Genomic DNA, 60948 nt, shown 5'->3' on the forward strand with positions numbered 1-60948 from the left:
TAACGTTTCGCTAAAGCTCGCTTATTCGCCCAAGTTTCTACCTTGATTAACAAAAGTCATTTAATTTAGTTATTAATTTGATTGTTTTCAAATTGTAAGCATCGATTAGCATGACTAATGATCTCGACACACACACAAGTCCCAAATTGCACGACAAATTGTTCCATATGTACACATTGCACTTAAATGAACCCCAAAAGACTTAAATTATATTACTAACTAGATTGTTAGCCAAGTTGCACAAATAGTCAACGGGTCAAAAGTCACAGTTGTTACATTTTTATATGCCATATTTAAAATATATGTATAATTATATTATATTATTTAATGAAAATCTATTAGTGTGAAAAAAAAATGGAGGTGCCACGTAGGATAAATCCTATGTAGCATGTTTAGAGATAATTTTAATTTGAGGTGGATGACTTTAAAAAGCCAGGATAACTATTGTTTTATTATGTATATAGATATACTAGATTTTTTCTCCCTCGCGATGCGCGAGTTGTTTTCAAATATTTTTTAAAGTAAAGTTGATAATACGAATATATATATTCAAATGCTTAGCATATGGTTGAAAGGTATAACACTTGGTATATATATCTAGTGTCTTCTCCAAATCAACCGTGCAAAAAATTTTATTTTAAATTGCATAAGAACCTATTATTAAATATGATTAAAACTTGAACATATGTGAAACAAATATGAAGATTTTTTTAACAAACTAAAATAAAAGCAAAGTTCTTATAAAACTACAATGTTTATATAGGGTTGGTTTTAATTGAGATAAAGCAAAATAATATATTTCACCCTAAGATTATAAATTGCATTCTTATAATAGAAAAGTATACATGATATGTAATCCGTCCGTATGCAAAATAAGTCCTTATGTAAAGTAAATGAAGTTAAAGATATTTTGTAAGTTAATATATTATTTATAATTAAGTATAATTTAATTAAATAGGAATCCTATCTATGTCTGTAGTTAAACTTTTACAATTTTGTATATATATATAGTCTCTATTTTAATATTTATTTTTTTATATATATTCTTTCCATAATGTGGAGTATTATTTATAGCAATCTAGTTTATATATATATATATATATATATTAAAACAATAAGAATCCTAGCCTTTTAAAGCCTTCTTTCAATCTAAAGCTAATTTTAAATATTGCCACATAGGATTTTATCCTACGTGGCATCTCCATACATTTTTTACAATATATTTATTTTATAACCTTTATTTATTCTCAAAATAATCTATTTTATTTTATTAAATATAATATAATATATTAATCATAATTATATACACAAGATAAAAAAATAATATCAAAACTCATATTAAAAAAATAAAATAACGTCCATGCATCTACTAAATTGACACACATATTTGACAAAAATAATATTATTTATTAAAATATATACAATTTTAAAGACTATATCAAATTTTAGAAATTATTAGAATATATTATTAGATTATATATGACCAATCAATTTTGTTTTTTTTTTTTTCTTTTTGCCGAAACTTTAACTAAAGTTGGTTGTTATTCTAATCACAAACAAAGTCTAATATATAATAAAAAGCAAAAACTATAATGATTTTCTCTTATTTATTTTATTGGGTTTTTTTTTTACTTATTCGTATTGTATTTATGTGTATTTCATATGACTAAATTTATGTGTATTTTATATGACTAAATTTTTATCATGTTTGGTTTTTTACTTTGTACATATTATTACGTTTGATGAATAGATAACATGCTACATTATCGATTTACGTTTGATTTGTTGTAGTGTTAATCTATAAGGTGAATACATTTTACGCGATTTATGGCTACACAAATAGTGTTGTTGATGATATCAAAATATCTTAGGTTAAATGTTATTAGAAGGGATGTGTAATCACTATAGTAGGTTAAGTGATTGTGCTATCGACATGTCCGAAAAAACAAAGGGTGACCAGAGTGATACATGAATTAACCATGAACTATAACATAATCAATTTTTACATAATAAACCTATAGAATAGCTATTTACTAATGTATAAAATAATCTTTTTAGCTAGCCGCGCATCGCGCGGGGTAAAATACCTAGTATATATAAGATAAAAAGTTATGAAAATAAATATGAAGATGTCATGTATGAAAAATCATACGATAAAAAGTTATGAAAATAAATATGAAGATGTCATGTAGGAAAAATCCTATGTGGCAAGTTCTAAAGGTAATTTTGAGTTGAGGTGGATAGCTTTATCAAGCTTGAATTCTTACTGTTTTATTATGAATATATATATATATATATATATATATATTTGTGTTGGAATTCGTTTAGGCTGCTGAAATCTAGTTGCTTTCTGCGTCCGCCACCATTAAAATTGCACACCATAATCTTCAAGCACATGTGTTATTTATAACGACGATGATAATTTATTAAGAGAGATCATCTGCCTGCTCTTAGTGAAGATTTGTGATTTGTCATTATTGATGTCGTTGTTGATGATGCTGGTATTGTTGTTGATGATAATTAGAGGTCACCGAAGGGATGAGCTAATATGACATATGCCCATCACGTGAACGGAACATAGTCTATTTAACGGACCAAATTGACGACCATCAAAATTTAGACTTCTCATGAAGCAAAGTGACTACAATAGGAATGATCGAAACACTTTTTTCAAAATATAAATGATTAATGAAATTCATGAAAACTACAAGAACCAATCATCCACTTTCCTAAATAAACCAAGAAGCCAAAATGTTGAAAAAGGAATAGTGTCAAAGATTCACCTACTTGGATGCTTCCAGAATATGTCAATTTTCAACTACCTCATGAGCTTCACTATTGTTTTACTCTCATTTTGAATTTTACCTACCATATCACCTACACACACATAGATTGATACAAACGTGTATAACGGGTTTATGCATATATTTATCCGTACACATGGCCACATGGGAATGGGTGGATGTAAAAAACCAAAAATTAGTACTATATGCTTCTTCATTATAGAAGCCTATTTTATCCAATATACAAATTAGGTTTTTTCCTTTTTAAACTGTAAAATAATCATCTCTAAAAATAACAGAAAACCCGGATTGGATACTTAAAAAGTTTGTGTTTTTCCACTTAAAGTTTCCAACTTTATGGCATCTGTTGCTGATACACTAAAAACAAGATTATTATTCTTTATTATTAGTACGATAATCTTGTTTCCATTGATCACACATTCTATCCCTTTTGTTGTCTTTCATGGTATGTTGTTCTGCCCATTTTTTGATCATTAAATTATTTGACTTACTGGTTCTGTTTGACATAAACAAAAAGTTTGTGTTTTTGATTGCTAAATATATGGTGTATCTGATGTTTCTCTGTAACGGGTCGTTTGACTTTTATTGATACAAGTCAACTCAAGTGACATCTTACTGATTTGGTGGGTTTTATTATTTTTTGTTGTTACTCTTCTTATTAAGGGGTTTTTAGGCTTTTAAATTATTTTTGAAGCTTATGGCTTATTTTTGATAAGCCTAGTTTTTGTGCCTTATTTCCTGGTTTTATTTTCGCCTTAAATCTGTTGTGTTTCTTGAATGTAACATTGATATATGTACTTTTTTGCTCAAAATATTATCATTATGTACATTTCCATTCTTGCAGGCTAAGGTAGTTAGGTGTCTGTTAATGTAGTCTGAATCTTATTGATCTTGAATTTAAATACTGATATAGTTGTCACTCAAAAGTTGAATCTAATGTTTAGATTTCCCCATGGAAAGTTGCCATGTTTTGAGATAACATAATCTAGGTATTTGGGAGGGTTGGATATCGATTTTAAAGTGATTATTGCGATAGTTGAATCTAGGGGATGTTATGTTATTTGTATTTCAGTTATTCGTTTATACAACTAGTCAGCTTCTTGGTATCTCGCATCTGATTATCTAAATCTAATCATTTTGACCCAAAATGATCATAAATTCAGAATGTTAACTAATTATCCAAACACCCCCTTTGATAGTGTGTTATCACTCATTGAAATTAGTTTTAATCGTTAAAGGGCTTAGCAGGCGTGACAAAAAGTTGACCTTTTGACATTGTATTCTTAGATTTTAGGGAATTCTTCTCAGTGTTTCCAAATTCCAAGTGTGGAAATTTTCATTCAAGTTACTACTTCACTTATGTATGCTTGTTTATAGGAGTTGCGGATAGTTGCACCAAGAAAGGAGTTACACATTTCACTGATCTTTTAAGCGAGTGGTCTAATGCTAAAGGATATTGCATGTATATCTTTTAACTTGTAACTCCAATGTAGATCTTTTGTAGCAGATAAATGCATTCCATAATGTAGTGAAGTAAATATGTATATCTGTATTATGTGCAGAGAAATTGGAAATGGAGCTTGGGATTCTTGGTTTATGCCCTTCGAGGATCAGGTAGTTGTATCCATATTGTGTTAAGTTCTCTGAATGTTCAGATAATAATTTTTGACTTGGAGTTTTTGTGTTGTCTTGTAGGTTGACATTGCTTGTGAGAAGGTAAAGAAAGTAAAACAGATGCCACATAATATCTTCATTTTCTTTATTGGCCATTTATAAACACGACATACTTCGTAACATTAACAGGTGAAAAGTATGACTGAACTTAGACAAGGATATAACATAGTCGGGCTTTCCCAGGTGAGGGTGATCAAATCTTGTTAACTTTTGACATAATAGTTACACTCTTATGTAAATATTGACTTCCGCTTGTGACTTTACAGGGTAACTTGGTTGGCCGAGGAGTTATTGAATTTTGTGATGGAGCACCTCCGGCAAGTTATCTATATATTTATTTTTTACGATATAGCTTTTTAAGTCTGCCTTAGTGCTTAAAGAAAAGGGACAGGGAAAAATGGGCATTTTTTTATTCTACTATTCGTCTGTTTAATACCAGGTGAAGAACTTCATATCTGTAGCAGGTCCTCATGCTGGGGAAGCATCAATACCATTTTGTGGTGTAAGTCTTCTATATTTTAAAGAGTTACATTTGTTGATATGTATTCTCCTTGATTTCCCTCTTTTGAGTTTTAAGTACAAACCCTTGCATAAATTTTTGTTGATGAGGTTCGAGTTATTTTGTTTTGCAGAGTGGTGTAATGTGCATTATGGTGGATAATTTGATTAAGTCAGCAATTTATAGCAACACCATCCAGGTTAGATTCACGTCTCTCTTATAACCTAAAAAGTACAAACTTTTTAGTGGCAAAAGTGAATAGATTGCATATACAAAATCATTATATGTGATCTTGATGGCATAGCCATGTAGACGTGGCGATCTTGACTTATTTTACTTATGAACGGGTCAATTGGGATTATGTTTTATCTGTCTGCTCAAACTAGTGAAATAAAAATTAACACTATAATATCATTGAAATAACATAATTTTGGTAATCATATATTACACACTAATCATATATTGAATGTTTAAAAGAATTGGTCACAAGTATTTCGAGTCATCCAACATCCATACCTACTTGTTTTGACCTGATAGCCCACTTGCATACAGCATATATCACCCATATTGCTGCATCTACTAGCATGTAATACGACAAGCTAATTGAAGTTTATCGTAAGCTTGTAACTTTCTTTAATGTGTGCCTCTGATCGTTTGTACTACATGAGCGAACAAATATTCTTTCTAAAATTTGCCCATTGAAGTCGTTACAAATTGTGAATGGGATTGTTTTAGTTTCATTTGACATGGTATATTTTGAATTTGAGCAATAGTTATATTGTAAAATTATGTCTTTATAGAAACGGTCAGAAAGGAGCTATAGATGATCTCACTCAACTAAAGTTCTTACTATGAATTTTCCAGCATAATTACCTCAAATCTGAGAACAAGTTCAAAATTAGTCTAATTCTCAAACACTTCCAAAGACATATGCACTTCTTTGTCCTAGAAAAAATTTTGTAGATATTCTACTTGTTATGCATGTACTTTTTTGTGTTTTCTTTCTGTAATTTGCCTGACACTTGCCAAATACAGGAACACTTGGCTCCAGCAAATTATGTGAAGATCCCAACTGTGAGTACAAATTTATTTGTATATATGTACTAGTTGGACAATATCAGAAATGGTGTGAAAATTTCATCTTTCAGTGGATCAGGGACTCATGGTAATATGTTTTGTAGGATCTTGATGGGTATCGAGAAGGGTGTAAATTCCTCCCAAAGCTAAATAACGAGTTTAAAAAGAATGCTACATACAAAGAAAGGTTCTCCAGTTTGCAAAATTTAGTGCTTATAATGGTAAGACTGTAAGACTACAAGTCCTCACTTTTTTTCCCGCCTAGTGTATCATAAAGTGAAAGTAGTTTTGAAATCTGTACAACTTTTGTCGTATATGCTGCTAGCCATATAAAACTGGCTAGGATCCCAGAAAAAGGCATTAAGTAGAATAGTTCAAGATAAAATTAAGTAGAAGTCCTCGTAGCCTTTTCTTGAGCAAGATAATCGTGTTTTAAATGTGGTGATGCCCATTGAAATGTCTACAGTTTGATAAAGACACAGTTCTGATACCAAAAGAAACTTCTTGGTTTGGATACTATCCTGATGGAGCCTGGGAACCAATACTTCCACCACAAGAGGTAAGTTTCTGTGTTTAGGTAGCTACATCATGCATTAATGGTTGATAAGAATCGATGCAATTGTGGGATCCTTAAATCCAGTTTTGCATGCTTATAGACAAGCATGGATAAATTATAAGCTACAGTTTATGAATGGAGTCACTGGTTCTTGATTGTTTCTTATTTTCTTAACAGACACGACTATATATTGAAGACTGGATCGGTTTGAGGACATTAGATGAGGCCGGCAGGGTCAAATTCATAAATGTTACTGGAGGACACCTCGATATGTATGATGATGATATGAAGGCATACATCGTGCCATATTTAGCTGATGAAGAAACAATCAAGAATCCAATTCTAGCGAAATCAACTAGAGAGCAACTTTTGCCTTCAACTGATACCACGAATTTTAGTAGAAAACTGGGTGGTGAACAAGATCTTCAACTAAATGTTCTCCATCGCTAGTAAAACACAATTATTGATTATTTGCCGTATATAAAGGGCTGTGTGTAATTCTATATATTTAAACTTCGATTTGACAGCTTAGTAGCTCATTTTCAAAAAGGGCTGTCTGGACTCTGGAATGGAAAAAAAAAGTCGTTAAATACATTATTCTTGACCAACACAAACACATTAATCTATAAGTATACGAAAAAACAAGGTACAGATACTGAGATACGTATATGTAACCGGAAAATTACATCAGCGTCGGCAACTTCTATTTTATGTGAATAACCTGGGGTTATATACATTTTTCTTCATTAGTCTAGTCATGCTATATCTTATGTCGTCGTTGGAGCAACGATTTGATATTAATTAAGGAGTGCTGGTTGCTTGATTAGGAGGGGTTGCAATTTAGTAATTGCTTGAATTCTAGTAATTTTAAATGAGAGAAGCTTAAGCAAGATCCCGGAAGAAAAAGATCATTTAACCCGACTACACTATATATCTTTCAAAGTAATTTTTTGGTCGATATGATGCCACCATATATCGAGTCATCGACAACATATATTTTGCATTTGAGATCCTGGGAGAACAATGTTAACTAGCACATTATTATGCACTACTTTGTGTTCACATAAACATACTAACCAGCTTTGCTATTTTTATGACACTATTTAGTATTTACCTAGCCTGCATATCATATTATTATTTCTCTCTCACTCTATATCACACACATACATAAAACAACACATAGAATGATATACACGTTTACAACAATATATTATATATGTATTTTATCCAATTATATAAACATAAAATGATAAGATGATACTCCATCGAGTTTTTCCTGGTCAAGGTAAGGCTTTGAGTTATCCATTTAAGTGCGGAACAAGACCTGAATCTCTATCTCTTTCTCTACTACATTATAAAACATTTGTTCCTTCCAAATTTTTTCAACTTTTCAACATTGTACACCTACTAATGTATAATGTACAATACATCTATATACATCTCAACCATTCATTTTTCTCTCTCGTCAAATCTCAACCACTCATTTTGCTCTCTCCTCAAATCTCAACAACTTATTTTTTTCTCTCCTGCATAAATCATTTTATTGCTCTAATTAATTCAAAATCTTTTATCTCAAGAACGATAAATTATAAAAATTATATAGGTGTTCTTAAAATTTCATGCTCTTTCATTAGAGCTGTTATTCGATATACTGTCGACGAAATTTTAAATCTGAAGGCGGAACCTGTACGACTAAAACATTTGGATATCACACTCTATGACATATCATCTCCTATGACCTATCACTTGACCTATCACCTCCATCATCTTACCACTGTAACGCGCGGGTACTTTGTCTCGTATAAGATGATGTAAACGTGTATAATGAGTGTTCTTTTCTTTTTCCCTCTAAAAAACCTCTTTAAATACCAAAAAAAAAACAAGATAGGATATTTGAAAGTGTTGTTTTCACTTAAAGTTTCTTACTTTATGGCATCTGCTACTACACTAGCCCAATATTCTTTATTGTAATCTTGTTGACTTTGCTTCCATTGATCACACATTGTAGTTTCCCTTTTGTTGATCTTACATTGTAAGTTTGTAGCACTCATTATAATTCGTTTTGATCGTTAAGAAGCTTAGAAGACGTAACATGGGTCAGCCTTTTGACACGCCTCATTTAATTTGTAGCTTTGAAGGGAATTTCTCAGAATTTATCTTTTCTAAAGATGGATATATAATTTCTTTTTAAGTTCCTATTTTGCAGGAATTTCGGATCATAATATTGTAGCTCGAAAGGAATGACAGATTTCACTGATAATTTAAGCGAGTGGTCTAATACTCAAGGATATTGCATGTATGTCTTTTAACTTGTAACTCAATAATCTGTGTTAATTACATAGTGAAGTAAATATAATTTGCATTATGTGCAGAGAAATAGGAAATGGAGAGAGGGATTCTTGGTTTATGCCTATAGAAAATCAGGTGATTTATGCATACTTTGTCAACTTTTTTCTCCAAATAGTCATAGCTTTTCACAATGATAATTTTTGCCTTGAAGGTTTCGTGGTCTGTCTTGTAGATTAAGATTGCTTGTGACAAGGTAATGAAACAGATACCATATATATATATATTTTTTAAAATGATTTTCTTCTTTTGGCCATTTATAAACGCGATATACTTTGCAATATTGACAGACGAAATAAAACATGAGTGAAGTACGACAAGGTTAACACATGGTTGGACTTTCCCAGGTGAAGATAATGACCACATCCTGTTTACTTTGTCTTTCCATATAGTAAATATATTATTGCTTAATTCCTTGCAATCACGTTGCGTGCTGGTACGGGCCAGACGAGACTGTCAACATACAGAGCAACTTTGGTTGAAGAGTAAACTGGTTTGGTAGCCTTAAACAGTTTAGAAGCGGCTGCATTTGGATCGTACAGAGCTAGAGTAGCATCATGTCCGAAAAGGAACTTGTTGTTCAAAGTGAACCCAATTGGAATAATAGCACTATACCCGGACAACACATGTAGTTTCATCCACGAACTATCCACCTTATACTTATCCATCACCCACACCTCACACCTTTCACCCTGCTCACGAATGCAGGATATCACACAAAGCTTTCGGGACAAAACTCCCAAAGCAATGTCTCGATTATTGCTTTTTTGTACACAGTCTGGAAGCAATATCTCACTAAAAGTTTCGAGATTCAAATCAAATGCCAAAATGGTTTAGAGCATGCAGTCGGTATCAATATAACAAAGCCAATGAACATACATGGCCATCATATCCATCCACATAAACTTCATTGGGGTCGCACATACATGTAATATGGGATGGAAAGTTGCAGCTATTGGTCAATTGCTTCCATGAATCCATTCGCATACTATACACCTCTACAGGATGGATCAGTTCTTCAATCATATCTAGACTATCAACAGTGTATGTTATCTTGACAACTTTATAGTCACTAGTTTTGGGATCATATCCGAACCTAAAATCGTAAGCATATTCTGGGTCGTGTATATCGGTATGACAAGTGTATGGTGGTGGGGGAGCGATCATGGCTAAGAGAGAAGGGTTCCAGATGCGAAGGGAATGAGGATGGAATCCGAAACTAGCAAAGCATATCAAGCCATGAACCGAGCCAATAACAGTGTTGCATCCAGGTGCATCAGGGGGTTTGATTAGGTTAGTGAGGTCTTCACAAGGAGATGTAGAGGGGTGGGCAGTGAATGGCTCCCCGGGTGTGAAATCACCACTGTAAAAGACCACAAGGATTTCTTCGTCATTATTGTTACGGTCGAGATGAGATTGGATAAAGGAGGGATGGGACAAGACATAGTTCCAGGTTTTAGAGAGGGACCTCATTCGAGCAAGCTGTTTGGCTCGTAACCGAATGAATATGCTGCTTAATAACACATCCTCGGGGATATTATTATAATTAGACGTTGCTGATAATAATAAAGGCTTTTTTCTTCTTGCACGCTTATTACTTGTGGATGAACAATAACTACTACTACTACTGCTCATACTTAAATTGTTGGCAGGTGCTCCTGATCGATTAAGAGTAAGTATTCCTGTTTTCAAGTCACGTTATCATAGAGTCAATTGGGAGCCAATTCCATATAAAGTAGATTATACTGTATATGTTTAACTAGGATTACGAATCATATATATATAAGTATATACTGAACGAATTGAATCATATGTGTAAAACAGATTAATTGATAAAAATATATAAATGAAATTAACCTGGCAATAATTGCTTGTTTGTGAAGGAGGGGGCCACGCAAGGGTTTGATCGAGAGCGACAACGAATGTAAATTTATGGTTGTTGATGATACAGAGAAACTCTCGAGTGGTTTGGTTTTTTTAAATATAGCATTATTTATATTTAATAATAATGTGATGATAGAATATATAACTCCCTCCGTTTATAATTACGTTTCCCTTTGGCCCATTTAGGCCCAACACTAACAAGCCTACGGTGCCTACTTTGGAAAGTTATACACGGCTTCTTTTAAGAATTTTTAGTATAAATCTAAGCCTGTTGCCTTTTTCTTGATACAATCTCTATGACTATATATATATATATATATATATACTAGATATTTTACCCCGCGCGATGCGCGGCTAGTTAAAAAGGTTATTTTATGCATTAATAAATAGCTATTCTATAGGCTTATTATGTTGAAATTGATTATGTTATAGTTAATGGTTAATTCCTGGATTACTTTGATCATTTTTTGTCTTTTCTGACATGTCGATATCACAGTCACTAAACCTACTATAGTGATTACACACCAACATTTAACCTAAGATATTTTGATATCATCAACAAATCAAACGTAAATCGATAATGTAGCATGATATCTATATATTCATCAAACGAAATAATATATACAAAGTAAAAAAACTAAACATGACAAAAATTTAGTCATATAAAATACACATAAATACAATACGAATAAGTAAAAACTAATAAGATAAAATCATTATAGTTTTTGCTTTCAGTTATGCTGAAAAGATGGAGAAAAAACCTTATGTAGTGACGGGAAAAAATAATCCTAAACACAATTAGGAAATAAAGTATTTTATCTCCAACAATCAAGAAATTTATTCGTAAAACTCAAAATAACTACTATTATCATTATAAAATAGGCATTTTTTTGTAGCTAAAATAACTAATTTTGGTTAAGGTTTCGGCCAAGATAACGAAGGAGAAACAACAAAATTGTTTGGTCGTGTATAACCTAATAATATTTTTAAATAAATTTTAAAATTTGATATAGTCTTCAAAGTTGTATATATTTTAATAAATAATATTATTTATGTCAAATATCATTGCCAAATTAATAGATGTATTGGACGTCTTCTTATATCTTAATATTATGGGTTTTGAGTTTTTTTTTTTTTAATATTGTGTATATAGTTTTGATTTAATATTTTATGTTATATTTAATATAATAAATTACATTGGTTTGAGAATAAATAGAGGTTATAAGATAAATTTTATAAAAAAAGTATGGAGATGCCACGTAGGATACAATCCTATGTGGCAATGTTTAAAGCTAGCTTTAGGTTGAAAGAAGGGTTTAAAAGGCTATGATTGAAAAGGTAATAAAATATCATGGATTATGAGTCATGAATTATGAAGTGTTTATAGTTAAAATAAAAAAGTTAAAACATGTCATGCAATGTTAGTCGTGATTTTTTATATATGTTTGATTTATATAAATATAAAGTATATATATATATGCTTTTTCTATATGCCATATTTAAAATATATGTATAATTATATTATATTATATTATATTATTTAATGAAAATCTATTAGTGTGAAAAAAATATGGAGGTGTCATGTAGGATAAATCTTATGTGGCATGTTAAGAGATAATTTTAATTTGAGATGGATGACTTTAAAAAGTCAGGATAACTATTGTTTTATTATGTATATAGATATACGAGTATAAAAAGAGAAACCTTAATATATAACTAGAAAAATATGAACTTTTTGATGAAGTTCATTAGTTCAATTTTTAAATAGAGTCATTAGATTAATTAGATTAATTGATGAATCGCGACACGAAGTTCTCAAGCGAAATTTATCTTTCAAAAAAAATAGACAACGATACAATTTACACAACTCTTGTAAAACTTTCGGATTAATAAAGCTGAAATGAATATTGTTATTGTTAATACATTAATAAATATCAAACATGTTAAACATACACATAAAGCAAAGTATCCAACAAAGAAAAATCAACAATATTATATCAATCCATACTATTATCCTCCTGAAATATCTCATGTATGTGTAAAAAAATAAAATTAGAAATTTAGCTGGGCATAAATAAAGAGTTTTCAATAATTTTAAATAAACGTTATCCATTGCTAGTAACACACTAGTGTTAACTGGGCATAAATAAAGAGTTTTCAGTTTTTTTAAATAATGTAGAAACTCTGACACAGAGCCTAGATAAAGGTGAGCATATTATTTGTAGCACTTTATATAAAGCACTAGCTTATTACTTGTGTGAAGATCTCAATATGTTGTTGTGCAGCCCCATAGCTGGTTATATAGGGTATGTATGGCAAAAGTAGCTGGAGTTACGGGTTAAGGCTGAAACTAGAGGCTGTGGCTAGAATTGAAAACTGAAGCTGAAGGTTGGGGTTGTAAAACTAAAGCTTCTAATTGTATAAAAGTATTTGGTAACAAGCTGTGAAATGTAGCTAAAAAATGTATAATTACATTAATGGGCATAGAATTTACTTACCAAAAAAACATAAGAAATCTATAAAATTAATATGTGATCTATACAAATTGTAATCACTCGAAGGATAGCAGTAACCTAAATAACTATGCTTAAACAAGTCTTTGTACAAAACAATATTAACCACCATATCATAAGAGCTACCGTACTTATGATCAAACAATATTACCTTTTGATGATGGCATGACATATAGGAGGATCTTGTTAGCATCCTGCTAGTCAATTACTTCTAATAAACTTATTCGTATTGGCCTTCCAGGCTTCCAAAATATAAGTAAAAAAACAGTTAACTATTTAAATAGATATAAATAAAATATATATACAAACATGGCAACATGTCATCTAATCATGCTGCAGCCAAAAAAATCTTTAAGCAAACCATGTTGATAAACACGTGTGATTTGAATGCATACTGTCTAGTCCATTAAAGTAATCCTTCCGCTGATTTTTTGCCTTTAATTAGCTGTAAAATCACATACCCAGTTAACTTCATAGGGGTGGATATGTAAGCACAGTTGTAAAAAGCCTATTTTGGTAATTTGAATAAGTAGGGATTGGAGTTTTTTTTTCAACGCTTCTTCTAAGAGCTTTTATTTAAAATCCCATTGGGGCTTTTTTTTTTTAATTATAAAATCCCAAACCCTTCCTAACGAAACAAGACTATTTTTACAAGAGGATTTTTTATTTTAAAATCCAAAAGCCCCATCCCCTTAAAAGCCCTCAATAAGCTCCTTAATAAAACTAAAAGATGGGTTGTTGTTACACTTGACACCCTTAATCTCTTTCTTTAACTTAATACTTCATTCTTATTAATCCTCTATTTTTTAAATATTTATTTAATAAAAAATGGACAACCTTTAATAAAATTTATTATTATTATTATTATTATTATTATTATTATTATTATTATTATTGTTGTTGTTGTTGTTGTTGTTGTTGTTATTGTTATTATTATTATATATATCACTTAGAAAAAATTCTCACATATTCTCAACCCTAAGAAAAAATCTACGGCAAAAAAAGATAAGCTACGATCGACTACCAAAAAGGTTTTTTATTTATATACTTTGTTCATATTTAATCATTATTATTTCTTAACATTTGAATTCTTATGTTGGTGTTATTATTATCTCTTAAGCCAACAAATGTTAACCATCATCTACGACTTTGTGTACTTTACACTTTTTGTTTCTCTTTTTATTTAACTAAAGTTGAAAAAAAAAAAAAAGTAAAATGGAATCAATATTTATATGTAGTTAATTTTCATATGTTTCTTCTTTAGCTTTCGTATTCATTAAGTTGTGATATTGCTCATGCACTTTTTTTGTTTCTCTTTTTATTTAACTATAGTTGGAAAAAAAAAAGGTAAACTGGAATCAATATTTATATGGAGTAAAATTTCATATGTTTCTTCTTTAACTTTCGTATTCATTAAGTTATGATATTGGTCATACACTTTTTGTTTCACAATTATTATAAGATTTATAAATCTTAAGACTATCCGTCCAATGGACGGGCCTAAACACTAATACTAATATATAAATTGCTTTAAAACAAAAAGGGCCAAGAAGATATTCCATAATGCCCTGATTCTTGTATCTCTATCAACAAAATGCAATAAAATTAAAATTTCTAATATTGAGACAAAATGTGAGCTAGAGTGACTTAATGTCATTTTATTTACATAGAAGACGAGACAAAGTATCCGCGCATTCGGGCGGTTAGATGGTGAGGGTGATAGGTATTAGAGTAGGATAGATAATAGGTTGTGATAGACTATAGAGTGTGATAGCCAAATGCCTTAGCCGTTCAGGCTCCATCTCGGATTTAAAAATTCATCGAAAATATATCAAATGACATCTCTAATGAAAGAACATAAAATTTTAAGAACACCCATATAATTATTATAATTTATCAATGTACAGTTTTTTTAGATAAAAGATTTTGAATGAATTAAAAAAATAAAATGATTTATGGAGGAGAGAAAAAAAATAAATGGTTAATATTTGAGGAGAAAGAAAAAAAATGAGTAGTTGAGAATTAATATTAATATTGAAAAGTTGAATTTCAATAATAGATTTGCTTAATATAGTATAGATAATATAAATTTCATTTAGTTAATTAATGAACAAAAATTAGGAGTTCAAAATTTTTACATTTTTCACTATTTGGACATGTGACATTTTATTGGACATTTTTTACTATTAAGTTATATTATTTTGGACATATAAGATATCTTGATTTTGATGTTTTGTAGAGATATATGTAAGAGTTCCTTCCCTTGCCTCCTCCCTCTACATCTCTTAATAATGATAATTTAAAGCATTTTACTCAAAGAGTGGAGTCAGAGTCCAACTGAAACAAAACATAACCTTGGCAATAGTTAAATTTTTTTACAGAAGTATGCATTGGAAAAATACCATTTAACCAATTCCGTAAATTAAATTGAAAAATTGATCTTGTTCCACTATAAAAAGGGTTATCAAGTTATGCGCATGCATACTCTATGAACTATATAGTTCAGCCCTGGCCTATTTGAAATTAGAACGAAAAGAATAGGAAGTAATAAAGATGCAACAATAATCTTCACAACTAGGCAGCTTTAAAAATAGATAAAAAAAAAATAAAAATTGTACAGATATAACTCTTACAAAACAAACTTCGACTCACTGAGTTATGGTCCAAAATATCTGCAGCCACTATGGGAAAGAAGGGGGGCGAGGGGTTATGAGTATACGGTATATAATTGTTGACATTTGGGTTGACTTTATTACCAACGCTTTCTAAGTTGACCTGCTACATTTTTAGACTGACGCTTCTATCTGGTGATGCTCCAGATTCCTGAGCACAATTCTTGCAAATATCTTTGCCTCAAGTGGAGCTGAAGCTGCTGCAGCTGCAGCCCTTAGAACACGCGGGGCACCCGAGTCTTGCAACAGGTTCACATGGTGAGGTGCATGTCGCCCACCCGGAACAGTGAACTGTAAAATTTTATAATCAAAATAAGCAAAACTAGTTACGTTACAAAGGAGATAGAAATTGTAAGTTTGACCGTGTTAAACCTGAAGAAGAGCAAATGCAGCGCACGCTTTGAGCACGGGAGATTGATTACGCAACATGGATACAAAACGTCCAATTTCAGCTCCGCTGAGAATATTTAAAAACAAATAAGTTATGCCATATGTAGACCAACCAGCTTCAGGAGCTTTTCAGGTCATAGACATGCTTCCCTTTTGCGTTTACAGGATAATTTTTCGAATTAATTACTATATGAAAACATTTTGAAGTAGATTATGCAATTCAAAAGTAATTCCCCGTTTACCATGAATACTAAAAGTGTAGTTTCTATCATATAATCATATATAAAGATTACATTATTCAGGGATAATATATTCAGTTCAAAACATATCCCAGCTTCTGTTTGTTTTAGGACCAATATGCCCTTCACTTCCAGAACTTCAGATAACATGTACTAGATTGATAACATGAGATTGTATAAATCACTGGGACCACATCTGATGTATATGTTTGACTTTAAGGCCTACCTTGATCAATTAGAGAGAATTTAAGATGTTTATGCCACTTATGTCTTAGACATACAGCTACTAAAATGCCTTTCACCAACAAAAGCTTCATATTAAATATAGTGGATTTTTAATATAATGATTTCCATTGGCCGGGGGAATTTAGTCGCTTTAAGCCGCACCCACGCTTCTAGTTCCTTTTTCAGTCCTCTAGTTACTGAAATGCCCTGGGTGAGAATCTCACACTTACTGCCGCTTACATCCCAAAATAAATGATCACATTTCGATTTTAGTTTGTCCAAAAAGAATGTACACTTCCAAACTATATTTCCAAGTTTCCCACTCTATCATTAGTGTCACATTATATCACAAAAAAGCAATCCTAAAACTTTGTTTGATTTATAAAAGTAAAATGGACATTTGAGTGATTAAAAGGCAATCACTGCACATTTTTAGAATTGTGTACCTTTGTCTAGTGCCCACTTATTTTGGGACGGATGAGGTGTTTGGGGTACTTATACCAAAAAAATTCCTCATTTTAATAACCTCCAACTGTATGACCTATTAACCTCCAACTGTATCAAAAGCTCTCAAATGACTAAGATTCCCTCAACTACTGGGAACTTCATAGTGCACGCAGGGGATCTATTACATGAAGAGTCCATTAGCCAATGGCCTGTTGGTCACTAAGGCTTCACCTTATTCTAGGCCTCAGATGACTAATATTCCCTTCAATGGCAGAAACCTCGGATTACATGAAGTGAATTTCCAATATAGTAGTTTAGTTGGGATACTTTTTGTATACTTTATAAATTAAAGAAATGTTTTCGTATGCGTATAGATGTATGAGTGTATATGTATGTATTTTTATCAATCAAAAGAAGTATATATGTATCAGTCCATATAAGAGTATATGTATGAGTGTATGAGTACCTGCACCGTAAATGACCTGCTTCGAGAATACGAGCTGATTCAGTTACTTGTGCCAAAGGGGCAGGAGCTGATGATAATGCCGCAGCAGAAAACGCGTGTGGGTCAGCGAAAGTCAACACAAAAGTTTCAATGTGTTTCAAGGCCATTTTCCTTGCTCTTTCTAAGCCAACACTCTTTGAAGCACTTTCAGCTGAACTCCCTACCAGTGCATATTCATCCATTCTGTACAAAATAACAAAACAGTATAAATTTAAACTTCTTCCAAGGAAGTTGTATAAAACCAATGTAAAAGTACATATATATTCCACGATCATTCCTTGAAGCTTTACCTCCCATCAAACATGTATGCCAAAGCTAAAGCAGCCATGAAACGCGCCATTTTCGACATTGATGAAGAGCAGAGATGAATTAAGGCTGGAACCCCACCATCCTCCACTATCCGCAGAGCATTGCCAGGGTTAAATGCAAGATTCCAAAGAGCTCCAGCAGCAGTCTCGTGAACATCCTAATACCCCAACAACATTTAAACAAAATTAAGTTTATTGCTATCATATAGCATAATTGTATACAAATATAGAGGACAATGACTAATGATGAGTTACAAAAAGCTATATGATAGCAATAAACTTAACGGGTCACAGTCTTGCTTGAGCAATTGGTGTAATTAACAGGTAGTTAAACGTGACTAAAGATAAGGTATAAAAAGCTGATGCTTTTACAGTCAAAAGTCTAAAATGCCTAAACCGTTGTATTAAGATAAAATTATAGGAGTCAATGTGCCTTTGGCCTAGCGGTATTAAGTGTGATGCATCAACAAAGAGGTTGTGGATTCGAGTCTCGCTTGAGACATTTGGTGTGATTATTATATAGTTAAAAAAAATAAGCCTTTGTCTTCAAAATAAAAATAAAAATATGCGACGTTTGGATGTACATAAGTGATTATGTGCTATGTAATAGTGTTTGGATGTACGTTATAAAAGCGATTATGTGCTATTTCATGTATTCGCTATTTGGAGTTGTAATAATTGAATAATCTGCTGCTTGACTGTTTAAGTATGTAACAAGATAATACAGAAAGTGATCAAAAGGGACATTGGGGTAAAGAAAAGAGTTTCCCTGTGGAAACCTGAGATAGAGTCTCTTATATTACACTGAAAGAAGAGATAAATAGATGATCTTATATACACTCGCTTTTGTGATAGCTGGTATGAAACTGATTAAACAAAATGGATATAGTCTCATTCCTAAATAGTCATATAATGCAAAGCAGAATGTAATTGACGTAACACAAAAAACTGGTTACAGTGACTTCAAGAGTTCAAGTCACAATAATCAGATAATCAATTTCAACACGCACATCTAACCCCCCCCAAAAAAAAAAGGGCTGAATAAAAAGCTTGACACGCATGATGTGACTTTCTTTACAAGCATCATAATTTTAATATAAGAACATAAACCTGTAAGCATCTAGTGAAACTAGACAGAGTAATAGTCACTCACTTCTGTCTGAGACCGTGCCAGCGTTATAAGTGGTGCAACGCCCCCTTCTCGTCCAATTGCAATGCTAGTAAAGAGAAAGTATAGTACACCACAAAATGAGTACAATACTACAGCTGGACGACAATGATTAATTGATTATATATGATTTAAAAGATTATCTAGAGTTGCAAGATCAAATTACCATTATTGAGAACATAAGATCCTCTTTTACAACGTCTCATGGGTATTATAAGAACTAGGAATGAGCATGACCCGGAAACCCGCGACACAGACCAGACCCGAACCGACCCACCCGATAGGGTAACGGGCTGGATCACGGGTTTAATTTTGTTGCTCCGCCGGGTTTCGAGCCAGGATTTGACAAGTGAGAAACAAAAGTCCCTTAAACCCGAAAACCGAACCCGTCCGAACTGACCTGCCCCTTTCGGTAACAGGTTCGATTTTGTTGCTTTACCGGGTCACGGGTTTGCACTGGTCGGGCTGGGTTTTGACCCGTGCACATGCCTCAATAAGAACATTTAACCGGTAAAGAAAACTTACACTTTTTAAATCATATTTAATACTTGTGTGAGACACAATAAATAAATAGATTGGGTATAGTTTCGGAAAAAGAAAGGATCGATGCTCTAAATGAAGATCTTAGTTAAGTCAAAAGTTGACTTTTGCAGCTCATAGGAAAAAATCAGGAGATTTTCTTTTTCTTTCTATGTGTACCTATTGGCTTCCGAAACTGAGAGGCCCCAAAGCGCACCAGCTGCTCTCTCCTGAAGACTCGAAGAGGCATTTGAACATGATTGTGCAAGAGCAACCTGAAAAATAGGACAAAAAGAAACTGCTTAATACACACTTTTTCAGTTTTCAAGATTGATAGTCGTATCAGATGGCTGCAATAATGGTAGCGCTTTCAAACAAATAAGATCAATGAGCTCAAATATAAATCTTTCATAGGCCATATCATGAACTTAAATTCTGCCTCTTTTACATTAGCGCCTTAGTGGTAAGGCATTAAGATCTTCTATTTGTTTTCGTCGTTTAGCATCATTAATGTGTGTATCCGTTTCAAGTTATGTCACGAGTGAAGAACTGAAAATATGATCTGAGGCCTGAGGGCCACATTAATGGGGTATATAAATCTGGGGAAAATGATAAAAGTAAAAGAAACACCCTGTTTTCTATGATAATAAGATATTATTCACTGAAGCTAATACCTAAAGCTCTTATCTTTGTTAGTCAATATTGGTAAAACTAGCACCTGGTTGTCATTTTCATCTTATAGATTAAATGAATATAGTGTCTATGCAACCACATTGGTTGATTAAGGTAGGGTTTAACTCCCTCTGTAAGACTGTAATGGCTCAAGCGAATCAATCTAAACAAAAATCAGCTAAGAAGCAGATCCAATACTACACATGAGCCAAGCAACAGAAAATTCCAACAGATTGTATGTTTAACCCACATAACATCCTTACACGGACTAGGTGAAACAACTTTAATCCTAATTTATAGCTCTTTAATTATGATTAACACATTTTTGTAAATTAAAAAAGGTAAAGAAATGGACAAAAGAGTGTTGGTGGGTCAAAACCCAACCCTACCCTTCCTATTTCAACCCATAATATAAGATTCTCCATTTTGACTGTTACTCACACCCACCCATTTTGCCACTTATACATGAGTATGCAACAAACCAAGGTATCAGAAATTAAGGAACAAAACAACACACCAAGGCTTCGACACCGCCAGCTAATGCAATTCCTTCTCGGTTTCTGTCATCAAATGATAAATTCCACAATGCACCAGCCGCTTCTTGCCTATTGAAGACAAATGTGTTTCATACAAGTACATAATAATACAAGTCAGCAGTAAGTGCTCTCCAATCAAAGGCACATAAAAGAAGACTAAGGGATGTTTGGATGCACATTTCGTAAGTGGTTATATGATACTCAACAACAGATTCAGAGATACGCAACTGTTATAAAAAGGGCTTTCAGGATAGTCTTTAGACATGCTTTTGTTGTTTCAAGCTGTAATGATCCTATGAATCAGATGTTAATGTATTTTAGCAATTCTGATTGTTCAAGGAATTAAAGGTGAAAGACCAAAAAGGATATTATTGTGGGACATGAGACAGATATTGGTTTAATGGGAGTAAATGTAAGGTCATAAAAAGGGTATAAGATAATCGGCTTACTGGCAGTTGTTGAGCTAATTGCTCAAATAAGATCATCAGAAACGGAATATGTTTATACATATTCTAAAAAGTGATTCTTACTAGCAACCATCAAAAAATCTGTTCGAAAAGACAAATCTGAACACCTTTTAAATGAAATACTGGCATACTGAATTCAGAATAAAATACCTGACACCATCATGTTGAGAACGAATCAGTAGAACAAGTGCCTCAAGTGCTCCAGCTTCTTGTCCCACGGCTGCATTGTTAGTGTTGCTGTCTCCATGAGCAGCCAAATTAGCCAAAGCGCGAGCCGCCTATACAATTATCACAAAATAAGAGATGGTATGCAAAGTTCAGATCTTTGATATTTTCTTTGACTTTCATTAACTTTCCTCGCAGTAGAAAGAAACTTTAAACCCATCTATATTAAGGATAGGCCAAATCATGTTCCATTTTGTTGATTATGGGTCAAATGTGTCAATCCTCGCCTAACATCTATTTCAAATGCTTACAAGTGCTTATCTTTTTATACTAAATATATATTCCACTTGTACATCATCCTGAAACAAATTATTTACAAAATACACATATACTGTTGCGCGGTCAGCCCAACCAGTAACGGTTTTTTCCCCACACATAATTTTTTTCCTTTTGGTGCCTTATCAAACCCATCTGGGCTGTCCATTTTGCCACCTTTATCCCTCACCAACTTGGTACACAATTGTCGCTTTTTTTTTGTCAATTAGGAAACTTATTGCTAAGTTTACCATTTCTCCAACCTATAATACCAAATTACCTGCTCCTGCACACCCTCATGCTTGCATTTACGAGCAAGTGTTACTAAAGCATTAATACCACCAACGGTTGCAACTTCCATACTACACTTATCATCAGCCGCCAGATTGGCAAGTGCCCCCGCTGCTCGTTCCTGAAAATAAAAAAAAAACTGTAAGAAATAAGTTCCTACCTTTTCAAAGATCAAATATAGTGCTTACTAAACTTGTTATTCTACAACTTTTACTTTTTCTTCGATATTCTTAACTCACAACTTTTACTTTCTGGGTTATCATTTCGGCCTTTCTTGTTAAGGTTAGTTATACTAAAAAAATATATATATATTATTCAACGCTGACATTTGATTGAAATTCAAGAAATTATTCAGAAACAGGCCCCTGCCTTCATAAAAGTATCATACTAGATTATGGTACATATTTTGTTACTTTATAGATTACCCACTTTCCTTTTCTTGGTTATTTTTAGTTATACTGAGCTTTTTCCAATGCAACACAAAAGTGAGACACATACCAGGACGCCATCACCACCTTTGGGCCATTTAAAGATTAAATCAACTAAAGCTTTTATGCCACCAGCTTCAGCAATAGCTCCCTGAAATACAATTATCCTTTATAAATACGAGTAATACATAAATAGGAAGTCAAAGTTTTGATGTCTGACAAACAGATAAAAAAGAAACCTTATGCTCCTCCCCAACAGAAAGATTCCAAAGCCCTCCGGCGGCCTCTTCAGCCACCAATCTGTTCATAGATCTTGCCAGGCTTGCAAGAATGGCAATGCCACCACCTCCTGCCACCGATTTTGCAAATGCGGGATTCACTGAAAGATTTGCAATAGCCTACAAGAAACAAGTGTTGTATTATACCATGAATTTCCTTATACTTTCGTAATTTAATGAATCTATAAGACGCAAAAGATTCAACCTTTGTGGCTTCTGATTGAATACCCTCCTTCCAAGATCTTGCGAGGTTTAAAAGAAGCTGAATGCCGCCACCTTTCATGACGGCCTCAGCTCGTCCTACATCAACATTAGTGTTTTCATCATCAACTACCACAAAAGTTGCAAGCCCAGTGGCAGCCCGTTCTTGAACATCCTCTTGAGAACTCTGCAATAAACTGAGCAAAAGATCTGCACCTTGTGTGAGCCAAAACTGATCAAGCCCGTGTGGGTTACTCTCAGCTATACGTAAAAGTGAATGTGAAAGAATCCATTCAATCCAAGTCATAAGCTCATCCAAATTATCGTCTTTCTTCAATGACTCGTTTCTCCAATCCGAGAAAATATTTTGCTCCTTCTCTGTTTTGGGGAACATAGGAGATAGTTCTTTAAAGGTGTCATTAAAGAAACTAAGCATCATTTTACCATGACAACTGCTCTTGGTAAAAACAGTGGTGTCTTCCTCTAAAGACGGACAATTAAAAGCACACAAAACTTTTAAAGTTTTTAATGACGAAAAAAGCCGCATAACAACATTCGGAACAACATCAGTTCTAGAAACATCTAAACCTATTAAATTCGGGAGCTTGCTCCAATTTTCACCAACCAAATCCCACTTTAAACTTGTGGTTCCAGCAACAGATAGAAAACGGAGGGACAACACTTTTCCTAATGCCACCTCATCAACCTTAAGACAATCAATAAACCCAATTTCAGAAAGATCCGGGCAATGTGTCGCTAGAGCATTTAAGGCATCTTTGGTCACATCACGAATTCCCGAAAGCCGAAGCTTTTTCAACATTGGGCAGCAAAAACCTATTGCAACTATTGCATCACTTGTAATTCGTTCACAAAAATCGGGCCCAAGTTGGAGGCTTTCTAGAAGCTTGTGACGGGCTACAATTACTGCAAGAGTTGAGTCCGTCAGTTTCCTACAGTAATCACCGCTTAAATCTTTCAGATTTTTAGCTTGAAGATTGATTAGGGAATCAGCATTGTCAGCCCCACGAAACCGAAGCTTTTGGAGATTAGCACACCGAGAAGCTAATGAAGCCATTATTCCCCAATCACATTTATGAGCACGAAGATCTAACGATTGCCATAAGCACGAAGATGATCCAAGTGATCTCCAGCTTTTGCAAGCTGATGAAAAATTAGCCCGATCACGATAGTTCAAATGAGTAAAAAGCTGAATTACAGTATCATCGGGCAATCTAGTCCAATCAACAAATCCATCTGCATTCAGTTTTAAATAATCTGCATCCTCGGTTTCTGGTTGATTTGGCAAATCCAACTTTTGGGTTCCTTTCGCACACTTTCTTCGAACTCTACGATTCATCTCACAAATCCCGACAGAACCAATCATCAAACACACTCTAAACTAAACTAAAAAAACACCCAAACACACTAAAGATTCAAACTTTTCACCCCAAAAAACTATCTTTCTTAATAACAACAAAAAAAACCTTCAAACAAATCCCCTATAGATCAAGAATTACACCCCTAAACGATCCACAAAATCATGACTAATTCACATAAGAAAAAACACTCAATTACAAACATTAATGAATCTTAACGCCCAATTCTAATAAGCATAAATGAATAACCTTTCAACTTAACTTCAAGAACCCTATATTAATCAAAACTAACTTAAATCAAAAAAGGGGCAAAACAAACACATCAAAATCCCCAAATCAATATTGCAATAAAAAAATCCAATTAAAAATTTGCAAACCTGATGAGGTTTTATTTATCTAAAAACCTCTAATTGGCAACACCCATCAAGAAAATCAATTGCCAAATGTAATTTTCAAGAAAGCTGATAATGGTGAGAGGTTTTAGAGAGAGAAACAAGAGCGGTGGTCTAGAGCGAGAAGGGGGACAAATGTGAGCAAGGGTCGGAGAGAATTCAGCTACTTACATATTATTGTATAGGTATTTATTGTATGTATATACATGTATATGTGTTATATATGTATCTATCAACGAAAGATAACTTTGAGAATGAGAAGCAAAAGCCCAAAACAACACAATGGGGCTTTGTGTTTGAGTAGTTTTGGTTTTTCTATCATGTGCTTGTTATGTTATATGGGTACCCAATTGAAAAGTTTTAGAATTTATAAAGAACATTGATTGATTTTTTTTTTCTACCTTAGTTCAATGTCAATTCATCATATTTTTATTTGGATTTTTTTAGTGCAAATTTAGTTACATTCTTAGTTTGGTATATTGAAATTAGGCTCTCTAGGGTAAGAAGTTTTTTGATGTTATTGAATAGATGATTATGAAATCTAATGTTTCTATCGGTGGAGATTATAATAAGAGTAAAGGATATGATCGGAAAGTGAGCATCCACATGTGAAATCGACATCTTTTGGCATCGGCATTGGCAAGAAAAATCGACATCGGTAAGTAAAGGCATGTATCCAATAGTTGTACAATACAAGTCTTGAAGCATTTATGGTTGCATGTAAAAATTTGGCATAGATTTGACAATTTGTGACATGTTTAATGTTTTAGCATGCTTTTTTGTTGGCTACGTGGCATAATTTAATATTGGCTACGAACATGTCAAAATTTGGCATGATGGTAACTATACCTTTTCACCCTAATGGTTGTTATAAATCGGTATTTGTGATGCTTTGTGTGGATCTATTTTTCAGCCTTATATATGTTCATTGTAATAAATGTGAGGACAAATTTGAGATTTGGGTTGTTGATTATCAATCTTGCTAGATATTATTATTGTTGCACGTTTGCAACATGTGGGTTAATGTTAATTTAAGGTTAAAAGGGCAAATTTGTCACTTTAAATACATCAAAAGAGTTATTTTGCCACTCTTTTTTCACAAGGGCTTATTTGCTACTACAACTACTACATAAGTGTAATTTTGCCATTAGTGATAGGGGTGTGATAAAAGGAACCGGAAAACCGAAAAAACTAGACCGAACCGTGATCCAAAACTGAAAAAACCAAAACCCCAAAAAAAAAAACAAAACCCGAAAACAAACAAAACCGTTTTGAAAATAAATTCAGCTACAACGTTTCTCATAAATTTCACTACAACGACAACAAGCACCATTAGTTTTAAAGAGATAATAATAAAAATTAAAACTATTTCTATTTGTTGCTTTTTGTAGGCAACTTCTGTCTAAACGTTGCACCCGAGGTTAGTACGGTGTTATTTCCGATTTTAAAGGAATGACTCTTGACTAGTTCATAATTGTAGCTTAATATTACCGTTTGCATGACCATCAAAACCTGTTGTTTTATGAGTTTAGTATCTGGAAGTGTAAGAAACTTTTACACTTTTTCTATTGTATGAATATAACTTAGATTTGGTGCATTGTAGGAAGAAACTTTATAAAACTGTTCAAATAATGTAAAAGTGTATACGTGGCAAATTATATGAGCTAGCACGTGTAATTTTTTGATTGGTGCATGTCAAAATGTTACATTATTTGAATAGTTTTATAAAGTTATTTCCTACAATGCACCAAATGTAAGTTACATTCATACAATAGAAAAGGTGTAAAAGTTCATTACACTTCTAAATACTAAACCCTTGTTTTATTTCCTTTAAGGGTGGATCGTTCATGAGTTGGTTTTCTTTTCTTTCCTCGGACACTTTGGGTTGTTTTTTAAAAAATGAATATCATTTCTCGAACACTTTGGGTTGTTCTTTACAAAGATGAATAGCATTAGATCATCCAATATTGCCATATTCGTTAACAATAGTAAATTCTAAACAGAAAATACCAATATGAGTTACTTTTAATGTATTTAAAGTGGCAAAGTTACACTTATGTATTAGTTATAGTGGCAAATAAACCCTTATAAGAAAATGAGTGACAAATAACTCTTTCCATGTATTCTGAGTGACAAATTTGGTCTTTTAACCTTAATTTAAATAGTAGAAATGTGGTGTGATGGCTTATAAAAAAACCTATACAATTTATACGCATACATGGTGACTAGAACTTAAGCAAGATTGATTTGCTTCGATGTCCTATTTAAAAAGAGTAACCTTCGACGAGGTTGTTTCAGTCATTCCACTCATAACAGTAGTCGGAATTATGTGTTGCTGTGAACTTATGGACATCGAGATAAATACCTCGTTATAAAAATACATTGTTTTTGGTTAAGAGATAATGTATAATCATTTCAACCAAACGGGTTTGTGTACCACGAGATTAATTAGTAATATAAGAACAAGGATCAATAGATTACAAACCGATCAAACTAGTGAATGCATCTAATTGCTAATTATTAACTCGCTGTTTAAAAAAAAACTATTGAATGCATATTTTAATTGCTTGTATGTTTATTCGGCCTAAGTTCAAAAATCACCAAATAGTGTCAAGAGGGGAAGAGTTTGATTATGATACATTGTCATGAATAAATGAAAGGAGAAAGCATGTACCAACTATCTTAAGTAAAACAATGTGTATTTCAGGGGGATTATGTAAAATTTAAGGGGTTATGTACGTTTAATCTATAACTCTTTTTAATATGACAGTATCTGAGGAAGGGTTATTTAAGAACTAAAAAAAAAAAACAAAAAAAAAAGTGAGAACAATTCGGATCACATATTTCCCCCACTTTTCAATTAAATAAGAAAATTCAATCATTCAAAATGTTTTATCTCAAACCGTAAATCGTTAGATGGAAAAAAGTATGAGTAGTCTTAAAATTTCATCATCTTTCATTAGAGATGCAATTCGATATATTTTTGACGACTTTTTAATTTTGGTATTTATAATAACGTACATTAATCTCTCTATAACTCTAAGAGATGATATTCAAATGCTTATGTGGCTATTCTTTTGTGTTGACAAGTAAGCTTTTTTCTTATATGTAAAATTGTGGTTAAAACTTAAAAGTCTATCTCTTTTAATAATCTTTATACTTTTTATATATAAATATTAATTAATTAATATCTTAAAATTTGTTCAACGATAATGTTTTTAATAAAATATTTGTTAGCTTTAATTATATCTTATCTTCTCATATGCAACTAAATCTTTTTTAAATCATTTAATTATTTAATGTATATCTCTAAATTTATTATTTATCCTAACATACTAATACAAATATGAATATAGTACTTCCCCTTATGGTCTTATATTTCAATGGTTGAGCACCAGTTTTTCATGTTGGTGATTTCTAGTTCGATACATGGGAAGGACATTTCAAGGTATTTCACAAATAAAGTACTTCAGTGTAGCAGGTTTAAGTTGTGCCTTCGGGCGGTTTAGTTGGAGGTTTCTCCTCCTACTAGGTATTGAGAGTGACGGGGCTCTCTAGTGCAGACCCTTATCGGTCAGGCCCGGACAATGTCTGGGTTTAATCTAGTACTATATAAAGTATATATATATTTTTTTAAAAACCGTGGGTGTACATGTGAAGTAAAGTTATATCTCATCCAATCTATACAAACAAGGCATACAACATAATGCTAAGAGTCTAAGACTTCGTCGTATCAACTATCAACCAAAACATTGTGGGTTTATGTTTTTTTGGGACATAAATTGTTAATGTTTGTGTATATACGAAGTTAATAGCCCTCTACTATATAACAACTCTTACCGCGCATACATTGGTATCGTCTTCACCAACTTTAGGCCTTTCAACCAGGTTGTCCCTGGGAGAGATTTTAATCCGGGGATTGATGGTTCTAGAAAGGGTGTTTGAAGGGGTCTTAATTACCTTCATATCGTATATCAATTCAAGTTTCGCTTTGAGCTGGACTTTCATAAATTTGAGTTAAAAACTCTCTAGTTGCCTTCATGTGTACATTGCTAAGAATCACAGAGAACCTTTGTATACACCAAAGACTCTGTTGAAGCCGTTCATTTGATGATTGTATTCTACACCATTGGTTTCGTGTTAAATTTTTAGTAATTTACTTAAAACAGCTGGTGTTATTCTCCCAGAATTCTGCCATAGCTAATGATCATATCTTCATTTTTGGAAGCCTAACAATGAAGTCACATTGTCACAACTTGCTGAAACGGCCACCATCAATGTCAGATCCACGGAGGTCGCCAAAGTCAGCTTTCTGTTATTTGGCTCTGCAAGAACCACTACTGATCATCTAAAACAAGAAACATGTCATATTTCACTACACATTTTGCATGGCTTTCTTTGCTTTAAAATCCACAAGGATATTCCAGATACCGGGCTATACCAACAAAACCAAACCAGTTACTTGGTTGTTGAACCTGAGCAACAGGATACAGTCACTTTACATACACTCAGAAGTAAAAGAGATGGTACTATGATTATGAGTTTTATCTTCTGTTCAAATTGAATAAACGAATAGATGGTATCATAGTCTTTCACTTAAACTTTCAGTAAAAGATTTAAAGGACTCCATATTTTGCTTATCATCTTTTACAGCATACCATAACTAGAAGACTCGAATGACAATATTTGAATCAGCATATCGTGAACTGCTTGCAGTAAGTCCTGGCAGTTATATAGATATATCTACTTGTAACTTCATTCGGCTTTAGATTAAGTTATAAGTGTACAATCCATTACAGTGAGTTTAACCCTAAAATAAACACGAAATTACCAAAAACAATGCCACCACCTATCAAGCACCCAAGTATGGTCCTGAAAGAATTTCAGAACCACCATCTTACCATGCCCACAAGATCAACCAAGAAGTACTAAAATTCAGAACAAAAGAGTTAAAACTCGCTATAACTAAGTTTCATGTCATTCATAAAACAAACCACGATTCATCTAGTTGGATCCCTCTTATCCACTCTCTTGATCACGCCCACAGCAACAGTCTGCCTCAAGTCCCTCACAATAAAACGACCCAATGGAGGATACTCAGAGAAAGTCTCAACTACCAGTGGGCTTTACTGGAACCATCTTCACCATTCCAGCGTCACCAACTTTCAAGAACTCGGGTTCCGGTTCAAGCTCCTCAAAAGTTGCCCGGTTAATCTTGGTCAACAATTTCTCAAACTTAACAGCAATGCGAGAAGTATGGCAATATAGCAATGGTGTATACCCTGCTTTGATATGACCTGGGTGCTTCATGACGATGACATGAGATGTAAAACTAGCAGCACCCTTTGCAGGGTCATCCTTAGAGTTTGAAGCAACGTGCCCACGCTTAAGATCCATCGCGGCAACATTCTGAACATTGAAACCAACAAAGTCTCCTGGCAATGCCTCAGGCAGTTCTTTGTTGTGCAACTGTACAGATTTGACTTCAGTTGTCAAACCAATTGGGCCAAAAGTGACCACCATACCTGGCTTGATCACACCAGTTGCAACACGTCCCACTGGCACAGTTCCAATCCCACCAATCTTATAGACATCATGAAGGGGAAGGCGGAGAGGCTTGTCAGATGGTCTTTTTGGCTCACGGATCAGGTCAATGGCTTCAAGTAGAGTTGGACCCGTGTTCCATCGAAGGTTAGGTGACCTGTTAGTCATGTTTTCGCCCTCAAAACCAGATATTGGGACGAATGAGATGTTATTAGCGTTGTATCCGACTTTCCAAAAGTATTTAGTCAAACTATTGGCAATATGATTGAACCTACATTCCGAGTATTTGGGTTGAGTAGCATCCATCTGTAAAAAAGCATATAACACAGCTAGTTATCATTAATGAAATCAGCTACAACTATCTTCATATGCATAAAAGAAAAGAAGAAAAAAAAAAGTACCTTGTTTATGCAGCAAATCATTTGCTTGACACCAAGTGTAAACGCAAGCATAGTGTGATCACGAGTCACTCCATGGGAAATTCCATACTCAAAAGAGGGAAAGGTTGCGTCAATGATGAGAATGGCACAGTCACCCTGGGAGGTTCCAGTGATCATGTTCTTGATATAGTCAAGATGCCCGGGAGCATCAATGACAGTGCAGACATAGCGAGTGGTTTCAAACTTGGACAAAGAAATATCAATAGTTTTCCCACGTTCACGCTCTTCCTTGAGTTTGTCCATCACCCAAGCATATTTGAACGAGCGTTTGCCCATCTTAGCAGCCTCTTGCTCATACTTTTCAATTACATCCTCTTTTACTTCACCGAGCTTGTAGAGCAAGTGACCTGTGGTGGTTGACTTCCCAGCATCCTTGTGTCCAATGACCACAATGCTGATATGAGTCTTTTCTTTATCCATGATAATCAATGGGCAAGCTGTCTGGCTAATGTTATGAACAAAATTCAATGTCAGATAAACGTATTTACAATAGTACAATACATGAGAAACTAACACTACAGCTGCAGCAAAAATTCCGTCAATGGCAGAAAGACAAGTCAACTATTTAGAAACTTTCACGTCGATCAAAGTCCCTATGTTCCACTCTAATCCTGTGTATGTGTAGTCATTAGTCTAGTGTTACTCCTCAGGTAACTATGGCAAATCTATCCCTCTCTATCACGTATGATAATAATAATAAAAACGACTTAAATCAATAACAAAAACTCAACAAGTTTTTGCATTAACAAGTAGTGTATCATGCTTAAGTGCTTCTAGTTTTTAGTTACAGTAACTTTTATCTCACAAATTAACTAAAAGTTACATTACGAATTAATATATATATATATATATATATGAAAAAGGGAATATAAGGTTGTCTAATACCTAAGCTTAGGTGTGGAACCCCTCACATTATTTATTGTTTAATGAATAAATGTGTGGCCCCCATGAATTTTATGGTTTAAAAAAATAATATGTGATTGTCCGACATTGAAACTTAGGTACCTAACAGCCTTGTATTCCCATCCCCATATATATATATATATATATACTAGGTATTGTACCCGCTCGATACGCGGTTGTTTAAAATTTTTGATTGAAGTGTTGACCAGTAAAATTCCTACAACCTTCGTGCAACAATTCTTATGATATTCTATCATAAAACTATCGATAAGACGATAATGATACATATACCTAACTTATATGCTTAAAGATATGTTTACTTCATACTTACTTTTTAAGAGGATTTATCGTTTTCCTTTCTACTAATTATCTTTCATTATCTCTAGCTTTGATCTTGCCACATGCCTTGATCTCCTTTTTAAGGCCTATCTTTAGGCATACAAATTATCTACATTAATCATTTTCTTAAAACTATATTAACTTTGAATAATATTTGGTAAAATGATCAACCATCGAAACTATATTCACAAAAATACATGACTATTGCCCATGTGAACTAACAGAACTAACATGACTATTGCACATCGATGTTACAACAGTTATGAACACAATTGATTATAGATGTTATGACCCTTTATTCTTATACATCATGTATGTGAAAACACTTATCTAAATATAGTGCTAGGCTAGATGTTCAAACTTTTATTGGATGAGAGCCTTTTACAAACCAAACTAATAAAACCAAAGATAGAGACTACCAATATAGCGTGGAAAATGTCCTATAAATTGAAGAGAAGTTGTTAGAACACGAAGTTCTAAAATGATCATAAGAACAAAAACGCAAAAATGCTACTTAACTCTGTCCTTTTTGTTTTTTTAATATCAATTTTATAAACTAACGCACTTTCGGCGAATTACCGAAAAGACACTAAAATTACATGAAATTTTTGGGGCAAATTTGCCATAAGTTCCAGACTATACTATATTTTCTACTATGACATTTAATCCAAAAATAAGAAAAAGAAACAATTTCACGAAAAATTTCTAGGCTGGGGCATAGTCACTCCCTTGAAAACAACATTGTTCCGATACTTCCATATTACCCACCACCAAATAGATAAAATGGCTTCAACAATATTCTTGGCTTTCTTTGTTAGTTGCGTCCCCAATATTTGGTCCATTCACTCACTTGGGTCCCATCTGGTATTGCGATTTGAATCCGGCCATGTCGACATCATTTTACGTATCTCGGTTGACACAATGCAATCCTTGAAAATATGACTCACTGTTTCTGCACCCATATTACAAATAAAAGTTCATATAGATTAGAGCTATAACTAAATGCAGAATAAAAAACTAAATATGTAGCTTTTATAAATATAAACCTTTTATTACTTACATAAAAGAGTTGTAAACGAAGAGTATGTTTATGGGTGAACACAAACCATGCCATTTCAATTTATATTTGCACAGTAAAAAACCTCCTGCAGCAATATGTAATTCCAATTTCTTCATCCTGGAAAATCAAATGTAAGTTAAACCAAAATAAGCCCCAAAATTGTATTGAGGATCATTAGGTTTGCTTATTAAAACTGATTGTCTAATTATCACAACTTGTGATACGTTTTACATGTGTGGACAAACAAATGGAGTTACGGATCAAATAATCAGTTGCATACGTGTTGCACCAAAACTAAATATAGATATCGAAAGAAATTACCAATTTACGATTGTTCATATATTGTCTCTTACCTTAATTCACAAATATGTCTTTATATTAGTTCCTTAACCAATCAAATTTGTCAAACTCCAAAAGCATCGCTTTATTACAAATTTACTAATTCATACCACTGAAAAATACCCAAGTAGTATTGGCACAGCCCTTATATTGCAACTAATGATTTGATTCTAACTACACTACTTAATATGACACAATCACTTTTAAGACACACAACCAAACACCCTCTACACCTGTTTAATAATAAACTATGATTTTTTAATGAATAGAATATCAAATATGTGATCCTTACTTATTAATTCCGATATCATATATATGCCAACAACCTTTTCAAGCAGCATTCTCTTTACTAATCATGACCTATCAGCAAAACCAAATGCGTCCCAAGATGAATACATATCATAAACATATTCAACATTAAAAAAGATTGTACTGTTATCTTTAAAAAGATAAAAAAAACGTAATAATTAAAATAATATTAAATCTAAGCATTTTCATATAAAAAAAAAGATGGAGGAAATTATTAGAAAAAAAACAAAAACAAAAAAATTTCAGAAAATTATACCATGATTGAAGAGCATTGCCTTCATAGAGTCTCATTAATCATCCATTTTAACATCCGAAAATAGTTATCATTGTATATAAAGTAAGGATGTTATACCAAAATCAACATATTTGTGTGTAACGAAACTCCTTCATTCCACATCGTCCTTCATAAAGACTAACCTAAGTTATACTTAAATCCTACTACGCAAAATAAAAATAATAAAAAGAGACATGAATGTTTACCACAAAAATATCATGATGCACAATGCATTGTGGCAATTGTAGGAGCCATAAATCTTTGGACCTATACCTTCTGCTATGGGAAAAATTAAGTTAAACTTTGACATGACCAAATGGGAAAGAATAAAAAAAATTGATTTAAGTTATTAATATAGTTAAAGATACATGTAAGTAACCTTATTCGGTTGCAATCAACAACCTTTCTTGATCTTTATTACTATAATTTTTCTCATCTATTTATGATTATTATTATTGATACATTAAAAAAGAAAATAAATACCAAAAGAACTAATATAATGTCTAAAAATGCTGAGCAATTTTATCGCCGTTTTCTACTTGGTCGTTTGACTTTTTATTTATTTTTTACCATTTTCTAATATATAATCAAATTCCTTTTATTCTATTTTTTGTTCTATATTGTATATTTATATTAAAATATTGAGAAAAATGTATGAGAATGACACATAGGTTGTAATCCTATGTGGCAAATTTATAAAATAGGCTTGAGTTTTTAGAGGCTCTAAAATCATTCGATTTCCTACTATTTTAATAATTATATAGATATCCGTATATAAAAAGAACAAGCAAATTAAATTAAAAATCTTAACAACACAAAAGCATATGACAATTGGGGGTATTATTATATTTTGGGGACAACTGAAACTGAATACAAAATCAAACAAAGAGAAAAATCATACTCAAACCCAACCCATGGGGGGAGAGGAATATAAAATAATTAAAATTTTTACAGCAACAAGTTGACATTGAATTACAAAATAAATAAATAAAAAAGAGAGAAAAATTACCCGAATTCGTGAAAGAGATTGTGTTTGGTGAGTGGGGTTTTTCAGGGGTTTTAGGAGTTATAAAAAAAACAATGGGAATTCTCCTCCAAAACTATTTAAAAAAGACTTTGTTCAACCTAAAAAAGGAAAAAAAATAAAATAAACCGTCTTTATAAAAAAAAAAAACAAACCCTTATTTTTTTCTAAAATAAAAATAAAAATAAAATCCAAAAAATTAACATACTTAAACCAAAAATTTTAATACAAAATTATTTGAAATTTGATTACTAAATCTATATATATCATACTTTTTAAAAATAGTATTTAATAAATTGAATATTGTTTTTTAGTTAGATCTCCGCCGTCATATTGACATGTCATACCATTAAAAATGTTCTCTTAGATATCCGAAGAGTCACGTCTTTTTGCAGCTTTGTAATTAGGGCAACTAAAAAATCGCCTGCTTTGGTTATTTGAGGTCCACAAATTCCATCTTTTTGCTACATTATCGTAAAAGCAACGGCAACACTATTTTTCCATATACATTAGACATTTCAAGTGTGTTGATTTGGTGAACAAATCACTTAAATGAGGTTAATAGCTTATTGGTAAGGTGTTGTTTGAACTTAGGGTAATCCACCTGGGTTCGAGTCTCACATCTCACACTTGTGAGAGTTGATTATTGAATAGTTTTCAAAAAGTCCTAAGTTGCATCCTAGGCATTCGTGTAGCTTAAGGTATGAATACATGGATTCATACATACATGAATCACCAGAAAGATATAAATTTTGTTTTTATAAATCAAATTTTCTAAAATGTGTAGATTGGTGGGGGATACCCTTGACCCCAGGTACCCTTTTGGCACCGACCGTTGGCCACCCCTCAAAAAATAGCTAGGTTGACACTTCTTCTTTTTTTTCACGTTAAAGCCACCAATCCCAGTGTTGGAACCTCGAAAGGCAGGCCTTGATACGAATCAATATACAATCATCTCATAATAGGCCCAAAACAAGTCATAAGCTAGGTGTGATACTCAGTCCATAAGCTAGCTCAAAGCAAACACCTAGACTTATAAACAGCTAATCAATTTCATACTTGGCCAATATGTATTGTAACAAAATGCTTACTCTAAGTTCTGGCAGTTATATAAATGTATCTACTTTTAACCTATGATGCATGGGGACGCCTGATTGGTCGGGGTACCCGTCCCGGAGACGTTTAAGGGACGGGGACGGCTAGGAATCGACATGGGGACGTATCGGAATTTGGGGACGGAGGGAGAAGGAGTCTGGGACGTTTCGGGGGAATATGGGGACGTTTCCTAGCCTATTTAGGGTTTAGAGTTTGTATTCCCTTCAAATTAGAACATGGCCATAAAAAAACTCTAACCGACCTGTGGACTTATGTGACATTGTATATATACAACTAACAAATCTCAATTAATATCATACACATCCATATATTATTGTCGACTATCGAAGAGGAACAACATTTATATATTGTTGATAATTAATTATTTTTGGAACATGTAGTATGTTTTAAGTTTACACTTTACATCAATATCTATCTATTTTGATTTTTCTTTAATATATTTTTTATTTTTTATATATTTTTATTGTCGTACCATTGCCGTCCCCGTATCTTATTTTTTTCATTTTTGGTGTTTCCCGTATCGTCCCCGTACCCCTTCACTGTACCCGTCTCGGTGCAACCTAGCTTTTAACTTCATTCGGATTTAGTTTAAGTTATAAGTGTACATTCCATTACGGTGAGTTTAAACATAAAATAAACACGATAGTACCAAAAACAATGCCACCACCTATCAAGCACCTAAGTATGGTCCCGAAAGAATTCAGAATCACCATCGTACCATGCCCACTAGACCAACCAAGAAGTGCTAAAAATCAGAACAAAATAGTTAAAACTCGTTATAACTAAGTTTCAAGTCATTCATAAAACAAACCACCGTTCATCGATTTGGATCCCTCTTATCTACGCTCTTGATCACGCCCACAGCAACAGTGTGCGTCACGTCCCTCACAATAAACCGACCCAATGGAGGATACTCAGAGAAAGTCTCAACCACCAGAGGCTTTATTGGAACCATCTTCACCATTCCAGCCTCACCAGGTTTCAAGAACTTGGGTTCCGGCTCAAGCTCCTCAAAAGTCCTCCGGTCAATCTTGGCCAACAGTTCAGCAAATTTAACAGCAATGTGAGAAGTATGGTTTTGATCCAGGTGATTCATGACAATGACCTGAGATGTAAAACTAGCAGCACCCTTTGCAGGGTCATCCTTTGAGTTTGAAGCAACATACCCACGCTTAAGATCCTTCACGGCGACATTTTGAACATTGAAACTAGCAAAGTCTCCTGGCAATGCCTCAGGCAGTGTTTTGTTGTGCAACTGTACAGATTTGACTTCGGTTGTCAAACCAATTGGGCCAAAAGTGACCTCCATACCTGGCTTGATCACACCAGTTGCAACACGTCCCACTGGCACATTTCCAATCCCACCAATCTTATAGACATCATGAAGTGGAAGGCCGAGAGGCTTCTCAGATGGTCTTTTTGGCTCATTGATATGGTCAATGGCTTCAAGTAGTGTTGGACCCGTGTACCATTGAAGGTTAGATGACCTCTCAGTCATGTTCTCGCCCTCAAAACCAGAAATTGGGACAAACGAGATGTTATTAGAGTCGTATCCAATTTTCTAAAAGAAGGGAGTCAATTCTTTGACAATAAAATTGAACCTAGTTTTCGAGTATTTGGGTATAGTGGCGTCCATCTGTAAAACAGCAAATATTAAAGCCAGTGATCATTATCGAATAAGCTACAACTATTTTCAGAAGCATAAAAGGAAAGAAGAGAAAAAACAGTACCTTGTTAATGCAGCAAATCATTTGTTTGACACCAAGTGTAAATGCAAGCATAGTGTGATCACGAGTTTGTCCATAAGACATTCCATATTCAAAAGCTGCATTGGTCGCGTCAATGATTAGAATGGCACAGTCAGCCTGGGAGGTTCCAGTGATCATATTCTTGATATAGTCACGATGCTCAGGAGCATCAGTGACAGTGCAGACATAGCGAGTTGTCTCATTATATAGATCATATACTTTTGACGAATATTTAGTTTTAATTTTTTATAATTTGTATATATACTTTGCTTTCATATGTAAATCAATAAATGATCATATCTACGGCAACAATGGCTAAGGACAAAGCACATCAAACCATGACGAAGTGTTGGTGGCTAAGGGCAAAGCCCATCAGTCCATGGCAGAATTATATCGATTAAGGTCGGATTGCTTTTCAAGTAGATTACCTGATCAACTATCACCCTTTATGACCTCAGCTACGTGTTATTAGTACCCCTAAAGGCACAACCTAGTTCGAATCATAAAATCTGGTAATGGTATAGCTAACTTGCATATGTGTAACAAGTTAATTTTATTTAGATAATTTACTTTCATATGTGTAAGATATATAATTTGCATATATGCAAATACCAACAAAAACAAAATAATTAAAGTTTTCTTTTTCTATACATTTTCCACCGTTACATGTATATCTTTCTTTCTTTTTTTTTCCCCTTTATACAACAAAAATGAAGATTTTAAAATAGTTGGAATATTTGTTTGTATCATCACTATGATGTGAAAAACATTTGGAAAAAGAAAAGTAGGTGGATGAGGTACTTTAAAAAAAAAGTAGTGGAGAGGGGGTCAATGACCCACCCGTAGTATTACTTGGGTTTGGGTAGAGATGGTTTTGGTTTCATTTCATGAGTCATATTTATTATGTAGTTTTTTATTTAATCACTTTCCTTTTGAAAGGTATGAATGATTTACTTGCAACATAGGATATAGCTTACGTTGTTTTAACCGGGTCTACGCTAGAGAGCCCCCTCACCCTCAATACTTAGTAGGAGGAGAAACCCCCAACTAAACAGCCCGAAGGCACGACATTTAATTGGGGTAAAACTTTGTCCCCTATGCAGGATTTAAACCTGTTTCACTGGAGGACTTTATTTGTGAAATTCCTTTAAATGTATTTCTCATGTCTCGAACTTGAGACCTCCAATATGTAAAGTTAGAGCTCAACCACTAAGATATAATGGGAAATACACACATAAAAGCATAAAATATAACTTTTTATATATATATAGCATAAAATATAATTTTATATATATATAAGAATTTATATATGTATATATATATATATGGGGACAATCAAATAATAACAGTTTTAAAATAAGAACGGTGAGAACACCTTAAAAACATCATTTTGATGCATTAAAAGTCTATAAAACTAACATAGTGCATAACTAATTATCATTATTTAAGTGTTTAACAACACATTGATTCATCAAAATAAAAAAATCACGTTTTTTGTTGGATGCATCATTTTGATCAATATGCATCCAAGATAGATGCACAAAACAAAAAACATGATAATTTTGATTTTGACGGATGAATTTGTTGTTAAAAACTTAAATAAAGATAATTAGTTATGCACTATGTTAGTTTTATTGACTTTTAATGCATCAAAATGATGTTTTTAAGGTGTTCTCACTTTTAAAATAAGAACGGTGAGAACACCTTAAAAACATCATTTTGATGCATTAAAAGTCCATAAACTAACATAGTGCATAACTAATTATCTTTATTTAAGTGTTTAACAGCACATTGCTCCGTCAAAATTGAAAAAATCACTTTTTTTGTTTTGTGCATCCATCTTGGATGCCTATTCATCAAAATGATGCATCCAACAAAAAACGTGATTTTTTCGATTTTGACGGATCAATGTGTTGTTAAACACTTAAATAATGATAATTAGTTATGCACTATGTCAGTTTTATGGACTTTTAATGCATCAAAATGTAGTTTTTAAGTGTTTTCATTTTAATTTGGTTCTCATTTGATATATATATATATACATTTTATATATATTAAAAATAAAATCTCGTAATCCGTGCAAAAAATAGTAACTTTGTTTTTTTTATTATTTTATTTTGATGGGGTCCACATATTAATTACTTTTTATACTATTTTTTTTTACCTTTTTCTATTAAAACGGTTAAATTTTTATCATCACAAATTTATGTAACTTTTTCAAACAGTTTTATTTTATTTTATTTCTTTTAAAATTATTTTACACCAAAAACTTTAATCTCTTACAATTTTACACTAAGGATTTCATTTAAACTGTATGGGTTTCATTGTCACACAAAAGTAATTTTTACCCTTTTTTTAAAAAATGGTTAACTTCTTTTCAATATAAATTTATTTAACTTTTTTTAACGTTTTTTATTTTTATTTTCTTTTAAAATCATTTTATACGAAAAGATTTAATCTATTACAATTTTATAGTAAGGATTTCATTTTAAACTGTACAGGTTTCACTTTCACACAAAAGTTTTAATATTCCCTTTTTCACATGGGCATGCCACCTTCATTTATTTTTACCATTTGTTTTTTTTAACCACCAAATGAATACTATATGTTCCCCTTAAAAAATTTGTGTCTTTTAACTTCCGGCTCATGAACCCATAATTATTTGTAAAACATAAACTAATCGTATAATATTAAATATATTTTTATTGTCATTTTTTTCTATTATTGTTTTTAATATTATACCAATCTTCTAAGAATTTCGTTATCGGTATTAATATAGTTATCGTTAATGGGCTTTGCTATTCCATATTCAAACTTTTGGGCTACTTATTTATATTTATTTTTGGGCCTTGTGCTGACATATAAGTATGTCAGGTTAATTATGTAAAAAATGTCATATTTTTCTATTATTGTTTGTATTATGTTCGTAACACATTTTGCCATTTTTTTAAGAGCGTCGTCTCGATATTAATATATTTATTTATAGACGTATTTCGTTATTTCTCCTGATACAATTATCTTAATAAATTTAAGTAATTTTTTTTTTAAAACATCCACATACGTAATGTCTCCCAGGCCAACGCCCGGGAGTATTGGGATTTGTGCAAAAATAGTAACTTTTTTCTTTTATGGCTTTTGTAGGCCCCAAATGTCCATTATTTTTTAATTATTACTTTTAACTTACATTTTTTACATGCTTAACATTTTTTTCCTCATTATACATTTATTATCTTTGTAAATTTTTTTAATTTTATTTCTTTAAAAATACATTTACACCAAAAACTTTGATCTCTTACATTTTGTACTAAGGATTTTATTTTAAATTGTAGACATCCATTAAACCTTTTTTATTTCCACACAAACTTTTTAAGGGAACATGTAATATTTTAGTTAGAAAATGGTAGAAAGAAATTAATATATCAAAGTCATCTTTTTTCTATTATTATTTGTATTATGATCGCAACACATTTTGTCATTCTTATAAGAGCGTCGTTTATGTATCATATTTCGTCATTTCTCCTAATACCATTTTTTTAATAAATTTAGATAATTTTTCTTAAAAAGAAAGACATCCACAAACGCCATGTCTCTCGGGGCAACGCCCGGGTGAAATATCTCGTATATATATATATATATATATTTCTATAAAGAATGAAATTCCTTTTGATAGAAATAAAAGAACAAAGTCACACACTCGATCATTTGGTGTAACAGTTACATTTGAGAGAATCGTATTTAAAAGTCCACACATAAAAGCATAAAATATAATTTTATTTGTCTAAATAACTCGTTTGATAGAAACTTATGTTTTGAGAAAGGGGTGAATATCAAATGAGAATGGAATTAAAATGAGAACACTTAAAAACTACATTTTGATGCATTAAAGGTTCATAAAAATAACATAGTGCTTAATTAATTATCATTATTTAAGTGTTTAACAACACATTGATCCGTCAAAATCGAAAAAATCACGTTTTTTGTTGGATGCATCATTTTGATGAATATGCATCCAAGATGGATGCACAAAACAAAAAACGTGATTTTTTTGATTTTTGACGGCTCAATGTGTTGTTAAACACTTAAATAATGATAATTAGTTAAGCACTATGTTAGTTTTATGGATTTTTAATGTATTAAAATGATATTTTTAAGTGTTCTCACCGTTCTTATTTTAAAAGTGTTTCACATTGGAGTATTACCGTTTGAGAAAGATTGTCTAAATAACTCCTTTGATAATAACTCGTTTGAGGTATACGAAGTCCATTGTTGCATCACCATAGAAGCAATGAATGACACCTTCGCCCATATATATTAGACATTTCAAAAAACAGACCGTTTGCAAAATTATGACCAAACATATAATAGTCTAACACTCTAACCCATTAAATATGGGAGCTGATCCCTACACAAAACTAATTCTCCATACACAATAATTATATTTAATTAGACTATTTTACCCTTACATCTAATTTTAATATTTGACCCTCTAATTTTACCCTATTACATTACAACCACTTCTTTCATAATAAAACCCTAGAGGTTATCATCCTCATATGTTACACATACCTTATATTTTTTATTGCCGCCAAATCTCTTGATTAGAATACATGGAGACACAAACACAGGTAATGATTATCATTCAATGGCTTTTATATTTCATTTGATTAATCAGTCTGATCGATCTCTTTGAAGTATGTTTAATTATGGATATGTCTTTCACATGCCATTATGATTGATTAGTATATATACAGTATATGTGTTTTTATCATTTTATATCATGTGATATTATCTTACTTTACATAGACTTAGATTCTCACTGGTTTTTCTATTACATTAATCTCACTTGTGTTTTGTTTTTTACAAAACATATAATTATTTTTGTTATTACGTTTGTACAAATTCATAAGAATTGTGTGTGAATTAATGTAACACTTACATGTTAAAGTTCACTTAGCAGAATATCTCATTTGACACAACTACTCCAACAATTCAAAGCGAAGAAATATATCTTGCTAGCTCTAAATTTGAATCACGTGATGATCTGCTAAAAAGTGTACGCGAATTTTATGGTAGAAAGGGATATGGGTTATCTATTCGTGCTTCAAAGAAAGATAAACATGTGATCTTGCAATGTGACCGAAGTGGCTCTTATCGAAATACAGTGCAACTTGGGAAACGTAAAAAGAGCACAACAACGCGTTTAACTAACTGCCCGGTCGAAATCATAGGCCAAAAGAGAAGTGATGACACTTGGACTTTTAAAGCAAAAACCTTAACACATAACCATGAGCCATTAGAAGATATCTCCGGTCTTCCATCATTCCGTCAATTGTCACCAAATAAGGTAAAAAGAGTAAAAGAAATGACTATGTCTGGCATACCTCCAAGACAAATCCTTAGTTCTTTACGCCAAGAAAACCCAAAAATTCAAGCAATCTCTAGAACTATATACAACCTGAAGAGAAAAAGTCGTAGAGATGATTTGGGAAATCGGCCCATGATTAGTGTCCTCTTTGAAGAGCTTGCAAAAGGTGGTTTTTCATTTGATGTTTTACAAAACCAAGAAGGGCGTATAACCCGTTTGTTCATTGCGCACCCTTTGTCCATTAAATTGGCGAAAGCTTTCTCCCATACGTTTGTGATGGATTGTACGTACAAAACCAACAAATATAAAATGCCTCTCCTTGATATTATTGGAAGTTCATGTTTCAATATCTCTTTTTATTCCGGGTTTGTTTTTTTGGAAATAGAGAATGAAGAAAACTACATATGGGCATTAACTGCATTTAAAAAGCTTTTTGGAGAAGGTAATCAACCATCGGTGCTAGTGACAGATAGGAAACTTGCACTTATTAATGGCATAAAGAATGTCTTTCCTACTGCGACGAATCTTTTGTGTGTTTGGCATATTGAAAAGAACGTCGTTGCAAATTGTAAGAAGCATTTTCAACATAATGAAGAGTTCGACATTTTCATGGAAAGTTGGAAAAATGTGGTATATTCAAAAACTGAAGCTCTCTTTGAGAATAATTGGTCTGAATTCAAGTTGTTTTATAAAGAGAAAAAAGATGCAGTTGAGTACATAAATAAGATATGGTTGCCTTGGAAAGAAAAGTTCGTTAGTGCATGGACTGATAATTACTTACATCTTGGTAATCGTTCCTCCTCGAGAGCTGAAGGTGCTCATGCCAAACTAAAAATGTATTTACAAGTTTCAACGGGTGGTTTTAAACAAGTGAAGGATAAGATTAGTCTTGCTGTTGAGCATGAATTTAACGAGATTGAAGTCCAACTTGCAAGTGAACGTATTCAAGTTCCTCATGATTGCAATATGCCTTTCTTTAAGGAGCTCTTATGTCATGTGTCTCATTTTGCATTGAAAGAGATATACAAAAAATATGAGCAAGCAAGAAAAGGTAATATTTCTGACTTTTATATGAAGTCATTCTTATACGACTTCAAGTTGTTTTAATTTTAACATGGTCCATTTATTTGTTTAGGTATTATAACTCCTTGCAGTACTCATTTTATGTTAAGTATGGGTCTTCCATGTGCCCACAAGATAAAATCTTTGATGAAAATGACACTTTCATTGGATCTTATTCACCCACATTGGAGGATTGATACGTTATCCTTAAACACAGAAGATGGTATACACCAGGACGATGATAGAAAGTTTGATGAATTGCTTAATGCATTGCGTTCGAAATATCAAATGTTTCCCCAAAACAAGAAAGAATATGTTACTTCATTAATTAATAAACTTGTGAATGTGCCTGATTTGTTGTTTGAGCCAGAGAGTCGACAACCTAAAGGAAGACCTCCCAAAGCAAAGAAGAAGAAAAGGGGATCAACTTCTACAAAACGAGATCCTTCCAAGTTTGAGTTTGTAGAATCATCACGAGCATGCAATTCTTCAAGCTCTACTAGTTTACTTGAAGGGAACGGTGAAGTTTCTGAACCCATAACTTACGTTTGCTGTGAAGATAGTCTATTTGATTCAAATTCATATCTAGGTGATTTTATGTCAACCGAATAGTATGACATGTGAGGTTTTATTTTTATTTTTTTCTTAGTTTTGTTGTTTTGCAACATCTTGCGTTTAATCATTTGTATTGCAGACTATAACTAATATTACGTGAATGTGTTCAGGTAAGGGAGACGATTTGCACTTGTGTTGATGACATGATGTTCAAAAAATGGTGATGGTGTTTTAATTGGGTAATTTAAAGATACACTATCATGGTTTTTTTTTTGTTATTAGTTGAGTTATGTTCTTCGGTTTAGACGAGAATTTCTTTTGTTTTTTAAAGTTTGGTTTATCATGGTGGAAGTTTAAGACTCATTTTGGTATTTTAAGTTGTTAAATGTAATTTGTTTTATTGATTTTTGAATTGATTTAGCATCAAGAGATATGTAATTTCTTAGTTTTTGAATTGATATTCTGTTTGATAATATAAAATCGTGCATGGTATTTAGTCAAATTTAATGAAAATATTTCTTTCGTATAAAAACATAATTAGATACATATGGCTATTTATAACATATAAAAAAAGACTTATTTATTTCAATTCATTCATATAGCATGTTAAATTTGTAAATGATTGTTACGTTTCAATAAACAAACTCTTAGGACGCGTTTTGTTCACAGATTCTGATGGAAACTAATGGAATTTGAATTAAATTTCATTCCGTAGTACGTTTGGTTGTCAAAAGATGATGGAATTCATTCCATTGGAATGTAAACATTCCATCATTTAATAGAATCTTCATTCCTTGGGGTTATTGGATGGAATTTCATTCCTTCCTTCTCTTGAATTTTAAGAAAACAAAAACATTCCATCAAATTCTACTCCTTCATAATCTACCTTTGACAGATTCCATTCTTTACAAAAACATTCCGCGAACCAAATGCACCCTTAGTCCCAGATCACAAACCATACCCATACTTTGCATATGCCTTCACCATCACCTACTGGTTCGAGCTCAAACCGGTTGGACCGGTCAGTCCATTCCGGGTTTAAAAACCATGTCATTCTTAGGACAAAATACATTTAACTTTTTATAAACTGAAAGGACCAAACTGAAATTTTTAGAAACTTAAAGGTTGATTTGGTTTCTTTTTTATTCATAAACATACAAAAAAACAAAAGATACTCGTATATACCAACAAAATAAATAATAAATTAACCGATCTTTGCCAGACGTACCATCTCTTTTCCGACGAACTTACAATTCCGGTGAACTTTCCGATGAACTAATTTTTCTTTCAAAATACGAGAGATTCAACTCATAGTTCAATTTTTTCTAAATTTTGTTCATCGACAGCAAGAACAAAGCGACTAAGCAATTCATCGGAAACCGTCGAAATAAACTCCGACGAAGTTTTAGTCCGCCGTCTCCGTCCTTTTTACCTAATTTTGCTCGGAATTGGTGCTTCAATTGGCGCCGGAATATTCGTCATCACCGGCACCGTCGCTCGCGATGCTGGTCCGGTGAGTATTAGATTCACTTTAAGTTTAATTATATTATTTATAATTATATCTTGTAATTTAGTGTTGAATATTAAGTGTTGAAATTATAGAGTCAAAGTTGCATATTAATTTAGTTTTTGAAATTTTATTTTAATTTTGTTAATCCCACTATTTAGAAAGTTATTTTGAAAAATATCAATATTTTTATATATGTAAAATAATCAAAAATATATACATATAACATACAAAATAATGTACACATAAATATGATATATAATATTAGCCATATTATCAAACTATAACAATTATAAGTTTGCGACTCTTAGTGACTCATTTCAAATTCACACCGCAACTCGTAAGAGTCAAGAGAAAAAAAAAAGTCATACAAGAAGTCGTCTCGTTTTCGGTCCAAACCGACGCGACTCATAAGAGTTAACTCGTGACTCGTAAGAGTCTAACAACTATGCCCATACCTTGCATATGCCTTCATCATCGCCCACCGGTTCGAGCTTAAACCGGTTGGACAGGTGACAGGTCGGTTCAGTCCGGTTTTTAAAACCGAGGTCATTCCTGGAATGAAACAAATTTAATTTATTATAAGCTCAAAGGACCAAGCTGAAAATTTCAGAAACATAAAGGTTGATTTGGTTTCTTTTTATTCATAATCACAAAAAAAAATAAAAAGATACTCGTATATACCAACAAAATGAACAATAAATTAACCGATTTTCGCCGGAGCCATCTCTTTGCCGGCGAACTTACAATTCCGGTGAAATTTCCGATGAACTAATTTTTTCGTTCAAAATATGAGAGATTCAACTCGTACTTCAATTTTCTCTAAATTTTGTTCATCAGCAGCAAGAACGAAGCCACTAAGCAATTCATCGGAAACCGTCGGAATAAAATCCGGCGAAGGTTTAGTCCGCCGTCTCGGTCCTTTTGACCTAATCTTGCTCGGAATTGGTGCTTCGATTGGCGCCGGAATATTCGTCGTCACTGGCACCGTCGCTCGCGATGCCGGTCCCGGTGAGTATTAGTTTCACTTTAAGTTTAATTATATTAATTTTTAATTATATTAATTTTTAATTATATCTTGTAATTTAGTGTTGAATATTAAGTGTTGAAATTATAGAGTCAAAGTTGAATATTCATTTTAGTTTTTGAAATTTTATTTTATTTTTGTTAATCCCACTATCTACTATCTAGAAAATTATTTGGAAAATTGGATACAAGTGATAGAATATTTCTAAGTTGGATAGGTAGGTTATATATTGGACTAAAACTGAATACATTATTTTAAGTGCTTAGACCTTAGCAATAGTTTAATTAAATATTTTTTTTAAATGTTGACTTATTTAAAACAATGGAAGAATTTGACTGGCTCTCGGAGTGAACTTGAGCAATTTTTTTGGCTATTTTAGCCTTCAAGGTCTTTTTGATCAAGTTTTTTTAATGTTAAGAAAAGTGATTTTGTTACTTCCAGGCTCCAAGAGTTTAAAGTTTATGTGTGTGTGCTCATGTCGTGGATTAGGCAACTGATTAAATGTCTTGACAGTGTGGTTGCAAGCTTTTCTGATCACTATAATTGATTCTGGCGTCTGTCAATCTGAAAGTTATATATTAGTATACATAATACATCTATGATCAAACCTATCTATAGAGACACAGCACATCCGGTACAATATTTTGATGCTAAACCCGTATTTCAGTATAACTTTTAAATGTGGAAAAAATCACTAATTGATAAAAAAAAAAAAAATCAAGTAAAAAATCTAAAAACCCAACCCCTCATGGCTTCTTAAAAAAGGCTTTTTATTTTTGGAAAAAGCTATTAAGCATAAGCTGTTTGGGTAAAAGAAAACATGAAAAGGGCTTAAAACCTTTAGCTAAAATGCAAAATAAAAAAGCTAACCCAAACATCCCCATAGTTGATGGAAATCTGTAACGTGTATCGAACTTTGGATGTTGTTATCGCGTGTATACATCTTTCAATTTCGGTTGTGTTTTTGTGGACTTGAAAACTTATACGGATGACACGTCAACAAAATTATCCGTGGATACGAACAATCATGTTAACAATTATACAGCTTGATACATGCAATATCAATATGTTTTTATATTTGATAGTTGGATACAATCATACAAGTGATAGAATATTTCTAAGTCGGATAGGTAGATTATATATTGACTAAAACTGAATACATGTTTGAAGTGCTTAGTTTAATGCATTTCTTTTAATATTACTTAAATGCATAGGCAATCAGGAGTGTTTGGATTAAAAATAGAGAGAAAGTCATCTCACCTGTATTCACATGTTGACTTATTTGAAACAATGGGAGGACTTTGAAATTGGTGCCAGAGATCTCGATTTTTTGATGGGGCTCTCGGAGTGCACTTGAGCAACTTTTTTGGCTATTTTAGCCTTCCAGGTCTTCTCGATCAAGTTTTTCTAACGTTAAGAAAAGTGATTTTGTTACTTCCAAGCTCCAAGAGTTTCAGTGTAGGCAACAAAGAAGAAAGTTTATTTGTGTGTGCTTATGTCGTGGATTGGGCAACTGACTAAATGTCGAGTGATTTGTAATGTTGACAGTGTGGTTGCAAGCTTTTCTGATCATTATAATTGATTATGGTGTCTGTAAATCTGAAAGTTATATATTAGTATACATAATACATATCTGATCAAACTCATCTGTAGAGACACAGCACATCTGGTACAATATTTTGATGCTAAACCCCTATTTCAGTAACTTTAAACTGTGGAAGAGGATGAGAGTTAATTGCGGTGCATTCTTGGTTTGATAAGAGTTTAACAGGAAATTTCTATAGTGAATGTATTAAAATTCTTACTAACTTGGTTAATTAATGGCACACCTGCCGGCCCTCTTAATGTAGATATCCAACATTCATAAGATACTACCCATATGTCATCGTAAGCTCAACCTTGTCTGTTTCTATACCGGAAAGCCTACTGGCATTGTTTTTGTACATGTATGTTGTGAATTCTACAAGGTTTTCAATTGTCATCTCCTCTGGTATTTCTGGAGTATCGATGATTTTTACTAATATATTCTAAGATTACAGGAGTTACAATCAGCTTTACACTCGCGGGAGCATCGTGTGTGCTGAATGCTCTTTGTTATGCTGAGCTAGCTTCTCGATTTCCTGCAGTTGTTGGAGGAGCATACTTGTATACATATACAGCTTTCAATGAGCTCACTGCTTTTCTAGTTTTTACACAGATGATGCTGGACTATCACATTGGTGCAGCTAGTATAGCACGAAGCTTAGCAAGCTACATCATTAATATCGTAGAGCTCATTCCCTTTTTCAATAATAATATCCCAAAGTGGGTTGGGCATGGTGGTAACGAGATATTTGGGTTTATATCCATCAACTTATTGGCTCCAGTCCTTCTTGTACTTCTGACTGTAATCCTATGCCGTGGTGTCGGTGAATCTTCACTAGTTAATACTATCATGACCACAACCAAGGTGCTTTCATTGAAAATTGTCTGTTACTTCTGTCCTTAGTGGCCATACTATGTAGACTTAGGCCCCAGGTTCAATTATAACATATATCTTCCTTTTTTGGGTTAATGGCAGATAGTCATTGTTCTTGTGGTCATAATTGTTGGTGCTTTTGAGGTTGATGATTCAAACTGGACACCTTTTGCTCCAAATGGTTTTAAATCCATGTTAACAGGAGCAACTGTAGCCTTTTTTGCATATGTAGGATTCGATGCAGTTGCTAATTCAGCCGAAGAATCCAAACGACCACAGGTATCATGTAGATAGATTTTTGCTTTGTGTTCTATCAATTTATCGGATACAATTATTAGCTCGCCTTATACTTGATCATGTCAAGTTAATATTCTTGCTTTTGTATGTCAGAGAGATTTACCAATAGGCATCATTGGAAGCCTTGTCGTTTGTATTGCACTATATATTGGTGTTTGCTTAGTTATAACTGGTATGGTACCTTACAAGTTTCTTGGAGAAGATGCTCCTTTGGCTGAGGCTTTTAAATCTAAAGGATTAAAGTTTGTATCAACTTTAATCAGCATCGGGGCTGTTTCTGGGCTTACTACTACCTTATTAGTTGGTCTCTATGTTCAGGTAAACAGGCCTAACCTTTTCGCATATAGGTAGAAAAATGGGCGGGACATGTGTGTTGGATAACATGCCGCAAAGGGTAACTTTTTGTGCAGGTTGGTTGATACGGAACACTTTTTTGTCTAACTTAATCTTTTATGAATAATTAGTATGTCAGTTATGAATACCAAAACTCTATTTTTGTTAATTATTTCCATTTTTTGATAGAATGATAACTTAAGATCTATTCTTAAAAAGTATACCATGAGTCAGTTTTGGCCCATTTTTTTAGTCTAAACTTTTACTTTGCCAATTTGACCTGTTAGAAATGTAATGTAACTGGATCAACTCATTCACAAGTAAATGGGTTGAAATTGCCACCTCTAGTGTTGTAGGATTGTAATTTTATTAGTCGCAGTGTTTTTGTTGCTTGGTGATCTCAATAACTGAATTCCTTATGAGCAGTCTCGATTATATCTGGGGCTTGGAAGGGATGGGTTGCTACCCAGGATATTTGCTCGTGTTCATCCAACACGCCACACTCCTATTCAGTCTCAGTTATGGGTTGGATTTATCGCATGCATCTTGGCTGGATTGTTAAATGTGCACTTACTCTCACATGTTCTGTCAGTTGGTTCGCTGGTATGTACTATGTAGTGAAACTTAGAGAATTTGGATTTTCCTTTAATGTATGAAAATAGCATGACGTATAATTCCACAACATCTTTAGTGGGATACTCGAATTTGTTAAACACTTGGGAACATTTTGTTTGGTGCAGGCAGGTTATTCAGTGGTGGCGGCATGTGTAATTACTCTTCGTTGGAAGGACAACATTGGTAGTCAAGGCGCGGCCACTTTTATTTCGCATAGGCTGGAAGGAATCCTTTGCATTACTGTGATTGCTTCTTGTGGTTTTGCTACGGGAATCCTATTCCGTTATGCTGGTTCAGCTCTTGCGTATATATTTCTTACTGTTCCAGTAACTATTGCAATCTTTGCTGTTTCAGCTCTTCGATTTCGACAGGCAAGTGACATTGATCAACTATTTTCCATTTTGTGGGTCTCAACTTTTGAGCGTCTATTTTTTATTGTGTTCTAGGTACAAATGAATCCACCGGGTTTTTCTTGTCCATGGGTTCCAATAGTCCCTGCTCTTTGCATCTTCGTTAACATATTCTTGTTCGCTCAGGTTTGCTTTTGGAAACGTTACAAAGTATAAAGATGTTCATTATTGCATAGAATCAAGTATAAAATGTATAATGATTATAACATGTTATGAAGTTAAAAGCTGACAGACAAAATACCCTTATCAGTTTTACACGTGAAACTAGAATATTAAGGTTTGCAGAATCAAAAGATGGTTAATTTTTTAGATGGTTTATTTTTCCATCAATAGTCCAACTACTGCAATTCTTGAACTAACATTAGCTCTCTTTCTGCAGCTTCACTATGAAGCCTGGGTGAGATTTATTGTTCTCAGCATTGTGGCAATAGGTGTATATGCATTCTATGGGCAACATCATGCCAATCCTACAAGTGATCGTGAAGTTGTTACTTACCACAAAGCACCAGAAGAAGAAGCTCTATGATCTTATCTATAGCTTAAACATATGATGCAAGTGAACCGTTTGTAACTTTGTATATCCATGTAATGTAAATTCCTGTATGATTTTACCCTGTATGTTAATAGGATATGTTGCTTATATAAGTTCTGTGCTAGGTTTACAATTTAGCAGTTTCCCACTCATCTAGTAGAGATTATAAAACAGTATGCAAACATGAGTATTTTTTTTTGTCAATCTACAGATCATTGTGTAATTTTTAGCATATTTCATTCATTGTCTTCCACGCAGACCTGACGGAAATCCCTGTCTTAAATGACTATATTCCACGTTCCCCGTGCCAATTTCTCTGCCAAAGCCTGATATATGAAAGTGTGAAGCTTAATTTTATTATGATGACTTTGCTGTCATGTACAGGTAATGACATGGCCTGGCGCATTTACCGGGTTGGGTAACGGGTCAAAAAGGGTTTGAGTTGAAACGGGCCTGTTCAAGTTTAGGTTGAGTCCGCATGCTAACTACTTTTGAATTTTCTAATGACCAATTGATGCATTATTTATGATTACAATATATTTATTGTAATGATATCTAGATCATTGAATGATAACGATTTGAAAGATTGTAAAAGTTTAGACGAATTCGAACCCATTTGGCCCGTTTGATTCTTTCTCCTTCTACCTGACGTGTTGAATTGTTAACCCATTGGGCCCAGCTGAGATACAGGGCAACCCATTATACCATTCATAACTCATAAGCAATTGAAGTAAAATTACTCTCTCCACTCTCCAGTAAATCAGAGTAGTCATCCTCTAGAAGCTAAAAATAGAAATAGATGTTACAAATGTAAAAAATTAGCCAAGAATGACATGAGTCGATCGGGTTTGATCCGTTAAAGTCATCTAAAGTGCGTTCAAATTGGGTTGTGTTTTATCTCAAATGGTAGTTTAGGCCTGAATGATATTATTATTATTTTTTTTTTTATTTTATCTCAAATTGTGTGGTATTAATGCCTTTGTAAATTGTAATCATAATTAACACATCAATTACTTTATTTTTCCACCTCTATTAATAGTAAAAAAAAGTTAAAGAACCAAAATCATAATAAGCTTTATACCAGATCAAAATAGTCGCATCATACATGTGCTGTTACACATTTTCAACTAGATCAAGTCAACTTTCATGGCCGAATAGGATGTCTTCCAAACTCTGTTCTCACTATAGACCTAAAACCATGTCTGGTTACTCTACAAACTGACATGCTGACGCTGTGGTTGAAAGAACATCGAAACTGAAGGGATGTACATATAACATTGTGTTTCTTGACCTCAAAATCTTTGCAACTCAATCACATACAACATCCGAGTAAAAAGCTATGGTTCTCCTTGTGCAGTCTTTTACACCAAGCAGTTCTACATCAAATACTTCAAATTGTTTTGAACTAAAGAACGTAGAAGGTCCAACCTACGAAGACAACACTTGTGAATTAATCATATAAAACTCTCTTGCACTTGAGTATGCTGTCAATTTGTCGTACAGTAATTGACATGATGTTAAATCTTTACACCATCTGAAGTTAAAATATAGAGAGTTAACTGTTAGAGTCGGCTTTAAACTTCAAATGTATATTGTTTTGTAAGTCAAACTAGTAGCTTAGTAAGAAAATGAGATTGTATTAGTATGCTCTGCGTCTGCAGCCTTAGTTGCTGATCTCAATAATCTGTTAACTGAAGCCATTCTGAAAAGTTATTAGTTGCATTTAATGAACGACTCCAAAAGGGTTTTAAATTTATCATTTACCACATATGTCGGACAAGATATCACCTAGATAGCATGGTACAAGATTTATTAAAAGAGAAGAGGATAACTCACTGGTGGTCCAAGTTCTGGGGGAATGATAATTCTTCTCTTTCCACCAGGTTTCATGTCTTTTATACCTTCTTCAAAACCTGTTTTAACCCTCTCAGTTAAATGTTACTCAACATGTTATAAAACAAACTTAACGTGATAAAAGAAATTTACTACTTCTCTCCCAAGTATAAATAGTCGATATCTGACTTCTATGCATCAATGAGTTACTTTTTTAGTTTGAAGTTCAATTTAAGAAGCACAGCATCAATACTTGACTATTGGGTCAAAGAGTCAGTACCTAATTTTTTAGTGTCAAATGACTTGTTCTTGAAGTATATAACAAACTTGAGAAGTACCAAGATAGATTTCCAAGTCAAGATATTCACTTTTGCATAGAAAAGCCAATATTTTATTTTATTTTAGTGCTTAATTATATAATTTCTGAAGTCAAAGACAAGAATAACACGTCAATATATTTGATTTCTTGGGTGAAATTCAAAATGGCCCACCTGGGACCAATGCGTTTGTGCCCATTCGTATTTTGGCAGGAGTTCCTTGTTGATAACTACTATCAATTCGACGACCAGACTCATTGTAACCAATATAATGAAAAGTCACCTGCAAAAGTAACTTAACTGAATAACACGTTTCACAAATGCAATTTCTGCACTCTTGAATTAAGATGTTTATTCCTTCTTTCATTGTAAGATACAAGATTTAGTGGAATTGCAACTTTGCAAGTACCACATTTACTTATATGCTCTCTCTATCCTATGAAAATATAAGTAATTGATACTACATGCTACTAGCTATTCACAGAGCTTTGGTTGTTATAAGATGCACTAGCACCCAGGGGAAGTATTTTAACTAGAGCTGGTAATATCAGCCAAGTTACAATAGTCGATTTGGGTTATATTTTTCACTAGTGAGTCTAATGGGTAGACAATCATAGCTAAAATGATATTGGATGGGTCAAAAATCGTCCAAAGTGTCTTTCTACTAATACATACCTCCTTGATCAAGTTATTAAAGATATTAGACTATGAATTTTAGTCACATAGTTTTTGTAATCACATTTGATGCATAAGTTGTTTCAACCTATTAGACAAAAAGTTGGTTGCAAGTCAACTCGATCTGACCCGACCATTACTAAACTAAAAGTGACTTTTCTTTTACCTGCTATTGAATCTGCCTTACCCACTCATTTTTCCAACTCAATATGAGACTTGCTAAAAATCAACATTCTTGATCAATGGAGGAACAATATCACCATTTGTGTTCATAAGATACTAAAGTGGATGATTGACTCATCCCATACTAAGAATAGTGGCAAGTAACAAGACATTTGGTTCGAGTTAAAATATAATGAAAGCAATGGGGAAAGGGAAAAACCTGTTGACCAGACTTTGGAAAATCACCAGAACCGACTTCAAAATCACGGTATATAAGTCCAGATTCACGTCTTGTGTAGTTATCTGATGCAACAACTCTAACCTGAAACCCTGAATCGTATTCAAGAAAAAAAAATGTCAACATTCGAAAGTTTATGTACCCCTTGGAAGCCAACAATGGAATTGAATGATCCACCAGACTAAAATAAAGATAACTAAAAAAGAATCATGACAAACCTTCTCGAACAAAACTTGGAAAGTCGTCCGGTGCATTGTTTTCTCTCTGCACCCTTTTATTTTGTTCAAGTAGACGTTTTTCATCATATGGGTTCTTAGTCTTTGTTTTACCACTAGAAGGCAAAGTTGGAAACAAGCCCGATGACACCAGTAACACAAAAAGTTGTCTGCGCTTTAAACTTTCCGTAATTCCTTTCTGTTCTCTAGCCATGGATGAAACAGTTTTTCCTAAGAAACTAGACTGTGCGTCGAAAGAACTAGAAAAAAAGTAAAAATTACTTAAAGTTTTTACCTTTCATCTTTCAATCGACAACTTGAGCAACAATGAAGAAGATATTTTCTTTGAATGGAGAATTCTCTTTGGGTAGGAAAAGCTGTGAGTGATCTATCTGCATATAACATGTTTAACAAATACTATGATAATACTTCTTTCGACATTTACAAGTTGCAATTGTATTCAATGGTTTAGCTATAGCGATATCATCATCATCAAATTTGATGTGCATATCAAACTTAACTTGAAAATTAAAAAGATTTCGTATGTTTTCATAAATATTGGAGCATAATAAATGTGTTCTTCGGGTATTTTTAACTATCCGAATATCATAAACAATATCATTATGAGTGATGATGCATTTGCCTAATGGACACTTAGATGAATCTATCTAGTTTTGGAGTCTGATATTTGCGAGAATAACCGAATCGCAGCCCAAGGGTGCTCGATTTCTCGGGCACCTCGGTTCAATATTCTCTGAGACATTTCATCAGTCACTTGGCATACTTCTAAAAATTTAACTTTATCATCATTCCATCATCTTCATTAATGTATGCATCTATGTATGTGTGTGTGTGTGTGTGTGTGTGTGAAAGATATATAGATAGATAGATAGATAGATAGATAGAAATAGAGACTTACATTTTAAGGAGAAACATGGTGGAGATGAGAGCATCAGCATACTTGTAGAGCTTCTTTTATGAAGAAGATGATAGGATTCTTGGCTTATCTTCTTCTTATTGGCAATATAATAAATAAAATTAAAAAAAAACAAAAAAAATCTTATTTTGGCCACTTTATTTTCTTATAGTGTATTGATGAGTTTTTTTTTAAAGGGTAAGAAAAGAAAGGATAGGAAATCTTTTATTTTTGCATTTTTGAGTTCTCTTTATAAAAGAATAGAAAGGAGAAGAAAGGAAAAAATGACCCTTTTTTGATCCAAAATTTTCTTGCCAATATTGGCCTGATTGTGAAAAAAAAACTTTCTTTTTTTTCCTTATCATATCTTCTCTTTTCTTTTTCTTTAAATTAAACTCAAGAATGTACTCTTAATGTTGGCAATTTAATCTTCAAAGTTTTATTTTTGACAGTTTCACCATTAAAATCTCTCAATTTAGTCTTCTTTTTCAAACCCCCATTTCTCAATTAAGGGTTTATTTTTATTTTTTTACTTTTAGAATTGCAGCTAATAAATCCACTCAAATTACACATGTTTACAACGTATCCATCATAAGAGTTTTATGCAAAGGAAAATGATTAATCAACCTAACTCATATGTTTAAAAATTAACCCTAAAATCTTAAGAACTTAACATGTGGATTCCATTAATTCTCTTTCTTAATCTTGCCCCTTAATTTTTTCACATGTCATCATCCTATAATTAGGTCGAGTATTAGACATACAAATTAGGTTGATTTATCATTATCCTAATGCAAAACCTATACGTTGACGACTAATCATACATTTTAATAAAGTATAATTTTTCAGAAAATATTTACTAAGCTTGTGTTCTCGAGTTTATATGTAAAGGAAGGGGAAAGAAGAGAAGAGGGGTGAATGGAAGAGAAGGGGTGGAGTTTCCTTCCTTCCAAATCATCCCAAAAGTGGGAGGAAAATCTCTTTAACAAATTCTATAAAATTCTCCTTCCAAATCTTTTCCCTTCTTTTCTCTTCTTCCCTTAAATAAAACTCAAGAACCCAAATATTTTTAAAATCCTTTACAATCTTTTCTTTTCTTTTAAAACAAAACTCAAGAACATACCCTAAGTATTTTTATTCGCGGTTCATATCGAGTCATGTTGTCTGCAAAAAGATGTAAAAGTGAAGACCAATTCGAGCCCATTTGGCCCGTTTGATTTCTTCTCCTTTTAGCTAAAGTGTTTAAGTGCAACGCAATTGGCCCAACTGAAATACATGGCAACCCATTTTAAAACTAGAAAGTAAAAATAGAATGAGACGTTAGATGATCTCCAAAGTTTTCTTTTTGGTTTCATCACTAAAATCTTTCAATTTAGTTTGGAGAATGATTAATCCTCCTAATTCATTAGCTTAAAAATCTTTTTAATTTATTGGAGGGTGACATGTAAAATTTAAGGGATGAGATTAGAAAAGAGATTAAATGAAATCCACTTATCACATTTATAAAGTTTTAGGAAGATATTTAGGTTAATGTTTAGAATGATCAATCATTTCCCATTTAGTTTTAGTCACCCCATTTCTTAATTTAGTATTCTTCCTTCCTTCTTCTTCTTAACATCTTTCAACATGTTGTAGATCAAATATATAATGTGTTCCTGATTTAGCTCCTGCAATAATTTCTTTCCTTGTATTTTATCGGCTATAAATAAGCCTCTTTTATAGTTTTATTCTTCAATGTTATTCTTTTTTTTTTTTTATCCTTTTGTTAAACTTAGGGAATTATGAATGTGTGATTAAACTTAAGCTTGTAAAAAAAATTAACCAAGCTTAGCAGAAATTCTTCAAGTTTTGTCGGGCTTTAGCTTAATTGGGCTTGGTGGGTATGTAACTAATTAACTATCTACTAATGGGTAGCCCATCATCTCTACTTTTACGCCATATGTTCTCGACCACTAAATTTTTAATCAAGAGACAAAAAAAGACAACCTTGACGACTCTAGCGTCGCCTCAATCATTAAACCATTTATTCTGTCTTGATGCACTCCCATATACTCATATGGGTAAAGGAAATACAATCAAGAACAAAGGTCTATAATTTATACAGAAAAATTAAATCTTAATTTGTTAGAGTTTGTAGCAGAAGATTTTGTGTTGGTCGTATAAATATGAGAGAAAGGTACCCGTGCGTTGCGACGGTGATGGAGGTGATGGCGATGTGGTGATGTAATGGTGGTGGCAGTGATGGGGTGATCTACCTGACGGGCTCCACCTTTAGCCGTACGGGCGCCTCCCTCGGATTTGAAAATTAGTCGAAAGTATATCGAACGGCATCTCTAATGAAAGAGCATGAAATTTTAAGAACACCCATACAATTTTTATTATTTATCGATGTACGGTTTTTGAGATAAAAAATTTTGAATGAATCGGAGGAATAAATGAATTATGGAGGATAGAAAAAAAAATGATTGGTTGAGATTTAAGGGGTGTTTGGTATGATGGAATGGAAAGGGGAGAAAGGGAATGGGAAAGACTTCCCTTGTTTGTTTGCGACGAAGAAAAGGAATAAGAATGGAGAAAGGGGAATCAATTCCATTCTCTCCATTCTCTACAAATTGTGGAGAATGGAAAAAAAAAAAATTTTTTTTTTTTGAAGATGTTATATGTAATAAATGTATTATTATTTAAAATTTTATTTTTTATATATATTCATTCTCTGTGGGTACCAAACAACGGAATTCATTCTCTTTCCACATACTCATTATCTTTCTCACTATTTCCATTCTCTATTACATTTTCATTCTCTATGATTCCCTCCTACCAAACACCCCCTAAGAAGAGATAAAGGGTATTATAGTTATTTTAGGTAGACGTAGAATAGATATGAGGCATTTTGGGAAAGTAAATTGTAAAACTTAAAATTTAGACAAGGGAATTTGCTTTATAATGTAATATAGATACTAGATTTTAGACCCGTTTCCAACACTGGACACGAAAATTATCATATTATCAATATTAGATCTTCATACGTTTAAGTCAAAAAAACTTATAACTTTGAAGATATACGTTTCTAAAAGTTATACTTTGCAAGTTGTAGTACAATAATCATAAGTTCGTCACTGTTATTATTAGCTGGGACATATTGATAGAATTGTTTATCGTAGTCATTACACAAGGCACATGCATGCTATAAGAATTTCTATATTATATAATTTTTTAAAACCAATAGTACTCAAAATATGATATTATCATGAAAGGAAATTAAGAATTAAAATATAAACATACTTGTGATCCTGTACTTGACATTCAAGTATATCTATTTGATCATGATGCGAGCCCATAACACACATAAGTTTCAATACGCAAATCTAACATATAAAAAAAGGAGAAATTTATACTTTTTTGATTGAAAGATAGAATAAATCTTAAATGGAGTTGATATTAATTTGGATTTAGTTTTCAAGTAACCATTTGTTGTAAATTGTGTTTTGTTATGTGATCGTCCAATGTTTAGTGATTCATATTGTGTTTAGGATTAGGTTTTGAAATAACTTTTTGTAGACAATATTTCATGTGTTGAAATTTTTTAGTTAATTAAACTATTGTAAATTTTAAAAAATTATCTCAAGTTGATGGTTAAAAATAAATATAAATTAAGTAATCATGGCTAAAAAGTGTAAATTATTGATGGAAAAAAAAAGTAAATTAGTGATACTTTTTTCACAAATTAATATAAATACTAATATAATATATATTTGGATAATGATTATTAGGATTTTTAATTTATAGTTAATCTAAATGATGATATAAGCGAGAGTCAATTTGATAAAATTGAGCGATTTGATTGTTTAATAAGTCATTAGTTCTATATATATATATGGACAATCAAATAAGAACAGTTTTAAAATAAGAACGATGAGAACACCTTAAAATCATCATTTTGATGCATTAAAAGTCTATAAAACTGACATAGTGCATAACTAACTATCATTATTTAAGTGTTTAACAACACATTGATTCATCAAAAATCGAAAAAATCACGTTTTTTGTTGGATGCATCAGTTTGATGAATATGCATCCAAGATTGATGCACAAAACAAAAAACATGATTATTTCAATTTTGACGGATGAATGTGTTATTAATCACTTAAATAATGATAATTAGTTATGCACTATGTTAGTTTTATGAACTTTTAATACATCAAAATGATATTTTTAAGGTGTTCTCACTGTTCTTATTTTAAAAGTGTTATCACCATAGTATTACCCTATATAGATATGCATTTGTGTTTTGTGAAAACACATTTACACGGAAGTTAACCATGATATCCACATCATATCAATCTTCTTTCATTTTTATCCTTACGATTAGAATATTATACTTTTCTATG

At 32.7% G+C, this 60948-nt stretch overlaps 7 protein-coding genes and 1 pseudogene across 8 annotated transcripts; 3 read left to right on the forward strand and 5 right to left on the reverse strand.

The window, feature by feature from the left end:
• Positions 1-3003: 3003 nt before the first annotated feature.
• Positions 3004-7204, forward strand: LOC122600298 (palmitoyl-protein thioesterase 1). Its single transcript, XM_043773004.1, has 12 exons — positions 3004-3249; positions 4182-4266; positions 4367-4418; positions 4500-4520; positions 4608-4661; positions 4745-4795; positions 4918-4980; positions 5111-5176; positions 6013-6051; positions 6159-6275; positions 6521-6613; positions 6788-7204. The coding sequence occupies exons 1-12, from the start codon at positions 3141-3143 to the stop codon at positions 7058-7060; spliced, it is 1023 nt and encodes a 340-aa protein (XP_043628939.1). The 5' UTR covers positions 3004-3140; the 3' UTR covers positions 7061-7204.
• Positions 7205-9211: 2007 nt separating this feature from the next.
• LOC122601893 lies at positions 9212-9789 on the reverse strand (the record flags this gene model as incomplete). The annotated part of the gene is made up of 1 exon (XM_043774626.1): positions 9212-9789. A coding segment is annotated over one exon (426 nt), but the record flags the coding sequence as incomplete, so codon positions are not given.
• Positions 9701-10607, reverse strand: LOC122602227 (F-box protein At4g22390-like). The gene has a single exon (XM_043774940.1). It carries the CDS (start codon positions 10589-10591, stop codon positions 9809-9811), a length of 783 nt encoding a protein of 260 aa, XP_043630875.1. The 5' UTR covers positions 10592-10607; the 3' UTR covers positions 9701-9808.
• Positions 10608-15915: 5308 nt separating this feature from the next.
• LOC122602424 (protein ARABIDILLO 1) lies at positions 15916-25141 on the reverse strand. Its single transcript, XM_043775107.1, has 12 exons — positions 23184-25141; positions 22940-23098; positions 22771-22851; positions 22262-22393; positions 21652-21779; positions 21016-21103; positions 20007-20101; positions 19293-19356; positions 18122-18297; positions 17793-18014; positions 16398-16482; positions 15916-16316 (listed from the first exon to the last, which is right to left on the reverse strand). The coding sequence occupies exons 1-12, from the start codon at positions 24561-24563 to the stop codon at positions 16140-16142; spliced, it is 2787 nt and encodes a 928-aa protein (XP_043631042.1). The 5' UTR covers positions 24564-25141; the 3' UTR covers positions 15916-16139.
• Positions 25142-29857: 4716 nt separating this feature from the next.
• Positions 29858-38239, reverse strand: LOC122601894 (annotated as a pseudogene).
• A 4411-nt stretch (positions 38240-42650) lies between these two features.
• Positions 42651-44515, forward strand: LOC122601895 (protein FAR1-RELATED SEQUENCE 5-like). Its single transcript, XM_043774628.1, has 2 exons — positions 42651-42668; positions 43001-44515. The coding sequence occupies exons 1-2, from the start codon at positions 42651-42653 to the stop codon at positions 44513-44515; spliced, it is 1533 nt and encodes a 510-aa protein (XP_043630563.1).
• Positions 44516-47226: 2711 nt separating this feature from the next.
• On the forward strand, positions 47227-52447 carry LOC122601948 (cationic amino acid transporter 9, chloroplastic-like). The gene is made up of 8 exons (XM_043774676.1): positions 47227-47543; positions 49599-50008; positions 50120-50296; positions 50408-50632; positions 51074-51250; positions 51388-51633; positions 51709-51798; positions 52052-52447. The coding sequence occupies exons 1-8, from the start codon at positions 47324-47326 to the stop codon at positions 52196-52198; spliced, it is 1692 nt and encodes a 563-aa protein (XP_043630611.1). The 5' UTR covers positions 47227-47323; the 3' UTR covers positions 52199-52447.
• Positions 52448-53253: 806 nt separating this feature from the next.
• On the reverse strand, positions 53254-56668 carry LOC122599781 (peptidyl-prolyl cis-trans isomerase FKBP20-2, chloroplastic). Of its 2 annotated transcripts, none has more exons than XM_043772356.1 (7): positions 56564-56667; positions 55940-56036; positions 55648-55850; positions 55412-55521; positions 54529-54637; positions 54041-54117; positions 53254-53632 (listed from the first exon to the last, which is right to left on the reverse strand). In XM_043772356.1, exons 1-7 carry the CDS (start codon positions 56601-56603, stop codon positions 53513-53515), a joined length of 756 nt encoding a protein of 251 aa, XP_043628291.1. In that variant the 5' UTR covers positions 56604-56667; the 3' UTR covers positions 53254-53512. The 2 variants fall into 2 exon arrangements, with proteins under 2 accessions (XP_043628291.1, XP_043628292.1); XM_043772357.1 differs by having other exon boundaries at positions 53608-53738; positions 56564-56668.
• Positions 56669-60948: the final 4280 nt, after the last annotated feature.

The sequence above is a fragment of the Erigeron canadensis genome, chromosome 5, assembly GCF_010389155.1.
Source record: "Erigeron canadensis isolate Cc75 chromosome 5, C_canadensis_v1, whole genome shotgun sequence".
Lineage (NCBI taxonomy): Eukaryota > Viridiplantae > Streptophyta > Magnoliopsida > Asterales > Asteraceae > Erigeron > Erigeron canadensis.

What these genes read in the sequence shown, in the direction of transcription:
- LOC122602424 (XM_043775107.1), bottom strand. Translation starts at nt 24,563, where the DNA reads ATGATTGGTTCTGTCGGGATTTGTGAGATGAATCGTAGAGTTCGAAGA. An exon ending in CTGTTGGGGAGGAGCATAAG is followed by an intron (nt 22,852 to 22,939) that starts GTTTCTTTTTTA and finishes ATTGTATTTCAG; the next exon opens with GGAGCTATTGCTGAAGCTGG. An exon ending in AAGGTGGTGATGGCGTCCTG is followed by an intron (nt 22,394 to 22,770) that starts GTATGTGTCTCA and finishes TTTTATTTTCAG; the next exon opens with GAACGAGCAGCGGGGGCACT.
- LOC122601948 (XM_043774676.1), top strand. Translation starts at nt 47,324, where the DNA reads ATGAGAGATTCAACTCGTACTTCAATTTTCTCTAAATTTTGTTCATCA. An exon ending in CGCTCGCGATGCCGGTCCCG is followed by an intron (nt 47,544 to 49,598) that starts GTGAGTATTAGT and finishes CTAAGATTACAG; the next exon opens with GAGTTACAATCAGCTTTACA. An exon ending in AAGAATCCAAACGACCACAG is followed by an intron (nt 50,297 to 50,407) that starts GTATCATGTAGA and finishes TTTGTATGTCAG; the next exon opens with AGAGATTTACCAATAGGCAT.
- LOC122600298 (XM_043773004.1), top strand. Translation starts at nt 3,141, where the DNA reads ATGGCATCTGTTGCTGATACACTAAAAACAAGATTATTATTCTTTATT. An exon ending in TTATGCCCTTCGAGGATCAG is followed by an intron (nt 4,419 to 4,499) that starts GTAGTTGTATCC and finishes GTTGTCTTGTAG; the next exon opens with GTTGACATTGCTTGTGAGAA. An exon ending in CAATACTTCCACCACAAGAG is followed by an intron (nt 6,614 to 6,787) that starts GTAAGTTTCTGT and finishes TTTTCTTAACAG; the next exon opens with ACACGACTATATATTGAAGA.
- LOC122599781 (XM_043772356.1), bottom strand. Translation starts at nt 56,603, where the DNA reads ATGCTGATGCTCTCATCTCCACCATGTTTCTCCTTAAAAT. An exon ending in ACCATGTTTCTCCTTAAAAT is followed by an intron (nt 56,037 to 56,563) that starts GTAAGTCTCTAT and finishes TGTTATATGCAG; the next exon opens with ATAGATCACTCACAGCTTTT. An exon ending in TTCCAAAGTCTGGTCAACAG is followed by an intron (nt 54,638 to 55,411) that starts GTTTTTCCCTTT and finishes TTACTTTTGCAG; the next exon opens with GTGACTTTTCATTATATTGG.
- LOC122602227 (XM_043774940.1), bottom strand. Translation starts at nt 10,591, where the DNA reads ATGAGCAGTAGTAGTAGTAGTTATTGTTCATCCACAAGTAATAAGCGT.